Raw genomic sequence first — 72,089 nt, forward strand, 5'->3', positions numbered from 1 at the left:
TAGTCTGACCTGCAGACTTGATTTGAACACTCACTGATCAATTTTAAGGTGGTGCTTTATTGGCTTATAGGTACATCTTTCAAATGTCTACATACTTTTTACGTAATAGAAAAACATATTTGCTAAAAGTATCATTTATCTCATCAGGAAACTCAAAAGGTAAACAAGAATACCTCTTTCAAGTTCTGCTTTTCACTTGATTTTTGTGGCACATATAATCTCAGTTGTTTTCTCGGAGATCACAGGGTCACTTCTGAGGAAGCCTCACCCACACTGTCATTGTTTATGTGTGTGTTGTCCTCATATAAAGACATCCTTCGATGAAAACTGGGTAGCACAGGTGGCAGTTTGAACAATTACACAAGTGCTTTTCTCAAGATAAGCATGATACATTAGTACCTAACATACTTTATGCAATAAAAACAATACAGTCTGGTCTGAGAATACAGCTCAGTTGATAGTTGCTTGTCTAGCATGTACAGAGCCCTGGGTTCCATGCCCAGAACCAAGTAGCCAAGTGGCCCATACTTATAATGAAGTTCAAGATTATACCCTGCTACATAGCTATTTCCTGGCCAGCCAGGTATACATGACACACTGTCTCAAAACAACAAAAAGACAGGTTTATAGGAAAAGATGTCCAATACCAGTAGTCTTCAAAGAAATGCAAATTAAAATCACCACCACGTCACTTCACACTCATTAGTACTACTACTTAAAAAGACCAGAGACAACAAATGTTGGCAGTCTTATGAAGAAAAGGCTAGTACATTGTTCAGGGGAATGTGGTTTGTTGTAGATATTATAGAAAACAGCACAGGCACCTCTAAAGACACCAGTAATAGACTTGCCATAGACCCAGTAATCCCTCATCTGGGTATATAGTCAAGTAAAACAAAATCACTAACTTACTGTAAGAAAGTCTGCACAGCCATGCTCACCACAGCGTTATTTACAATAGTAAAGATACTGACATTACCTGAGTGCCCATTGCCAGATAAACGAGCAAAGCAAATGTAACATAAACATACAAAAATGACTCGGCCTTGAACATGGAAGGGTTTGGACATTGTGCTAAATGAATGTGAGCTGGGTCCAAAAAACGAAATATTACACAATCTCACCATTATGTGACTCTGAAAACAAAAATGTCATAATACAGGGGTAGAAGACAAAGGAGTGTGACCAAGGAAGAGGTGGGACACAGGGGAAGCATAGAGAACAAGAGCAGAAGCAGGAAGCAGTTGGAGGAGAACTCAGTTCCCATGGACAACACAACTAGCACCACTGAAGTTACAGTTCCTGTGTGTGGAGTGTTTGTGAAGTGACTGTTTTCACCATTAGAAAAAGTAATTAAGATGATAGATGTATTTACTTCCTTCATGTAGCATCCATTCTACTACCTTATGTATTCATAATCTGTTGAAAGACTCAAATATACATAAAATTTTGTTTTTTTAAGAAACTGCAGAAATAAAAATAAGGAAACCAATAGAGTTTTTTTTTTTTAAATTGCTAAATGCATATTTAGAAAAACAACCATCATGTCACACTGTCCATTGAATTTCCGTGTGTTTTGCAATATAATCATTTTTTAAGGAGAGTCACTTTAGGGGTGGGACAAAGACTACTGCCCCATTCACTTATTTGAAAATGATTCTCTTCCCCTTTCAAACACTACATATGATTAAAAGAAACACATTTCTACTTCTTATCATTTACGGGAGCACTATGGTTGACGCTTTGTGTTTCCTGCTGTTGGTAAGAACTGAAAGGAACCTATGCTGGGAAATCTCTTCTCCAACAAACAAAATGAACTGGGCTTCCCTTTAAAGCTGAGCACTGAGCTCCTTCAGGCAGTCCGTCTTGCTTCTTTGCCGAATATTACCAGCTCGTCAGCAGCCTGGCACAGATGAATTTTTCAGTCAACATCTAGGCCCCTTTGCTCCTGGCGTACACATTGTTGGAAAACAGTTTATTGTAAAAATAGATGCTATGTGTCATTTTCAAAATGGAAATCATTTGATTACTGTCAATCAATACAGTGGCTTCCCCTGGTTTAAGCCCCAGAATCAGCTGGGGCACCAACTCTGCCAGGCAAACCATTGAGTCCCGCAACATAACCACAACAGAACAATCCTAAAATATCCAACTACCTAGAAGTTCACAACGACCTGCACATCACTAAAAGCACTGCTATAATTAAAGCTATGGGGGATTCTCAAAGGAAATTTCTCCCCCTTTATCTTTTTGTTTTTTTCCCCACAAAGAGTTTTAATCAAGGTTCTAAAATCTGTTTTCACAGAAGAGCAATTTCAGGTTCCTTAACAGAAACCGAAAGTGGTGTTTACTCTTCAAGTTCTGCAAAAAAATGTTCAGAATTTTCCCACAGGAATTAATCTGTTGTAGTTATTATAATTTATTATAATATGATGGCAAAAATTCCCAACTATGAAATTACTTATTTCCAATGTTTCCCATTGGAAAAATAACATCTGTTGGTCATTGTAAAGGCAGCTTCCTAAACAAGGTGGTTTCCAGTTGGGTTTTTGTGGGAGTCCCCTCTTTATCAAAGGCGATCCTGCTTCCGCTTAAGCTGCCCTTTGCCCCAGCTGAGAGAAGCCTCAGGTAGGAAACAGAAGTGTAAGGCTATGCCAAACTGAGAGGTCAACCCCTGTTCTCTGGCTCACACACTTAAAATGGACAATTGTTTGTTCTCTACATATTTTCTTCAAACTGTAGTGACCTCTAAATAATTTTCAGAAGTGATTTTGTGGGTCATGGAAATTACTCAGGCTAATGGTAACCCAAGTCTCTTTTTCTCTTTCTTGTCTCTATCCTTTCTACATGTGGTTGGAATGTATCACAACCCGAGTACTTTTCTTACCTTCTAGTGGAGACTATATTGATGGGCATGTACATGTATATATGAAAAGCATATCCCAAACTTGGTGGATTGAAATAACACCTTTCTTGTGGCTCAAAGTTCTGATTGATTGAGAATGCTTATCGTGCTCATCTGGGCAGATTTTCTTATTATCCATAGTCATTTGTAGGTTTTTAATCAGCTGTGGAGTGGCTTAGAGTTCTGGTTACAGGCTATGAGCTGGGGTAACCTTCCAGCAACTAAACCAAGGGTCCCTGTCATTCCATACGTTAACCCAGGCTCATTGGGAGTTTGAAGAGCAACAAGCAGGAAGACCCAATGAAAAAAATTAAATCATTCAACCCTTGTTTGGTACTGATACATAGACCAAAGCCAGTATCATGGCCAAGCCCAGAATTGGTGCAGCTAAATCCTTCCAAAGGAAACATGGTGGAGGTAGGGGTGAGGATAAACAAATCAGAACCATTTCTACAATCATTCCAACACTCACGTCAAAAATCTAATATCTAAAAACAATGAGAAAAACTCAACAACCAAAGTAACACTCTATTTTAGGAGCCTTTCTTCAACATGAAATTATCAGTTGCTAATATACGTACACTAGTCCTAGAAGATTTTGATAATGCTTTATGGTGAGTAGAGTAAACCCACTTAACTCCTAATATTCCACAGGGAGCTATCACTTGTGGTATTCAAGGCAAAAATAACCAAGAAGTTTTCAGAAGTGATGGTCAGCTTGAGTTGTTCTATAGAGCTGATGGTATGTCACTGGCAACACTGCAGATACATGGGCCATAAAAGAGGATATAAATTCTAGTTCCAATGTATATTTATTTATTGAACAAAGTGCCACCTCAAACGAGCAAACATTATGATGCACGTTTGTTTACTCAAGTGTTCAGAATGAGTCAGTACAAGGTTTCTTGGGCCTCTGGCATGGGCCTGGTGCTAGCTGGACACCAAACACAGGCCACCTGCATTAGTGACTTTTCTGTTTCTGTCGCCATGACAAAGGCAACTAAGAGAAGGAGACGTTACTTTGAGCTTATGGTTCCAGAGGGATGAGATTCTGTCATGGTTGGGAGCCATGGCAGCAAGCCGCAGGCATGTCAACAGAAGCAGGATTCTGTGAGCTCACATCCCTCACTGAAGGCACAAAACAGAGAGAGCAAATTAGAAGTGGAGGGAGGATTTTAATGACAAAGCTCACCCTCAGTGACACACTTCTCCATCAAGGCTATACCACCTAAATTTCTTTAAACAGCATCACCCAGTGGGGACCAACCAAGAGACTGTTGGGGACATTTCATTCACACCACCACTGTATCAAACCTGTATCCCTGCTCTCTTAGAGCTTATGTTTTAATGGGAGATGTAAGATAAAGAAATAACCCAAAATGTAAACTGCATTTAGGCAAGGGTAACTGCCATGAGCACAACAAGACTGGGTGCTGTGATGGAGAAAGAATGTAGACTTTCCTCAAAACGCTGTCCTTGGGAAGGCCTCTCTGAGAAGCTGGCATCTGAAGGAAAATTATAATAACGAGAAGACACTGTGTCCAGAGCAGAGATTCTTGGCAGACATAGTACCAAAGGATGTGAAGGAAGAACAAGCTTGGTCTTTTCTGGGAGCAGAACTAACCATGTATAGCAAGTCTACAAGCAGCAGAGAATCAAAGCAGCCAGAAAAGGCCAAGCAAGGTCTTTTACATCTTGGTAAGGAGCTCCAATTTAGATGTCATCGCACATGGATGGGGCAATCCCTAGAAAGGCTCCCAGCAAAGGAAGTCATTGTGATGTGATCCAAATGCTTTCTAAAAGATTCTTCTGGCTGAGGTGGAGAATGAGCTATATATAGCAGGGCAGAGTAAGGGCAGAGAAACCAATCACTGTAGTATCCAGTTAAGAACCATGCCTGTAGGTGGAGATTTCTGTCCCACCATCAACTCCCAAATACCCAACAGTCACTTCCCAAATAATTGACTCAGGGGCTTAATATTACTTATAAATGCTCAGCCACTGGTAGCTCAGGCTGGTTACTAACTAGCTCTTACACTTAAATTAACTCATAATTCTTATCTATGTTTAGCCATGTGGCTTAGTACCTTTTCTCAATAAGACATTCTCATCTTGTTTCCTCTGCATCTGGCTGGCAACTCTTGACTCCACCCTACTTCTCCCTGTATCTCCATTTGGCTTTCCTGCTCAGCCTTATTCTGCCTGGCTATAGGCCAAATCAGCTTTCATTATCAACCAATGGGAGCAAATACATTCACAGCACATAGAAGGGTCCTTACGCAGCACTGCTAGACTGATGTAGGGGGAGAGCAGCAGTAATAGGTTATTAGGACTTGCCAATTTGCTGGACATAGGAGGAGGAAAAGAAAGGAAGTAAGGGCTGACCAATATTGGGCCTGCCTAGTCCCATACTAAGCATAGGGGATGAAATAGAAATATAGACAGGATCTTCGCCTTCATATGGAATCAGTACTTTATATTATTTTATAAATATGCTTATTTAATAGTTGAGAAGCTTAGGAAAATGAAGTTAGGATTTAAAATTCATGGTTTTTAATTTAAGAAATCTAGACGGGTAGAATTTGATGAATAAATAATATCTGAGGAAAACCTAGAAGAAAATTGACACAGATATGGACATAAAAGCTTTTATTAAACTCAGCTACAAAATAACTGACAATTAATAGATTTGACTATTTAAATTCTGAAACTTTTATATATCAAAAGCACCATAAACAAGACAAATAGCATGGGAAATAACGCTACAGCATACACAATGAAGAGCTGATATGCTTCATATGTAAAGATACATTTTAAGTCAATAAGAAGAAGATGAGCAAAGAATACCTTTTTTTTTGGTGGGGGGGTTTTCAAGACAGGGTTTCTCAGTGTAGTTTTGGTGTCTGCCCTGGAACTCACACTGTAGACCAGGCTGGCCTCAAACTCACAGAGATGCACCTGGCTCTACCTACTGAGTGCTAAGATTAAAGGCATGCGCCACCACCACCCGGCGAGAGTACAATTTTTAAAGGTGAAAAATACAAGGTAAATGTAAAGAAATACCTCGGTGTTGCTAGTAACTCATTCTGCACATATTTACAATAGGTATCAGCTGAGGTTGGCGGCGTACACCAGTAAACCAGCACTCAGAGAATGGAGCAAAGAGCTTAGAGGTGGAGGCCAGCACAGGCCACCAAGTGAGCCCCTGTCTCAAAAAATAAAATAAAAATATGATTTTAAACTTTCAAACAGATAAACAATTGAAAAAAGTATAATAACTCGTGGTAGCATATTGCCCTATGGTTATAAAAATGAGAAGTCATTCTTTGGATTTAATTTTTTCTTAGGGTCTAGAGAGCTGGCTCAGCCATTAAGAACACTTGCTGCTTGCCCTTGCAGAGAATCCAGATTCTGTTCCCAGCACCCACGTGGTGACTAACTACTATCTGTAACTCCAGTCTCAGGGGATCCAGCACCCTCCTCTAGCTTCAGACACTGAAGGCAGGTGGTGTACACACCGAGACAGAACACCAATGCATGTAAAATGAAAGTAAAATAAAAGTAAAAAACAATTCAAAGTATGCCCTGCTTTTCATCTTGCAACTTCATTCTGAAGGTTATAATCACAGTTAGGTGCGATTATACTTAAGCATTCGCTCTATTGTTGTTTGGTAGTAAACTTTCATACAATAAGGAACTGGTTAAATAAATAATGGTCTGTGCATATGGTAGATGACAGTGGTGCTAGTTAAAACACATTGTAAGAAAAATAATAGCCCGACTTGACATATGGTAAATTGTTCACAATATCCTTTATGAGATATAAAAGCAGGTCATAAAACAACAAACTATGCAGCCAAGTTTTGATATGTTCATAGAGTAACCATATCAGTCAAGATATTTAGGCCCGTCGCTTACAATAATTTTATTTCAGAGATAAATTAATAGTTTTTCTTCTCATGTCTATGTTTTCTAAAATTTTCACAGTGTACATGTTACATGGTTTTACATGACAAAGAAGAACTGTACATCTACACAAGGATAAAGTACCCCGAAGGTCAAAGGGGGGGTCCAGTTGGAAGGCTGTAGAACAGGCAGAAACACAGTGGTACCGAGACCCTGAAAATAAACAGGCGATCCCTTCTAGCACAGGTGAAGGGTGGAGCCAGGATCTAGAAGGGATTGCTGTAAACACTGAAGGTCCTGGTTCCTTATCATCCAAAGGTCAGTCCACACTAGTAACCACACACCAGGGGATCGTGGGCCAATGAGGGCAAATTAGCACAAAGACTATAGGGCCAGGCCTTACACTTGGACTGACTGGGTCCAGTACTCCTTTTGACCAAGACCTGGTAAATCTCAAAGCCCCTGGTCTTTTTCACTTATGAAAGGCTACCTCAACTCTCTGGTCCGTTCTGCTTGAGTAGAACCCTGTGGAAGACACCATAAAGACACACCAGACAAGTACTGTGACTCTAGCATCACGGTTAGTCACTCTGTTTATTCAGCATTTCAGCAGAGACAGCACATGTCAACTTTGTCTCATCTTCTTTTGAAAACTCGTTAAACTCTTTTCTGTAGCTTAAATACTTAACAGTTGAAAAAAAAATCGATTTTTTAAAAAAAAAAACTACCTATAATTTCTTTACGTACAAACAGAAAGGTACAAATAATACTGTTTATTAAGTGTCTGTGTGAATAAAAACACTATTTCCACAATGTCTGTCATCTGCTTATCTTTTGGGTTCCTTTTTGAAACTGAAGGTACTGAGAAAAAGTAAACTTCCTGCACCCAATTCAGTAGATGAAATGCTGGTTACCAGATGCTTCTGTGGTGCTTAACAATATAATAATACAAATACGACTACTCAGGACCCACTAAGTCAGAGATGGTCAGGTCAGGCAGATACTCCGGTGTTGCAAACTGCCTGGAAGGTTCTGGCTCACCCTAAGGGTGTGAGGGGAAAGAAATGCCTTGGGTACAAAGGTGCAGGTAAGGAATGAGGACGCCAAGACCAAGGAAAAGCAAAGTAAAGAATGCCAAGCTGAAAGACGAATTAACTTTTCTAAAACAAAACGCAGAGTCCCAGCTGCTGTCGTTTATCTACAGCACAGGTTGGCTGGCGAAAATCACGCAACCTGACGTTGCTGACAAAGGTCCCCAACGTCTGTCCACTTCTGCAGAACCGTGACGGTGAACAGTGCACCTGCCCACGGCTAGGAAGAGAGTAAACACTCCCAACATGCACTGAGGCGCTGGGCGTGGCTCAGGTTGCTCACACCCCACGGCGATGGACAACCTAGTAATAATTAACTGCTGTTGGCGCTTGCTCGCTGTGCCCGGGAGCAGCACGGTGGGGCCAGCCATGTGCTCTCCGCCCCGCCGGCTTCAACCAGGAGCAGGTGAGTGAGCAGGTGAGTGACAAGGACGCCGAGACACCCGCAAGTAGCTCCGCCTACCCACTACAGCAAGCGACGCTCCGGCACCGCGCTGCTGGGCTCTGCGCTACTCGATCACAAGAGTCTCCTCTGCCCGGCGTGATAACAGCAGGTGAACTTGGAGGTGGAGGGGAAGACCCCCACCGGGGTTGTGGGGGGAAGTTGAGAGCGGGACCCTTAGAAAGTTGAATCAATAGTCCGGAAGGGCAAATGGGCGCGTGTATCAGTGCAGCTCTAACCCTGGTGTGAGTTTGCCTTAAATCAAAATTTTCTGAGAATGCTCTTTTCCTGGACAAGGTAAGCGTGTGAGGAGGGTGAGGAAGAGTAAAGGGGAAGGTTTGGAGCAGCGAGACCACCCTGCCCTCCCCTTTCCCAAAGAACCAGCTCATGGACTTCACCTGAGTTGCAGGAATCCCCCACCCTAGCAAATTACTAGACTCCTGCGTGACACCCCCAGTTTTTTCATTTAAAGTGTGTATTAAATGACCACATCGTAAGGGAAAGAACCATTGACTTGAGGGTTCGGTTAAATATTCGTTTCCTCAAGACCAATCACAATGAAAACGATTTGGGATGTAATGAAGACCTCACCAAAGGATGGTTAAAATCACCATAATTATGCAGATGTCCATGCATTAGCACCAAGATTCTGAAGCCAGAGAGTCATAGGACTGAGTTTGTGTCTATTACTTACTATCTTTGCATGCTATTTCCCATATCTAAGCCTCAAAAGTCTGCCATGTATGAAAGAAGCATGATATTGTCTATCACATAGGGCTTTAGTGGGGATTAAAGAGATAGCAGGTATTCCACAAATAGCACCTGTTATCACCACCCACAAATCCGCAGCTCTGTAAAATGGGTGGTGTGGGGAGGGCAAGCTGACCTGAGCTAGGCAGACAACACCAGACCCTGGGGACACTGGAAGAGAACAATGCATCTAAGACCAAGCTGGTAACAGCGGGCAAGCATCAGCTTTCTGAGGAGCAGGGAAACTGCATGGCTTCTCATCACATGCAGGTATTGAGCGTACCTGGTGGCCACTTTAAACTTAGATGTTATTCACTTTTATTTTGTGAAACTCGTGCTTATTATGCCTAGGGAAATAAAACGTCTGTGGTGGAAAAATTGCTGTCTCGTGCTGCAGAGCCCTGAATGATTTGCCTCCAATTAGACCCTCTGGGCCATGTCCTCTGTTGTAACAAACTGAATGGCTACAATCAAATGCTGATGCTGGTGCTTTGTCAAACTCCTCAACTTAAATGACAAGGCAGTGACTTTTCCTCAAAAAGGGTCCTGTAAAGGATACTTTCGTGGCTCTTGCTGTTAGTTTTAGGAATGTTGCTAAATGGTTTGCCAATGGTGATCATCGTCTTAACTATTCTTTTGTCCTTATAGAATTTCAATTTCCTAATGCACTTTTAATTAGATATTGACTGAAGAATTATGAATAAAATCCTAAAGCCTAAAGTTCATCATGCTGCTGTCTTTTAGTATCTAACAGTGTTAGTGCTGCTTAGCTTATAAAATAATCAAATTTGTTTAGACTAAATTAGAGTATTAACTGAACATTTTTCATTTACTATACTGAATATAAATGGCTGAATACAATTTAAAGCCTTTGATTTTCTATTTCTTAGCAGACATATCAATATACAGAACACTGTGCCAATTAAATCTATTTGACTATGTTTAATGTTTTAATATTGAAATTAGTCTCTTTACCCACATAAAAAAACTATAAGTCTTCCTAGTTAAACTGTCTTGGTATACATATAAGTTTATCTGCTATTCCTAAGGTGTGTAACACTTTATTACAAATTATAGAATGTTTTAATCAATCAGAGAAAAATAACCAAGGTATTTAAGAAATAATGAACTTTTCTAATTATGTTCAAAATAACATAATATGTAATACAGATAACGTATCATTAAATATTTTATACTCCACTCAATTCCCTAAAATGAGTAACTCATAATTATAACTAAACTAGATGTTTAATGCTAATAGTCCACTTCCTTGTATAAATTCCTGGATTACAATGTAGATGGAGGGCTCTGGGTCTAGCTGGGCCATACAGTGGTTTTATTTTCAGCTTTTGCAAGTTCTCCGCACTGAACTGCATGGTGGCTGCATCAGTTTGCATTCCAACTAACACTGAACGTGCGTTCCCCTTCTCCCACCTCCCAGCTGGCACCTGTTGTCAGTTGTGTTATTGATCTCAACCATTCTGATTGGAATAAGATTAAATCCCAAATCATTTAAATTTTCATCTCCCTAATTGCTAAGGATGTTGACTTAAAGATATAGTTTAGCCGTTTTCATTTCTTCCTTTGAGAGCTCTCTGTTGAGGACTTGTACAGTTGGTTTCCCTCAACTTGACATGAATCTAGACCTGTATGGAAAGAGGGAATATCAACTGAGGAATTGCCTGTCTCAGAGTGGCTTGTAGGCAAGTCTGTGGGGCATTTTCTTCATTAATGATTGATGCAGGAAGGCCCTGCCCACTGTGGGTGGGATATACACACACACACACACACACACACACACACACACACACACACACACACACACACACACACACACACACACACACACACGGACTGAGCCAGCCATAAGGAGCAAGTGAGTGAGCACCATTTCTTCTTCATGATCTCTGCTTCAATCCTGTCTACAAGGTCCTGCCTTGAGCTCCTGTCCTGACTTCCCTTCATGATGAATTAGAAACTGTAAGCTGAAACAAACCCTTTCCTCTCCAGGTCGCTTTGGTGGTGTTGTTACCACAGCAACAGGGGGAAACAAGCTAGGACAAGTTGGTAGCCTGCTGTTCAGTTAGGCCATTTGTCTTCTTGACTCTCGGGACTTTTTAATTGTTCTCTTTGTTCTGGATATCAATGCTCTATCCAATGGAGAGCTTGCGAGTCTAAGTGGCAGTGAATGGGTTAAGCAGGCTCTATTTATATTTATGGGTGTGTATATTGTATGTGCACAGATAACAATAATTAAAGAACATCATGAATTTGAGAGGGGATAGCAAGAGAAGAATTACAGGGAGGAGAGAGTGGGTAGAAATGATATAAATGCAATACTCATGTATGAAAAATCTCAAAACACATAAAAAAGGAAAAATATGATTTAGCAAAATAAAAATGAAATAGTCAAGTGTTGAAAGCGTAGCTTCTGAACAAGTACTTCTCAATACTATCCCTTGTATTAAAATCTACGGCAAAGAACTATTCCTTTGCAGACATTTATCTGTGCCTTTCAAAACTGTCAATTTTAGTGCTTTTACACAGTTGGTACTGCTGATTCCAACATCTGAACATAGGGATGCCTTCTACTGAAAAGAAGCCAGGACTATGTCAAAGGAAATGTTCATTATTACTCAGGGTCCAGTCAAGGGAGGTTCAAAAGACAAAGTGTTATTTTACAACCAGGAAGTGAATAGGAAAAGTGAGTCATTATCTTTGGGACAACAACTTTTAGAATTTCCTTTTGGAATCTCAGATGGATCAGGGAATCCTTGAGCATCACCACAGCACTGGAGTCACCAGTTAATTATCATGACACCAGTTTGCCTTCCCTACTAATCCCACTTCCCTCATCTCCCCAAGGAACTCCAAGCAGAAAAGAGTACATAACGTAAGTGCCATGGAAACAGGCAAAAAGATTTTAGAGATTTGGATTTCCAATGACATTTCATCTGAACTGAGAGCAATGGATGGCATGCTCATTGGAAGCCTAGTCTTTCGGTCCTTTGATCCATATCCTGTTTAATATTGCCTTAAATTCAAGAGTTGAAATAAAATATTTAAAACCAGGTTTAGCTACACATGCCTATAATCTCAGCACTTAGGAGGTAGAGGAAAGAAGATCAGGAATTCGAGGCCACCCTTGAATTCCAAGGCAACTGTCAATCATCTCTACAAACAAGGCACTGTAGAAAAGAAAATTGTGGAGCCAGGCATTTCTTGGAAACCATGTTTCTACGAACTCTTTTTTCCGTCTTTCAAAAATTGAATAGTGGCAGGAGTTACAGATGGCTTCTAGCTGCATCTCATTTCCCCTAAGTGGAAGTTAGATCTGCTCTTCCTATTCCAGGTTTTGAGAAAACACCTTTATTTTAGTGCTAAATACATATCTCTATACCCTTATTGCCTCTGCATGCAGGAACAATGGTCTCTGAAAAATAATGTCATGTTTATAGTGCTTAAAGTAGTCTTACCTCATAATTAAAATACACACTTGTTCTTTCCATGTGGTACTTCTGGGGTTATTTTTGTTTCTTGGTTACTTTTTATTGTGTAATGTAAGAGAAGTTTCCTATGTATGTTTTTTTAAATATACATATGAAATCAAGAGGAAAATCATTCATCCTCTTTTAGCACCTAATTAATACTTTAGTATTTCCCTACACGTTGAGTGTATTTAGTATTTTATTAATTTTTGTGTGTATACTTCATATACTCGCTCTAAATGACGAAAAATGAAGTAGTAATAATCATGTTGTGAAGAATCTAGTAGTCAACTTAAGGCAAATAAGGTATGGGAAAATAAGGAAAGAGAGCAGTTAGGTGATTAGCAAGCAGCGGATAATGTATTCTAAAAGTTCAGAAGCCAGAGAAATCCTGAGGAGTTAGTGATGGTGCTCTGTTTTGGTTTTCTATTTGGCTTTTTTAAGGAACCTGACCCATTCAGATCTACGCTATATTTCTATGTCCTGCATGGCAGCAGGCTCAGGGAAGACACTGAAGAAATAGTTGGCTAGATAGTCAAAGGAGTGAGCCAAGATTTCCACTTTCAAATAAGTAACCATTGAAGTCACCCATGCTTGGGCACTGAAAGATATTTTCAATAACTAGGCTATTTGCATTCATTGAGACTTGAATTCTCTTCCTTCTCTCCCCACCTTCCTCGTTCTGGTAACTGGCAAATCCAGGCATGCCCACATCTAAGCAGGAATACACAGCTGGAGGAAAGTGGAACCCAAAGGCCTCATCTTTCTTTTCTCAGGTCCCGGGGCAGCCCACACACTGGTGCTGTCTGTCACGGCCTCTGAAGGTTCCAGATCCATCTGCCAGCTAAGAATGATTGTGCTTCCCTGAGTTTCTTCCATTCAGGCTTCTCTTAATTAAACCTGCCTGCTCTCTCCAGGGCTCTCTAAGATTTGATTGCCCTGTCAAATTTTCTGTCTCTTGAAATCCATCCTATGGGGCAAAATGGAAAAGTAGATGACCAAAGTTATTAAACCAGTGCTCTTATTTTATACATAATCTAAGTCAGTCAGCTTTCGCCCCTGGGCCTGGTAGTGACTATGATTCACTGTCCAAGCAAAGTGCATGTTTGTAGTAACCATTTTCCTCCCCAAGTCATAGTGCATTGTGTTCCACCAAAGAACTCAGTGCCCGAAGTATGACCTCTGAGAGTTCCACACTTCCAGTTCTTCCTCGTTTTCCTACATCTTTATCTCTGCCGCCTCTTACTCTGTTACTTTCTTCCCCCGAGCTTTTATGATAACTGATTCAGACCTTAAGCCCATCAAGTCTCACCAATTTAGAAGATTTTCATCAGAACTCCGTAGAGTTTGGTTTGTTGAGTCATAATGAACAGGACTAGGAAAAAAGAAAGGAGAAACCATTTGAATTTACAGATCCACACTTTGTTCTGAGTAAACAAAGCCTCTTGAGATTTTACCAAGTCATTCTCTTACATTTTAGTTATTAGAGTTCTCTGAACATTTTAGGCAGTTGTTGGATCATGCATGCTCAAAATTATTTTATATGAAATTATTGAACCCTACCTATGAACACAATTTTTTTAATTCTTGTCTATTAAATTCTATTCAACTGTCTTCTTTCCTAAGATTACATCTTTTGGAGTCTTAGAAACCTATCTGCAATGTACTTTAGCACAGATCACAATCTGACAATATACTTGAACAGTGATGTGTTTACCCTCTGAAATAATGCTATTTTAGGTTTTTTTTTTTTTAATGACTACAGAAAGATAGAACTAATAGGAAAGCTACTGCAATAATTCTTCAGCCCATTACTACTCAGTCTATCGCACGGCACTTCCATGATCTTTTTCCTTCCAAAGATCCTCAGCCTTTGGTGAGAATTTGCCATCTGACTTATCGATGGTGACTTCTGGGTCCTCATGCTGTAAGAGTGGGCAAGACAGCTCTCTAGGTCCTGGACTCAGGTTGTCTATTAAAAGTACAGTCCAAGAGTACTTACATGTAGCTTCAAATCTGCTTGTGATGGAAGGCGGAAGAACAGGACAGAGACTTAGTTTGAGTGCCTGATTGAACAAGATTCTCCTGTGATGATGATGTGGCTGAAACACTACCTTCTGCCTCCTGGATCAATTTATGGGTTATTTACCATATCTGCAATGCATTTTTGTAGGTTCTAAGAATAAAAACATATATAAGCAAAACTCAGGGTTTAGATGCTAGAGCAAGGTCTGTGTAACCAGACATCCAGATGGACTAAATCTTGGGAATGGGTGACAGCAGTTTGTTAGGCTCATGGGTAAATTATGTCTTTGTTATAAGGCAGCATAACATAGAGAGGATTGTAGCTTGGATTTTGTCCCTTCTAACACGAGTCTTCCATGACACAGACCTTTGGCGATGATGTGCCGTCAAAGAGACATTCTCACAATTTGATCAAGGGCAGTAGAAAAGGAACTAAGACATAAATCAGTAATGACAATGTGGGAAGTGGAAACACATAACCAGAGTGGTGCAGTTAAAGCAGTGCGAGGAGATTTGAAAGGGCCCACATGAGTGGGACACATCTGGATCTATGGTGGAGATTACCTTATGATCAAGCTGAACAGATGAGGGGACACTTGATGGCATGAAATTGTGTTACACGAGGCCTGTCATTGAACAAATGCCTTAGGGCTGAGTTTGTAAAGATAGGTTTAAAAACAAGTAAAGACGTAAATGACAGGTTAGGAGGCTTGGGCTGTGTGTGCTAAGCGTGAAATCTAGGAAAGTTGGTACATACAAAGTAATTCGATGGTCAGAATGGTAGAAGCATAAATAAAGGAAGGAAGGGAGGGAGGGAGGGAGGGAGGGAGGGAGGGAGGGAGGGAGGGAGAACAGTAAACTATCCAGCTTAGAGTCTGATGCAAGATGGCTGTTGAGATCAGAAAAGTGCTTGAAGGGAAAGGGTGCAGGAAGATTTTATGAGACAAGTAGACTAACTGTTCCTCCTCCTCCTCCTCCTCGTCCCCCTCCTCCTCGTCCCCCTCCTCCTCCTTCTTCCTCCTCCTCCTTCTTCCTCCTTCTTCCTCCTCCTCCTCCCCCTCCTCCTCCTCCTCTTCCCCCTCCTCCTCCTCCTCCCCCTCCTTCCTCCTCCTCCTTCCTCCTCTCCCTCCTCCTCCTTCCTCCTCCTCCTCCCCCTCCTCTCCTCTCCCCTCCTCCTCCCCCTCCTCCTCCTTCTTCCTCCTCCTCCTTCCTCCTCCCCCTCCTCCTCCTTCCTCCTCCTTCTTCCTCCTCCTTCTTCCCCTCCTCCTCCTTCCTTCCTCCCCCCCCTTCCCCTCTCCCCCCTCCTCTCCTTCCTCCTCCTCCTCCCCCTCCTCTCCTCCCCCCTCCTCCTCCTCCTTCCTCCTCCTTCTTCCTCCTCCTCCTTCCTCCTCCCCCTCCTCCTCCTTCCTCCTCCTTCTTCCTCCTCCTTCTTCCCCTCCTCCTCCTTCCTTCTCCTCCTTCCTCCTCCTCCTTCCTCCTCCTCCTCCTCCCCCTCCTCTCCTTCCTCCTCCTCCTCCCCCTCCTCTCCTCCCCCCTTCTCCTCCTTCCTCCTCCTCCTCCCCTTCCTCCTCCTCCCCCTCCTCCCCTTCCTCCTCCTCCTCCCCCTCCTCCCCCTCCTCTTGCTCCTCCTCCTCCTTCTTCTTCCTCTTCTCTTCCTTCTTCCTCCTCTTCCTCCCCCTCCTCTTCCTCTTCCTCCTCCCCCTCCTCCTCCTCCCCCTCCTCCTCCTCCCCCTCCTCCCCCTCCTCTTCCTTCTCCTCCTTTTCCATCATCTTTCTCCTCTCCCTTCCTCCTCTTCTTTCCCTCCTGGTATCTCAGGACATTAGGATACAGAATATCTTTCACTCTTCTTAACCTACCCAAACAACCAGCTGTGGAAGTAAAAAGAATCCCATATAGGTCCTTTTTATTAAGAAAATTGAGCTTTTCTTTCTAGCCTGCCTTTTAACTCTGAATATAGTGCCTGTGATTTCCCAGGCTCAAAACAATGATAATCATGTGTATATTTATACAAAACAGACCAAACAGAAAATATGCTTAACATTTGTACACACCCTGATTCCATTTATGCGAACTCGTTGTAGAGGTGATCCGTGGTATCAGATCTCAGGCTTCAGAGCCTGTAGGGTAGGTAGTTGGAGGTTATTATATCATCCTTAGTCAGCTCTCAAGCCGGGACTTGACTTCAGTACCTGGAATCTTGTTCTGATCCAGGGTCCAGCCAGTTTAGGTGAGGTGGTCGCAGTAGAAAAACTGTGATTCCTCACACAGATTAAAAACCTCCTCACATACATTAGAGACATAAGCAAATGCTATATTCAAATAAGACACTAACTTAGGGATGTCTCCCAGTGACAACACATTAATACTTCCCTCATGTTTCAGGGCATCCTCGGATCATCTTGGGAAGGGGGAAAGGATCACAATGATGGATCACCAGTACCCTTCTTGGATCTTTGTCAATGAGAGGACATTCATAACCAGGTAATCTAATACACCTGTATGATACGTTAGTCTGCTCCAGTCAATGGGAAGATATGCCATTCAGACGTTTCTAAGCATGACCTATGACCAACAAGACCAGTGCTGTGAGTCACTGGGTAAGATTCTAGATAAGAAAGTGAAGCAGATTCCCAAAGACTGCTAGGCCGTGAGCTGTCCTGGAGGAACCGCTCATGCTTTGTCAACAGCTGTCTGGTTGCATTTAAAAAATGTGCTTCAGTTTTAATAATTCAAATATGTATGGAGACTAAGGTAAGGAGTAAAGCTCATGGATGATAGTAATATATTCAGAGTTTGTGCCAAGGCCAGTAATCATGCATTTAGCCCTTAGCTCTCTCTTTCTGCCTTTCCATTTCTAATGCATTCCATTTTCCTTTTGATGTGAGATTATATAAGAAATGGGGTTGGAGTCCACAGAGGTTTCCTAGTGAGATCTAAGCTTGCTTTACCCAGCATGGCTGCATTAGCAGATGGACTGACCACATGGGTGGTTATCAGGTGTCTGGGATGGTCTGCACTTGGCTGTGCTGGGGGGAGGTCTTTTGCTCCACCCCTTGGCATTTCTATAGAAAGCCCTTTAGAAGAGACAGAAGGTTTTTGACCCAGACCCTCCTGAGGCTATCCCATGTTTCTATCTGTCTCTTTCCTCTACATTTCTATCTAAATCTCTTATCCCTCACTCCTCAAGAGTCCCTGGCGTCAACAGATGTGGGAGCTGGCCCCCCACAATAAGGCCAGTGTCCTTACCTCATTTCCTACACACAATAAATAGCACCTTCTATTGCTTTGGGAACAATGGAAGTTGAAAATCGAGAAAGATGAGAGCTGACCTTGTCTGAGCCAGGGCAGATCCCCAGAAAGAGAAAGAGGTAGTGCAGACTCACATGGCACCAAAACATATGCTAAGTCGTACAGAGGCTGAGGTGTGAAGTGGAAGCCACGTGAGAAATGCCAATGCTGTAGGACAGAGTAGCAAAGCAAAGGGCACCAATGTGGCCAACAGCCACCACTAGAGGATAAGGATGAAATACAAGAGTGGAAAGAAAACATGAAAAGCCAACTCAATGGGAGAAGTCTCCTTGTTTGTTGCTGGGACAGTGGCTGGCTACTCACTGTAGAAGGACTGTAATGAGCACCAAGCATTCGGCAATGGACCAAATGACACTCTTACTTTCAAGGAACTGAGAGTACAGCCAATAGGAACATATGTGCTGAAATAAATGAGACACACAAATAAAACAGGAAAGCGAGCAACGAATCCGGGGCAGACAGGCAAGGAGTCTCTAATTCAAGGAAGTATCAGGGAAGACCTTAGTGAGGACAGAGGAAGAAAAAGCTTCAGCTAAGTGGCCGTGAGCATCCTGACCTCTGAAACAGGTGCATATTGACGGTATTGGAATGGCCGTTGTGGAGGAATTAAAGCAATTAAAGCTGAGATGAGAGACCCCCCAGGGCCCAGAATACATGGTGTTTCAGAGGCCATTGGGAGACTTGGCCTTTCCCACCCAGTAAGGAAGAAGCCATAGCAAGATATTGAATACACCAGTGGCAACATTGGTCTGTCTGTTGTTTGAGGAGCACATTGAAGAAGGACATTGATAGAGGCAGGAAAGTGATCATTCAAAGTGGAGATGATGGCGCCCTGAACCACAGCCGCCAGAGATGTAGACCAAGGACCAGTAGGCTGCCCAGCTTAGAAACCTGTTGAGTTTAGCAAGGTGCCCAAAGGAAAGTGCACACCAAGGATTTAATGCTACTATCTTGATAAACATTTTACATTATTTATGTTGCATTTACAGAATTAGGAAAGCTGAGATTTAAAATATGTATATTGAAAGAATAAAAGTATCCAGATCAAACATCCAAGGAAAATGCAGTTGAATTGTAGCTTATTTATTACCTTAAACAGATTCCGTTTTACATAGCTGAGACCGCACTATATCTTATTTTACAAGCCCATCATTAGATTATAAATATTTTCCCCATACCACTAAAGGAAATCTCCCTAAAGTGTTTTGATTGATACAGTAGCATGTAATAATACAGAAACACTACCCTGTAGTCATTCCCTAATTTCTGTCTTCAAGATGGCTGTAGTTGTGTTTTGATATATAAGGCTGGTTGACAGAAATAACCGGGAATCAATGTGTATAAATAAGGCAAGCTTACATCTTAAAATTAGCTTTCTAAAAACTTTTGCTTTCGCCAGCAGCTGAAGGTCTCATGGCCTCTCTTCCTTATTTCTTACAGGAGTGCTTGGTTATGCTAGGTAAAATGAAAATCACTTGAGGGTAAGAATTACCCATTTTTTACATATGTTTCACAAAGGTGGACAGGTGGGTGAGCCTAGTGTATGAAATGATTTTTAAGTGAAACATAAATGCTCATCTTATTTTAACCCTTATGGAAAATATTAAAACATCCAGACTGCATTGGGCTTTCTTCCTTCTACCTCCTTCCTTCCTCCCTCTCCTTCCCTCCCTCTCCTTCCCTCCCTCCCTCCTCTCCCTCCCTCCTCTCCCTCCCTCCCTCCCTCCCTCCTTTCTTTCTTTCTTTCTTTTTTTTTTTTTGGCAGGGAGGGAAAGAAAGGGTTTATTTAGCTCACCTGTACATTCAGCCTTAACACTTAATATGTAAAAATTAATATTTCCATCTCTGAAAATATTTTGACAAGCATTTTGTAATACTCAGCTATAATATAGAAGGGGGGGAAAGAATGCATTTTGAAAGCCTGTGTACATTCCCGCAATATTATTTCTCTGCAATTAAATATGTCACAATGTAGCTGCATGTTGTTGGGGATGTTTCCAAAGTAGATGCTCAGGACCTTTCTTTTTTTGTCTTTGAATCAGTCAGTTGAAGAATCTAGAGTTTATCTTCCATAGTCCAGGCATCTGTTAGACCGTGGCTTTCACATGCTCATTAGAGCCCTGCATGACTGAGTATCGTGAGGAAGCAGCAGCATCCCACAGACAGGAGACATCAAGATAGGATTTTTCCACCTGAGCTCTGTGGAAGGCTTGATTCTGATTAGGAATCTCACCAGCAGTCTAGACTCTGGGCTGGTCCCAGAACTGGTCGGGTGACTCTCCTGCCTACTGAACTCACTGAACTGCTCATGGTAGGGCGGGCTGAAGTTCTGGCAACGTCTAACTTTCCATCATAAAACTCCCGAAACCATAAGATATCTCTGCAAAACTGTCATCAAAAATGGTAACAATACTGCTGGCTGACCCAGGTTATACACACCTGGCTAACAGCCCCTACTTGTTTACACATGGAAGCATGTTTTCAGCTCCCTGCCTGCATTAGGCATCATAGTTAACAAAACAGAAATTGTTAACTTACTAAGGTATTTTCATTTGCCAGTACTGAAATGTAGGAGTGTTGGAAATTATCATTAAAATAGATTTTAAAATATGAAAAAGTAATATCTACCTAATTGAAAATTTGGGTTCAGCACCTTTAGTGAGAATTAACATCTGAGCAATGAAACAAGAGGTCAGAGAGTCATGGCCCTGCAGCCAGCAAAGCACTGGTATCTTAGGACTGGGGGACAGTTTGTTTTCCAGACTTCCTGGCTCACAGGTGTTGGCATCATTTCCTTTGAAGCTCCAGTAACTATGGTTCCAGTTACTGCTTCATTGCCTGAAGACACCTCTGTGCTGGCTGCCCATGCAAATATTCCAGATTAAATATGGCTCCATTAATTTGGTTGCTTTCAAAGCACCTTCATTTTACCTTGTAAATCAGAACACTTTAGACGTGAGTAAACACCAGCCCTGTATTTAAAGCAAGCAAACAAACAAAACGTCCAATCCAGTTTCGAATGCAGGTCGGATTTCAGAACCCGGTAGGGCTTTGTGTTTCTCAGAATCTGATATCAACCTTCACAGGCCAAAAGGCACATGTGCATTCCTGCCCTTAGTAAATAGGTTTAATTAGCATGCTGTCAAGAGTTTGTGCAGAAAGTACATGATTCCTTACAGCTTCTTTTTCCAGGCACGTTGGCCGGTACCCTTTGCTGAGACAAAAGAACCAGCCACCTACATTTCTAAGCACAAATTATACACAAAGGGACAATGTTCCCCAGGCTGCCTCCTACCTGGCTCCTAGAGCTGGAGGGCATTGTTACAGTGTGAGTCCAGAGTCTCCAGATCAAAGGAGTGAACACCAAGCCCCAGCCAGCCAGGTCTTTGAGAAGTATTGCTCTCAGGAAGACCACTTCTGAGTTTAACGAGGATACTAAGGTTTTTATGGAGTCAAGAGTTTAAAATGAGCTCGAGACAAAGGGTTTGAAGCCTGTGCTTAGAATCATCTGCTTTAAAACATGGACAGTTTTCTGTGTGGGGATTGTTTTAAATTTTCACAGTATTACTCCATGATCTGGTGAAAATAAAGGATTATTATTAAAACAAAGAACAAAACCTGAAGGACACTAGAGGGCTGTGTCACAGAAAGCATGTGTGGAAAGACAGTACTCCTCGTTAAAAGTTCTTAATAGCAATATTTCCCCAAAGGCCTATGTGACAGTCCCCTACTACTGCCCGCATGATTTATCTGCTACGTGACCCATTCTGTTACTCCAGGAGTAACCAGACCTTTCCAGGGTACACAGAGACTTTCCCAGGGTCTGACGTCAAATTGCAAATGTTCCACCCCTGTATGGAGTTTAGTTTCTGATGTCTTACCAGTCGCACTGGTGAAAGGTATGCATCATCTGTGTCATCGTGCCCCCCACCCGCTGCCCAGTAGACTAGGATTCAGTGTCCATATTTTCCTCTCTAAACAAATGATGTCTGAGGGTGAACCTTGAGCCAGAAGCTAGAAGAGCTGGGGTAGGTTAGACAAAGCAGAACCCTTCTAGAAGGAGATTACTACCTGATGCTGTAGCTCTCAGCTTGCCCAGAAAATTGCGTAGAGGTCAGGCCTTTCCTCGGAGCTCCTAGGTCTTCATGTGGGGACGGGGTAGGTATGTATCTTCATGTGGGGACTGGGTAGGTATGTATCTTCATGTGGGGACGGGGTAGGTATGTATCTTCATGTGGGGACTGGGTAGGTATGTATCTTCATGTGGGGACGGGGTAGGTATGTATCTTCATGTGGGGACGGGGTAGGTATGTATCTTCATGTGGGGACGGGGTAGGTATTTATCTTCATGTGGGGACGGGGTAGGTATGTATCTTCATGTGGGGACGGGGTAGGTATGTATCTTCATGTGGGGACGGGGTAGGTATCTTCATGTCCGTAGTTACCAGGTGGCTCAGCACTGCACTCTTTGTGAAGTGCCGGTATAAGGAGTATAAAACAAAGTAAGAGGACCTCCCCTGACTGAGATCTAGGAGAGATTGTTTATACTGAACTTTGGTGAGGGGGAGAGCTAAGGACAGTTTAGAGAATCAAGATCAAGAGGTATCTGATGCAGGAAGCCTCAGAATCCAGTGGCCAGTGAGTTAGAGCAAGCAAAGGGTTCCAGGCTGGCTGAGGTGCATGACACAGGAAAGTATCTCTCTCTTTAAGTTATATATATATATAATGTGTATGGATGTCCTGTCTACATGTCTGTCCACACACAATGTACAAACCTGGTGCCTGCAGAGGCCAGGAAGGCATCAGATTCTTTGGGAATGGAGTTGTGAGCAGCTGTTAAGTGCTGGGCATCAAACCCGGGACCTCTGGAAGAGCAGCCAGTGCTCTTAACCACTGAGCATCTCTCCAGCCCCCCCCCCCCCCCCCCCGGCTCTCTTAAAAGGACATTAAAAAGGGAAGCAGGAGAGGGTCCACACAGGACCATGTGCCATGGAGGATTTTCGCAAAGAGCCAAAGATGGACATTTAAAGACGTTAAGCGAAGCAGATGCAGATGATATGATCAGACATGTTTAGTGCTCAGTGGACATCATGTGAGTGACAGGTGGGTGTTGCTCAGAACAGCAGGGCAGTTGGTTAATGTATTTATTTGAAGACAAGAAAAATCAGCGGTCAGAGTCATGAGAACAAAGCTGTTATAGCAGCTGTAAAGCTATGTGAGGAGAAGCTCCTGCCTGCTCACCTCAGGGGCCCTGCTCACCTCAGGGGCCCTGCTCACCTCAGGGGCCCTGCTCACCTCAGGGGCCCTGCTCACCTCAGGGGCCCTGCAAATCACGAATTACCTTCTAGCAACACTCACACAGGCCTGGTGAGTCTGGATGGCCTACAGGAGACAAGTGGAGGGCTTCATTAAGTGAAATAATTGGATCACTTCCTCATCCAAAAGGAGCAGAGCATCAGAGTGCGAAGCCACCTTAGGTCTTCATTCTTAGCAGGCACAAAGTCCCTCACCTTTCACACACAAAGGACATTGTTTCACGGCACACTTGTGCCTCCCCAAACAATGACCAGTGATGTGTAGCACTGCTGTGTTTACTTTTCAAGGGACTTTTTTTTTTTTTTCAAAAATTTCCATTAAGCCTTGTTTTAGAAAAGGTTGAAACTTGAAGTGTAAGTGTACATGGGGTGTGGGGGTGGTGGTGAATGAGAAGCAGGCATTTGGAACCATGATCTCGGGCTCTCCACCCAGCCAGTCACCTCCACTTCCAGAGCCCCATCAGCCTTGCACAGTTAAAGCTCCTTGATCTCAGGCCTGGAGGACTACAACAGCCTCCCCTGGGGCTTCCATTCTGATGCCCATTCTCTTGGAGCTTCCAGGTATTTCTCTCTTAAGTCAGCCCCATTATCTTGCCAAAATCCTCCAAAGGTTTCTTGCTGTGCTCAGAGCACGATGCTGGCCCCTCGGGGTAGCTTGAGACTAGCAGGCCCTCTCTGACCTCGTTTGGAGTCATTTCTATCATTTCTTTCCCTTCCCTACAGAAGCACCAGGCTGCTCTCGGGACACTTGTGCGTCTGCCTGGACTCTCTCCCTCGCTCTTCCTCTGGCTGTGTGCTCCCATTACTGATGCCTCAGTTTACTATCTCAGACCTCCTGAGCCGCCTCTCTTACATCTTCGTCCCAAGCACTGTCCCATAGAATCATGTTTTCTTCTCAGAAATCTTACCCTCTTTCAAAGGAGGGTGTGCCTTTCTTTTGTTTTGTTTTGTCTCCGTTTCTTTTCTTGCCCTCTGCCAGAAAGTCTTTCTCATCTGTAGAAGTCCTGGTGCTATGCCGTGCAGTGGTGGCACACGCCTTTAATCCCAGCACTCAGGAGGCGGAGGAAGGTGGATCTCTGTGAGTTCATTCCCTGCTTCTACCACAACCCCTGTTACACTTTAGTCCCTTACCAGAGTCCCACTGGATAAAAGTGAGAGTAACTACCTCAAAGACCTTACCCATGGCATCACTATGACTTCACATGGATCATCCCCAGATGATGTTTTCCTATCCAGGGCTAAGTGAGGATCCACATGATGCATCTCTCTCTCTCTCTCTCTCTCTCTCTCTCTCTCTCTCTCTCTCTCTCTCTCTCTAATGCACATACAAATTTGGAGTCTCTGGAAGTAACCAGTGTAGTTTTGGTTAGAAGGACATAGCCCAACTGTCATTCTCCCTGGAGAAAGCCTCCCCTCTTTTAAAAAGCTAGTATGACCTGAGTTCTCAGTGCTGTAGATGGAAGAGTGTATGCAAAAGTGGGCTTCTTCAGCTGCACTGGACTCACTGAGGACCTGGCAGGAATGCAGATTCTCAGGGCCCACCTCAGACCTCCTCTATTAGAAGTGTAGCAGGCACAGCTCAGCAGTCTCGTCTCCACAGTCTCTGTGGGCCATGCGGTTGCCCTTTCAAAGTCTGTGTTTAACGTATGGATCACTGCATTCCATGGCATTCACATGGTGAGTGGGATACCACGCTTCCATGTTTGTGGAGGGTTTTCAGACAGGGTTTTCTTCACCATCGAGTGTTCCTCACTCTGTTCCCTCCCCAAACAGCACCAACAAGAAACAAGTCACATTGGTCAAAAGTATCAAGTCTTCCCTTTGGATTGGCATCAAAGCATGAGCAAAGGCACTCACATGTAAATGGCATTGCCATTGTGACCCAGCCCCTGATGCCGGGTGTCTCAGGCCAGAGAAGAAGATGGCCAGGCAGAGCCTTCCTTCACGCTGGGCTCTGCCCATTGACAGCACAAGCTGCCACAAGTACTTAGCAGCTTGTGCTAGCAGAAAATGAGATCTGATATGCAGCATCCCATTGTAGCGGTCAGCTGGACAGCAGGTTATGGTTTAATTTTTAACCTTCAACTTCAGAAACCAAACATGAAAGGCAGTGGGAAGTGCCCCTTCTCTTTGATGGATAGACAACCCTCTGGGGTGCAACATTTTCAAATACTGATATTTATTCTTCTGAAAGGAGTCTCTTTGAAAGGGTCAGACCCAGGCCTGTAAGCCTGAAACTGAGGAGGCAGAAACAGAGGTTCCTGAGTTCTAGGCCAACCTGGGCTACAGAATAAGTATTCCATCTTTCTATCCTGTCCACACCTTGTACAACTTAGTGATGTGGTTCCAAGCAGCAAGAGACCTCGCATACAGTGGAGTTTGTGTAGTTAAAACATCTGAAGCTTTTCCTTCATCTATCACTTAGTTCCCCACCTCTGTGCCCCTAACCAGAGGCAGCTATTGATAATCTAGCATAGAGTTTCTGGAGCAGCCAGGAACTCTTCCTCTTTGAAAGGTCAGAAGCTTGGTGCATGTGCCCTTGCACAGGACTCTGACGTCAAGAGAGGCAAAATTTGCTGCAGTCAAGATGGCCCTCTTCTCCCCAGCCTCCCTCTCCCACCCTCCCACCCATCCCTCCCACCCCCACCCCCAGCTTTCAGACTTTGGAACCCAATTCCTTCATTTACAATGGAAATGTGACTAACCTACTTTGCTAAACTGAGGAAGGTCTATATGCCAGGTGGTGAGGCATTCTTCCTTCAACATCCCAGCCAGAAAAAGAGGCCCCAAACATGGAGACCTGGCACCCAAAGTTTCTTCTGGGGGAGGCCTTGCTAAAGTTTGCAATTTTGATTTCAGGATTCAAACGGATAAGGAAGAATAAAGTGGGGTCTGAGAATTTTGCCAATGCTTTACAAACATCAGTAGTTTGCAATGATGACCGTGTTAGCTGGCTTTATAGGGATTTATTTTCTATTATTCTCATATTTCCTGATTCTACCTTTCTAGAGACAGGCAATCATTTATACTATGAATTATGGATGTCAGTTATGAACAATTATGAATACATTAAACAGTTAATGCAAAGTTTGGAAAGTGTGTAGCATTACAAGCCACAAAATAATAATCCCTACAACAGTCAATTCATTACACCTACATGTTTAATTTCTAGTTGTTTTTGTCCGTATTGGGTACAAGTTGTAAGGATCAAGAATGGAACAGAGCTCCATGATTTCCAGGGAAGAGCCACTTATAATGCTGTGAACAATTGGAAAAACAAGAGGGGATTATTATGTTGCAACTCGAATTTGACGTCTATATGTCTCTGGACAGAAAGCAAAACTCCCTTCCACCCATCATCCTGTCTCATGTCTGTGTTTATTACAGCTTACAAAATCAAATTAGTGTTTCCTCTAGACAGCCGAATAGTATGATAAGAAAGAAGAACCCATTTCTTGCTAAGTTCATTATCGACGGCACACATCAGAATGGGGGTGCCTCCCATCTGCTGAGCAGCTACAGTTCTGGCCACAAGGTACAAAGTACACCTCAGTATTTTGCAGTTCATTTGCATATACAAAGTATGTCTTAGCATTTTACAGTCTACTCACACATGCTTTTAACTCACTAAAGCCCAGCGGGGCCTTAGAGGAACAGGTGCCCTTAGCATCCCTTCTCCCCTTGTCAGGCCCTTCCTGGCTTGCTCTCTTCCAAAACCCATACTAGAGAATTCTGGGCACTTGTCAGCACCTCCCAGTATCCCCGCCCTGCAATGCCAGTGTCAGAATGCCAGTTTCTATGGTGGAAGCTGACGGTCCCATAAATTCCTTCAGTCAGAAGTTCTGTCTGTATAGAGGTCTGGCATTTCTCAGTTTAGTAAAAACACTTTCCCCTTTATATAGTGTGGGGACATGTTTCTTAAACACCCATGTTATGTACTGTGATGCAATATTTTGTTTCAAACAATTAAAGTCAAGATTTGATGACTCACTCAAATGTGTTTAAATCTTATTTCTGGTTTTGTTTGTTTGTTTGTTTGTTTGTTTGTTTGTTTTGCCATCTCTGTGTCTAGACACCCCAGGTTCATGAGGAAGGACCAGATGTGTAGCCCCTTTCTGAGCTATCACCTTAGAGCCTTGTTGGGGGATGTGAATGGCCTGTACTGATCAACTGCTCTGTGTGGGGTGAGGATGTATTTGGGAGCTGAGAGAGAAAGAGGCCTCCCCCAGAAGAAACTTTGGGTGCCAGGTCTCCTTGTTTGGGGCCTCTTTTTCTGGCTGTTTTTTTATTCATTGAGAATAAATAAATAAATAAGCAGGCTCTTAAAATTCTGCTGAAATTACCACTGAAAAGTTACATTGTCTATTTAATCCTATCCCTTTTAAGGACAAAACAAACACACAAAAAAACCTGGGTAACACTTTTCATCTGGCCACACGTGCCATGCTGCAGTTATTGCTCACCCAGGTTCACCACAGGGGCCATCTTGTGCTCACCTTCTGTGGATGATTCTGGCATGTATGAATGAGTGCCCATTTGTTCAGCCTTTCTGCTCGCATGCCTAATTTGTTTCAGCAGACACAGAGAACCAATGGATGGCAATTCTTTATCGCCTTATGCTCCTTGCTTCAACTAATCAACCTAGTTTGTCACAGGCTCCCCTTTTTTCCCCATGTTATGTACACCCATTCCTTCATTGGGTCCATGAACTAATCATCTTTTAAAATCCTCTCTCTGGTAAGGTGTACACAGTTAAGAGGCCCTTGTAGAATGCATTCACAATCACTATGATTTTTCACATAACTTCTAAATTTTATATGATTCTTCATTTTACCTTTTACCACTAACTTTGCTAAATTAATTTAAATGCACTGGGCAGTGGTGGCACACGCCTTTAATCCCAGCACTCAGGATGCAGAGGCAGGCAGATCTTTGTGAGTTTGAAGCCAGCCTGGTCTACAGTGCAAGATCTAGGAAAGGCACAAACACATACCCTGCCTTGAAAAACAAAAACAAACAAACAAACAAAATAACTTAAATGCTTTAGATTACTGAGTTAAAGTCTTCTATGTTCCAAAATCCTTAATAGTTTTCTTAATACTTAATCAAAAAGATCCTGCTTGTGAAAAGATAAATGTGGAAAACTTTGGTGTTCTCTGCATGGTGGCAGAGTATGGATTGGCAGGATTCCTCTCCAAAGAGCCAAATTTTAAATATTTTTAGGGTGTGTGGATCATAAGGTTGCTGACAGAGACATTCCACTCTGCAGTTATAGCTTGATAGCAGCCACAAACAATAAGCAAATAAGTTAGTGTGGCTAGAAGCAATTGCAAATTCATTTACAAAAACAAGCATCCCCAGGACCAGGGGTTGTCAACTCCCCAAGTCATCTGGATACTTGCTGTCGTGTAAGAGGATTTGGTCAGACTCTACTCAGGGACTGAACATTTCCATTGCATGGTCCTGAGTGATGCTCTGAAGGCTGTGCCATGCCATGTACTGGGGTTTTTCCAGAAGCAGAAGCTGAGGGGGTGAATTTATATAAAGTTCCATGTGTTTCCACAAGGATGCTCTGTGCTCAGCGTATCAGGACTTGCATCCCTAGTGAACCTGAAACTTCTTTGTGCTGCTCAGGCATAAAGAATGAGAGCTTATAAAGGGCTATTGGGATCTTTAGTGGTAGTACAGTTTTAAAGGTAATTCGTCAGAATAATGACCCCAAGGGACAAAATCAGTGTAGCAGAAATACTAGTTAATATTAAACATTTTCAGTAAGCCATTTGGGAAATGGAACAGTAGCCTGGAGACCTTCACTGGGATTTCTTCCTATGGTCCTTGCATGGAGAGTGTGGATCCCAGAAATGTGCACACTGGAAATTGCAAGCAAGGGAAAGTCAATTCAAAAAGCATGTTTCTATGACTCCAACATGTAAAAACAATATGTATAAGGCCTGTTGTTCAGTATTCAGCCAGTGTTTGTTGACTAACAGCTTAAGATGAACAAGTATCTGCCCTAAACATTGGGAAAATTCACTGAGGGAAACCAAACTGACTGTTCTCCCAGAGCCTATACTCTTATGGGAATGGCAAAGATATTTGAGGATCAAGGAGACACGCACAATGCAATACTTGGAATTAAATGTTATGGAATATTTTTTGATAAATATGTTTACTTTAAACAACTTTTTTTCCTTCATCATGTTATTATTGGTTTTCTTAAGAAAATATTATTCTGGTAATTTTACTGAACCAAAATTAATTGAATGCCCACCGTGCACCAATACTACCAGGGGGCACTGGCTGGTTTTGTGTCAACTTGACACAAGCTAGAGTCATCAGAGAGGGAGGAGCTTCAGCTGAGGAAATGCCTCCATGAGATCCCACTGTAAGGCATTTTCTCAATTAGTCATCCATGGGGAGGGAGGGCTCGGCCTAATTGTGGGTGGATCCATCCCTGGGCTGGTGGTCCTGGGTTCCATAACAAATCAGGCTGAGTGAGCCATAGGAAGTAAGCAGCATCCCTCCATGTCCTCTGCATCAGCTCCTGCCTCCAGGTTCCTTCCTGCCTTACTTGAATTCCTGTCCTGACTTCCTTCAGAGATGGACAGCAATGCTGAACTGTAAGCCAAATAAACCCTTTCCTCCCCAACTTGCTTTTTGGTCATGTTGTTTTGTCCCAGCACTAGAAACCCTGACTAAGACATAGGGATACATAAAATCTGAACAAAACTTCTAAGCATCCCCTTCCTCAAGGAGCTTCGTTCTGATGGGAAAAAAAAAAAAACAGAACACACAATTGAAAAGTCAAATTTATAGCAGGACATTATGGCTCATGCCCTTAATCCCAGCACTCCAGAGGCTAAAGCAGGGGCCTTCTGGTCTACAAGGTGAATTACAGACCATCCAAGGCTACACGCTTGTCTCAAAAAACAAAGAGAGGGGAGAAGGGAGGGAGAAGGGAGGAGGGAGGGTGGGAGTAAGTCATGAAGTCAAACGTATAGAGCATTAGAAGATACCTGGTAGGCAGAGAGTGAAGCAAGAATGTAGGATATGAGGTGTTGGGAGAGGTGGAGATTTAGAGAGTGGTCAAGAAAGAATCCCTGTGTAAGTGGCTTCTTAAAAAATGGGGAGTGGAGACTTTATTTTTATTTTATGTGTATAGATGTTTTGTTTGCATGTATGCCAGTGCACCATGTGCACAAATTGTCTGTGAAGGCCCCAGCAAAGGGTGCTGGGTCCTGTGGATCTGGTGTTAGGAACAGCTGCTAGTCAGCATGTGAGTGCTCTTCCCAGGTCCTCTGGAAGAGCAGCCAGAGCTCTTAACCACTGAGCCATCTCTCCAGTTCCATAGGTGGCTTTTGATGAAATGTTTAAAGAAAATGAATGAATGAGCTAGCAGTGTGATGGTAGAGAGGAGGTCACTCTAACTAAGCAATCAGCAAGTTCAAATCCTTAAGACCTGGAGTGTTCAGGAGACATCAAGAAAGCTGGGTGTAGTAAGTGAAGGCAAGAGTAATTGGGAATGAGCTAGAAGGGCTGAAGAAGGCTAGATCAAACCTAATCTCAATCTCTCAAGTTGCTATGACAACAGGATGTTGAATTCTTTGCTGAGAAGACATTGAGGAGTTTTGAGCAAAGGAGGAAAATGGCCAAGTTCACATTAAAATAATTCCTGTTGTCAAGAATACACAATAGATACAAGAAGCGTCATGGTAGGCCATTTCTGTAGTCTAGGTGAGATGTTAAGCCTCTCCAGATGGATGACTCAGAGGGAAGGGCAGAGACAAAGGTTGCGGGAACCAGTGCCCCCACAGGGTCTACCTGTCACCTGAGTGAGAGTCCTCTGGAGCAGTGAACATTAATCATCCATTGATTGGCCATTGTTGTAACATCAAAAAAGAAAGAACCATAATGTCAGATGCAGAGTAGGTGCTCAGCGCTGGGTGGCTAACGGTTGTGAAACAAAACAACGCGAAAATGTAAACCATATTTGCTTCACAACTGCCTCCTCTGACCAAGCTCTCCCATCAATACATTTAATGTATGAATTAGCATATTTAAAATGTGTTAATGTTCTCAGAATGCTTTGGATTCCCGTGGTGTATCTTAAATTAAAGTGGCAGAATAATAACGATTCCACAGAAACATTTTTTTATCTCATACTTTTACGAAATGAAAGTACTGTTACTGTGTTTTCTATTCTAAGGCTTAAGATTGAATGTAACTGAAAAAAATGTTCTTTCTTTTTCTTTTCTTTCTTTCTTTTTTTTTAGGGAACAACTTAATTCTTTACTGGAGGCTTATAATGTTTTCTATGAAAACCAGAAAAATCTGCATATTTTGTATGGACAGGTAAGCCCACTAAAGAAATGCAACAGAGTTTATACCATGTAGCTGAGTCAGGGTGAACTGAGTCTAGAACCTAAAGACACATAGGGGTCCATATAAGCAGATAACTCTCTAATTTATCATGATTATCATGTTTGGACTACTTCACAGAACGGCAGGCCTGGAATGTCTGTGAGTTTCTAAGCATTCCTGGCAAAGGAAAGCATTAAAAAAATAATATTAAGGACACATTTGCTTTCTGGTTTAAAATGGAATATTTCTCAAATAATGGATAATGTTATGAACAGTAAGTCCACTATTTTCTTACATGTGTGTGAAGAGGTGTGCACTGTGACACCATTTGCAATGAGATAATGTGACAGTACCCTTGTATCCACCAGTATGTTATTATTACAATACATCATGCTGTACCTGTAAAGTCGAATTTGATTTGTTCATTAAAATGAGTAAGTTGAGTTCCAGTGAACGTATGCTGTCTCATAATGTCAATAATCTTAAAATGTTAGAAAAATAGTTCAGTCATTAAATTGCCTAAAAATTGGCTTTTCATAATCACCAATGATTTTCTAATATAACTTTCTAGTTTCTATACTCTCAAAGTTTCTATAACAATAGCACATTACCTTAATAAAAAGGTATTTAACATATAAAAAAGAAAATAGGTTTGAAGATAAATTGTATGAGAATTGCTTTGTTCTTACATTTCTTTATGTATTTGCAAAATATATATATACCTCGTTTGCTAATTTTTCTTCACTTACGTATTTACTCCTTTTCTTATAATATTTCTATTTTGAATGAGTACTTTAAAACTATTAATTTTTCACAAATACATTCTTAATTGTGTATGTGTGTGTGTGTTGTTGTTGTTGTTATTGCATGCACATAAGTATACAAGCATACGTTCCTTGTTCACACGTGAGGAGGCCAAAGCATGATGTCTCTGGCTATCTCTCCTCTCTTTGTTGCTTTGAACCAAGGTCTCTCACTGAAGTGGAAGCTTGCTGCTTCAGGTTAAACCATTCAGAGAGCTCTAGGGCTCAGACTGCCTCCAGCCCCTGGTGCTGGGGTTATGGACAGATACAGTCATGCCAGGTTTTCACACAGGGGCTGGGGATTTGAACTCAGGTTTCTGCTTTTCTGTTTTGTATCATATAGTGTGTTTTTATATGCCTTCTTTTTCTTTTATTGAGATGAACTCTCAGTATAAAGCCCTGGCTAGCCTGAAACTATACACTAGCTAGTATCCAGAGATCTCACACCCACCTCTGCCTCTTTATTGAATTTAAAGGCAGGCGCCACCACCATCCCATAACAAGCAGTCTTTTCTTTTCTACATAATTTTATGAGTTAAATTATTCCTATTTATTCAAACAACTAAGGCTCTCGGTGACTATTTATTCTGATTTCTAATTCAGTATAGTTTTTAAATCTGCTATACTTTTAAATTAAATGGAACTAAAGCAATATAATGCCACTTAATCCAAGGACCAGAGCTCAGAAAGCATTGAATGCACTGTGCCTGTTGGTGGACAGGCCAAAGACACTGTGGCTTATTGTGTCAGGCATATTGTCTTAAAAATGAAAGACTGTGTCAAAATTAGAATTGTTTTTGAAGATAGGCTGGGAAGCCAAATAACCCATCCTGAGAGATGCATAAACCTAGAAATAGCTCCTGTAGACTTTCTTTCTACACCTTCTGTTAAAGCATTGAACTTTCTACAAATGATGCTGAGACAATTGCTGTAGGTAACATCTTCTTCCTTAGACTGAAGATGGACAACTGATTGTTGAAGGAATGCTGGATATTTTCTGGGGAGTTAAACGACCCATACAGCTAAAAATACAAGATGAGAAGCAAATCTCTTCTTTTGATCTGTTGAAGTCATCGGAAACATTTTCCAGCAAAGGGTAAGCTGTCTTTCTGTGTAATTCCTTAGATGGCCTCACAGTCTGCCTTCTTTGTGCTCTCAGCCCAGGTTGTTTATAGCTGTGCCCGAATGCTTATGGACAATCTCACACCAGTGTTATCAACTAGGTATTTGGTAACCGTGTCTCTGAGGTTAGATGAATGTGTGCACAATCCCTAGTTAACCACTGGCAGGCCCAAAGGGACCTTAGTTCCAGGAGCTCCACAGCCTATGCTTGTGGACCTTTCTGCTCCATGGCTTGTCCCAGAAGACTGCACTTGCTCACTGAAAGAAACACAATAGAAAGGTAAGATTTGAATATCCTAGCTGACCTTCAAAAGCTGGGAAGAAAACTTAAATTTGTCCACTCCTTGGAACAAAGGACCCTTCTTGTTTTCTGGAAAGAAGACTGAATTGTGTTCTTGTTCAGAATAAGTGGCACTGTTTAGCCTAACACAGCAAAATGTGTTTGTAATCCATTGCACAGAACAGTTCCCTGCATGGGTGGATGCGACTCTCCTTTGAATGTCTGACTTTGGTGGGGTTTTGTCATTCTCCTTCATAATTTTTGAAAATTAATAATTATTCCAAATTTTACTCACGGAAGGGCTCCCTTCCTTCCTTCTGCATCTTCATTCTCATCTAACCTCCCTCTGACACCTGGACCACTACAATTCCCTTCACACCTCCTAGCCTCCCATCCATTCCTGGAGGAGAAATGGACAGATGGCTACCAGGATGATGCACTGGAGTGGTCTGACCTTTGGCCTTTGGCCACATTTAAGGAATTTCAGGGGCCACCTGAGAGACTATACCCATGATTTTTACCTTTCCAACATTTGTCAAACCTCCTTCTTGAGCAAGGCTGAACATTTTGCAGTGCCCTAAACGCGTCATTTGGCATCTTATTTTCCTCACACTGCCTGCCTGGAAGCCAGCCTGCTTATCAACAGCCAGTTCTCTTACTCGTCCCTAACACATTCCACACATTCTCCTGAAAGCCTCCCGTGAGCCCTCAGTCCATACTGAGCCCACTGACCTCAGTATTCCTTATCACCTCCGGGGCAGACAGTTTGTTGGACTTTTACATGTCTTGTCCGCCATCTTCAGTGTGGGTTTCTAGGAACACATCTTGAATTGTCTCTGCATCCCAGTGCCCAGCACAGAGATGAAGAAAGGAGGGAAGGAAAGAGAGAGGAGTGAGAGATGGGGAGAGAGAGGGATGGAAAAAGCGAGAAAGAGGGATATGGAAATATGGCAGGTGGACAAAGAAAGAGTGAGTGGAGGGAATTAGACCAAATGAAGTTCCCGTGAACCTGCAAATAAATTATACCTGCTTGGCGTGACAACCATCCCACCCCATCTGCCTTTTCTCACTCGTCTCCCGTCCAAGCTAAGGGCTGCCAGTGGGTACAGGACATGGGACTTATGAGTGCAAATGGAACCACAGCCTCAGGCAGCGTATGAAACCCAGCATCACACAAGTACAAGATGACTGACAAGGCTGATCACTTAGATGATTGGAAGCAGCATTTAAAAAGGATGGAGCCTCGCTTTAAAAAAACAAAAAAAAACTATACACAATATGAATTCACAAAACTAGTGATCATATTTCACATCTTTCTCAGGACTCGTGGCAAAGCTCTTTGAGAAGCCAAACCTTTTGCTACATTTTAATTCCTTTGGTTCTTTAAAACTTCTGAAGTATGAGGCATTAAAATGATATGCCAAGGAGGTAGAAAGCGCTCACACTGGTTTTTGAAGCCATTATTATTTTAACAGCTGTTCAAAGATATGTTTTAATTTCTCAAATTCAAAATATCAGTTTTGAGTTAAAAATGCTGGAATCCTGGGTGATTTTTAGGAACTAGGGGTGGAGGGACAAGGTGATGCTGATGATGCTCTTTTGTGTGCTGTAGCAGACTATAGACTGTCATCCTCACACCGCATCTTCTGCAGAGCCCATGTTCACTATGAACATTGCTGGGATATTAGGAACCCTTCTCCTCACCATGGCCAAACATGGCAGAAGCAGCAAACAGGCAGGGAGGAGGACTTGGGCCCACCATCTCTCATGCACAGACTATCACCGTAGGAAAGGCATGGTAGCTGGAGGAACTCTGTCCATAGCAGTGGGAGCCTGAGCCACAGCTTGTCCATATCTCAGCAAAGCAGGAAGCAGCGAGCTCTGATCAAAGTGTCTTCAAGGTCTGGCCCCAGTGAGCCACTTCTGCAAGCTAGGCCATGGTCTCAATGACTCCGCAGTCTCCCCAGAAAGCACTATCACAGTTGGGGTCCAAGCGTTCAAACACCTGAACCTATGGAGGACATTTCACATTCAAGCCTTAACAGATTGGAAGCAAGACAGAAGTTATTTCTCATTATTCAAAACTGAGAAAATACAGCTATACAACTGTAAAAGCCTGTGATTCACCATAGTAACCAGACATATACTAGAACACTGGGGGTATTGACCTGTTGTTTACCATAGTAACAAGACTTTCTAGAATATCGTAAGAATGCTTGTGCCATCAACCATATCTTTCTAGTGAGTAAGAATTAGCAGGAAGAGATCCCACCCCTTATGCATACAATGCAGACTGTCTTTATCTCTCTTTGTCTGTCTGTCTCTCTCTGTCTGTCTCTCTGTCTCTGTCTCTCTCTCTCTGTCTCTCTCTCTCTCTCTCTCACACACACACACACACACACACACACACACACACACACACACACACACGAGCATGGTAGCATTATTCAGTTGTGATTGGTTAGTTAAGAGGACCTGGAGCAGTCAGCTGAGCATTCAGGCAGGGAGGCACAGCACAGGTGGAATGGCCTTCCCTGGCCTGGCCTCTGACTCTGAGGGTGCACTGCTCCCTGACTTCAGTTCATCTCAGGTTCCCTTCCTTGATCACCTCCTTTAAGGCAACTCATTTAAATTCTGCGCCCCAATTAAATTGTGTAAAGGATTTGACCGTTCCCTTATTCCAAACCTTCTCTCATGTTCCTTTGCCCATACTGCTGTATCTACAGACAAAAGTTTATATCACTGCTCAGATTTTCTGTCCCCCGTGGGTCAGTGGACAGTGAAGGACATGGACAGTGTTCTCAGCCACAAGGACTCCAGTTGTGTGCCTGTCCATCCATCCTCTGAGAAAACTAATCACTCTTGCCATGTAGGTTGTTTGAATCCTATTAGAAATGAGTCACACTAAGGAAGTACTAGCCAAATGGGAATGGTAGAGGCTTCAAAATCAATAGGTGTGTTTGAGCTCTGACCAAGTGTGTGCATGGAAATGACTCTATAGGAGGACTCTGAGCTCTCATATCTCAGCCAAATGTTTTCTCACAGAAGGTGTGTCTTTAGAATGAAGCAGACAAGAAGTGCCTCATTGGGGCTGCTTTTGCTTTTGCTGGTTTTCATTTCTGTTCTGAGATCTTTCTAAAGTCAGTGTTGGCATATTTTAGACAAGCCGTGGCAGGAATAAAGAGCAAGAAGTGAACAGGTGTGTATTTGATTTGCATCAATACTGGCTTTTTCTCTGCTCATGATAAACGTAGGGAAGTGACTGCACTCTATTTGTCTATCAAATTTCCATTTCCATTTTGGTTTGCAAAACATTACAACCCCTCTCCGGTGTTTGGATTGGCCCCTGGTACACTTCCTGGTGTTTGGTCAGAGCAACACAGACTGTTCCATGCTTGGACACGTCCAACTGTTTGATGTTAAAGTTCTAACGAGTTCTTGCTTGGAAAGTGTGGACAACTGCCCTTAAGCTTAGTCATATGCACAATTCTATCGAATGGTTCTTGAATCACACAATCCCAAACTGTGAAGCAGTTGTTTCTGACCTCAACAGTGAGTGGCGGGGAGGAAAGAGGCAAAATGAATCTATTGAACGGCTTTTCAGCCCCTGTGTTTATGTGGCACCATTATACCGCAAGCAGTTAAGGAAACTGAGGGGGTGGCTGTCACATGTGCCAGAGTCACTGACCAGCTATGGGATCATAAGGTCTCATTATCTGCAGAACTTCTGGTCTCCCCGTTAGAAACAGCACCTGGTTGCCTTTTGCCTCTTAGTTTTAACTTCCCATTGGTGTCCAGTCCCCCTGCCATGCCTCTTTCAATAGCTCCAAACACGACTACATTATGTTAATATGCTGCACATTGGAGAAAATGTTTAATTGTATGTGCCATATAAATAGGGTGTGGGTAGGGCCTGAACTGCTAACACAGAAAGTCCCTCTACCTTATGACATGTATTTTAACTGACAATATTTCCACATAGTAGAGTTGGCTCAAAATTTTATTATCAAATATGTTATGATGATATTATCTATTTCTTATGGCTGTTATAACTTAAAAAAAAAAAGAGTTACAAAAGACTTCAAGAGAATTCCAAGATCAAGAGGAAAACAATAGCTTTGCTTTGCCAGTGTCTTCCATTGGTGCTTATCAGATGTTTTTCATTGGTATGTTGATTATTTTTCTGTTGCTATGATACAGCGTCATGACCAAAAGCAACTTAAGGAAACATTTGTTTTGAGGGATAGAGTCCATCATGGTGAGGAGTGAGGAAGGCATAGCATGGCTATAGGAACAGGAAGCTGTGATCATGTTGTCCTGCACACACAGATATCAGAGAGAGAGAGAGAGAGAGAGAGAGAGAGAGAGAGAGAGAGAGCGAGCGCAGAAAGCAGCCTATGGCTCCAAATCCTCAAAGTGTGCTCAATAGTATTCTTCCTCCAGCAAGACTCAGCTTTCTAAACTTGCCATAACTTCCCCCAAGCCAATATAGGACCAAGTCTTGAAATATATGAGCCTTTGGGGAAACAATAATTCAAAACACCAGTCAGGGACATTTGGGTAGAGTTAAGGTCATAGACACCCCACGTGCAAATGTGGGTTTCATACTATAAAAAATTTTTATAAAAGAGACTCAAAGCAGGACAAAAAAACATTCCTGAAAATAATAGTGTCCATTTGCCTAGAGAGGTCGAGAAACACACTGGATCCCAAATTGTGCCTGATCCATCATGAAATGAATTCAGATGGTGGTGATTTCAGTGATGATGGTGGTGATGATGGTGGTAATGATGATGCCACTGAAGAGATGATTCTGAAAATACTTTAGATATAAACTGAGAGCTTAACTATATACGGGGCATTATTTAAAGAATATTATATAAATTAACACATTAAATTCTACTAATAATGCTATTCTACCTCGTACAATGATTATTCCCATTTTATAAATGAGGGCACTGAGGCCAAGAGAGGATATGTAACTAACTTGTTTAAGGCCAGATAACTAAAATCAAAATGAATTTTAATCTGCTATCAAGTAAACAATTGTCATGTTCCATGTATTCTGGGCACTTGAATATTTTGAAATTTGCTAATATTCTACACAAGATAACAATTTTCTAGGAAGAAGTTTTTCATACATTTCCATTTTGTAAATTGTATTTTTCAGAGCAATTCAAGCCTTAAAGATAAGTACCATATCTTGTCATGATAGAGTCACTTTCTATAACTATTTTAATGCTGTGGATGCTTGGGTTCATGAGTGTAAATGACAATTTTGTACCTAAATTCCCCCTTATGAGATATCCGTGTATCAGTGGCTCACATTGGTTTCTACCAATCCTATCTAAGCATACATTTTACAGAATCTATGTAATTTGCATTTCAGTGTATTGCTGAATTGTTTTGCTCCAAAATATACAGAGTATGTTTAAAACATGCTTATCGCTGTGGTATGAATGTAATCTTTATAACATGATAAACTTGTTTTAAATTTGGATAACATGGCTACCTACAGAGGCCTATAGTGACAGTATCACAACACTGTAAATCTGAAACCCATTACATGGAATTAGTCTCAGTGACAGGATTTGTTACTTTTCAGGCGGATGACTCGCTGGGGAGAGTTTGATGACCTTTATCGTATCAGTGAGCTGGACAGGAGCCAAGATCTGCTGTCTGAAGGAAGGCATTCCCCAGAAGGTCAGTATCAAAATGTTATGAATACAGTGTATTTTTTAACAATATGAAACACGACTCCTAAATGTTTGCCTCCCATACAGTACACTTGATGAACTCATATTTATGCGCTTCTTAAGCATCCCAGAGGGGCCTTGTATCTTACATCACTGTGGTGTTTGTGTGGTACATTACTGGCAGTCCACTAGCCCAAAGCATATTGATGCTTTGCTTTCATGAAACTTAGGGACAAATTCTATTAGTCTCTATATTTCACGAGAATGACTTCTCAAGAATGTTTCAGTAGTTTTAAAGGGGAACAAAGGAACACACATACACACACACACATACACACACACATACACACACATACACACACATACACACATACACACACATACACACACATACACACATACATACACACACATATACACACAAATACATACACACACTCACACACACATACACACGCACATACACACACATACACACACACACATACACACATACACACTCACACACACATAGAAAGGTCTAGTAAGCTTGGCATCGGGACAAAACAGAGATGGCAGGCCTGGTCCATCACTTGGAAGTACTGTATTCATAGAAAAGCTACTCAACTCACCCCATTTTTATCTTACTTGTCTGAGTTCAGACTGACAGGAAAATGTTTTTTTCCAGTTCCTCCATACTAAAATTGTGTATAATTTGCACACCCAACAAAGAGAGATTAAAAAAGTGGAAACACCAATCACATGATCACATAAATCCGGTGAGACGTAACTCACTAAATCCGGTGAGACGTAACTCACTAGCGGCATTTGCCACCTGACCAATCTGACACAGCACCTAATAAGTCAGTGTCAGCCCAGCAGTGAACTGCAGTGCTTGGAAACCACCAGGAAATAGGAGCCATCCTTGTTACTAAAAGCATCCCCACATCCCCACGATGCAAGAAGATAGGCAGCTAAATGATACTGGCTTGTGATCTTTATTCTTCCCAGACTATTTATCTTATCACAGCACCCTGAAGCCGTATGCAGAGGAAGAGCCAGAATCCCCATTGCTCTATAGAACCATGAGTGAAGCAGCTTTGGTGAGAAAAAGGATGAAGGCTCCATCGATGTACAGAAAAGACAGACACAGCCACAGAGCCTCTATCAACGGACACTTCTATGACCACGAGGTAAGTTACAGCTCCGTTAATGTGGAATAATGCTGTCCACTGCACTAACAATGCTATTTGTTTCAACTAGACCAATAATAAGAATGTTTGTAGATGCCCAGCACTCATCAATCTTTCCCTGTGGTGACTCATAAACTAAGTTTAAATATGATCTTCTTCACATCTTTCTTTGCTTAGATGTTTTTAAGCACAGATTTAAATTAGATACCTGCACAGGTTCAAGCCAGCTGGGGTCCCTGTGCTGAAAGTGGGGGAACTACATGGGGTCCCATGCCTAACCAAGAAGTTATTTGCAATTGATATGGGCTGGCAAAGGAAATCCGTTTTCTCCAATGGAGTGTCACTGTCAACACATCCCAGGACAGGCCCCATGCCCAGGAGTAGTTGGCCAATGCAAAATGAATTCCATTTTTTTATGTGCATTAGTGTTTTGCCTATATGTCTGTCTGTCTGTCTCTCTATATATATGAGGGTGCCAGATCCCCTGGAACTGGAGTTACAGACAGTTGTGAGCTGCCCTATGAGTGCTGGGAATTGAACCTGGGTCCTTTGGAAGAACAGCCAATGTTCCTAACTGCTGAGCCATCTCTCCAGCACCCCACATTTGGTAGAGGGGGAGCTTTTGTTTCATTTTGTTGTTTGGGCATTTTTTGTCTTGTTGGTTTTTTTGGGTTTATTTGTTTTGACTTTTGGTTTTGGGTATTTTTTCTGTTATTTGAGAGAGAAGGAGAAAGGGATAGAATATGAAGTTGGGTGGCTAGGTAGGTAAGGAGATCTGGGAGGAACTGGGAGAGAGGGAAACATGATCAAAATATATTGTATGAAAAATTTTTAAATAAAAATAATGAATTAAGTTGCCCCTGCTTGCCAGGTACATGCTATAGAGTTCAGGCTGACTTCAAACATAACCTCTTCCTGCCCCAGCCTCCCAAGTATTAAGAGTATAGGCATATACACCTAACTTTCAATGTATTTTAAATAAATTATCTCATTAATCCTAAAATCTCTCCTATGTGGGTAGGTATTGTTATTTTTTGCTTCTTTACATATAGTCAAAGTTTACAGTCATTAAATAATTTCTCTTGAGTCACTGCTTTTAACAATAACTCTGAACTTGAACCCATATTTGTCTCTCTCCAAAACTCAAATGATTAGCTAGTGTGACCTAGGTGCTGGGCACTGAACTGACCCTTTAAAATACATAGATGAGCTTCTTGAGGCGTGGGTACAAAGCTTAAACAGAAAACCAACACGCCAACAAACAACATCCAAATCACATGAAGGCTCCCACTGAGATTGGTTTAAAGACATTCAAACTGTTTCTTTCGCCCAATCAAAAATCACATTTTTCATCCTGCCCTTTAGATCTTGTACTTACATGCAAAATGTTCATACAAGTGTGGCTATAGTTTAGATAAAACATCCCTTCTGATTTTTTTTGCTAAGATGTATAAAATTTATACATGTCTTCCTATAACACTTATAAGACATTTCACTTGTTGAAAGTTAAGAAATATATCAGTAGTTCTCCCAGAATTCAAAGATTTTTTTCATGCCATGCATTTTAACAATCACTTGTGTTTTCATTCATTTGGCAAATACTTAAAAGTAGTCTGCAAGTACAGCAAGTATTCTGACCAGGGACCCATCTCTCAGCCCCTAAACATGGGACATTGATATCATATTATTTAAAATTAATTTTTATGAGTTTTATAGGAATTAAGTCATTATTTATGAAGGGCTAAGAATAGTTTTATACACTGTTTAGTATATGTCATTCAAATAAATAGTGTTTATTTAAGAACTCTGTGGCATCATTAGGAGTAATATTATCACTTCTCAGAACTATGTAGTCCATTTCATTCCAGGTTAAAGATACTAACCATCGTTCTTTGATGGAGTCTTATGATTTTATTATTGTTCCCTTAGACGTCTATTTTCACCCCAACCTTTGGGTCAGAAACCAAAGTCAGAACAAATAGTAACATGAGAACTGAAGAAGTAATAAAGCAACTTCTCCAAAAATTTAAGGTAATCCTTCTCACTTGCCTGAGCTCTATCATATACGTGAGTAAGCTGATGGAGACACATAAATGTACTTTTCTGAGAAAAGCCATGGACCATGAGCCAGCATCATATGTTCAGTTCTGGTGGATCTTTTCCACAGAGCAACAAAGGCCTGGAAACTCATGTTGTCCCCCAGGAGCAAAGAAGACATGTCAGAAGTGAATGGCCAAGTGGGACATGAATGAATGCTTTGGGTCTAATTGAATCTAGCATCATCTGACACAATTGCATTTCTTCATTTTTTTTTTCCATTGACAGATTGAGAATAGCCCTCGGGATTTTGCTCTTTACATTATTTTTGGAACAGGAGGTAAGAAAATTTAATCCCTTTTTTGTACCTGGATCTAGCAAGTTAGTTTTCAGTTCATAAAGACAGAAGAGGCTCGAGTCTTGTCAAAAAAAGAAAAAAGAAAAGGAAAGAAAAGGAAAAATGCAGACTACAGAAGGAGAGGCAGGAAAGGGTTCATTAACATTGTTATATACAGAGCTTTGGTCCAAGCTAAACACACACCAAAGCTCTGAACTACCCTCCCATCGTGGAGAAAATGATGCTAGACTATCATGTATCTTCTCCAGTTCTCGAGAAAGATAACCTAAGAACAAACACCTTCAGAGTTTATACTACAAAGGACTTGGCTTGTTTGTTGGACGTTGTCTGAGTGGAGATCAGACCTTCAGGAATCCATTTGTGGGGGCCTCTGCAGGAGGTGTTGGGCTCCTAGTCTATGTCACCTCTATACTTGGTTCTTTCTCCACCCCCCCTCCTTGCCTAGCTAGCTCTTTGGTCATCACTGCCTGTCACCTCCCTCTGACCTTGTACCTTTGCTCTTTGGTATTTGACACTGACACATTGGAAGAAAATGAGCTCTCCCTCAGTAGAGAACATGTTCAGAACGTGGTGGGAGATATATGTTTTCAGTAATGGTTCCAAATCATTGTGAAGCAAGAAGCTTAGGAATGGAAAATATGAAAGCAACTGAGCGTGTGAAACCAAATTAGCTTTCAATGAAAGGTCAAGAGAGGACTCTGTTGCACTGAGGAGAGGAGCAGAGTCATGCGGGCTTCCTGTTGCTTCAGAAGAGGCAAAGGGATGAAATCAGCGCACCCTGAATTGGAATGGAAATGGGAATAAATGTAATCCAGAGATGAGAAGCAGATTTGACTATTCTGAGGAAGGAAATGAGAAAAGGGTGGGGGAGGAGAAAAGAAGATGAATTGAAGGACACGGGGGCTTTTCTGTGTACTTCCTTTTATTAAAATGAAATCCCAGATGGGAGATTTGACAAAATCTCTACTTTTGTGGTGGGGCATTTATTGTAATGTTTTAAATTTGAAATTCTGAGAATATAACAATTTTTTTTGTCTCCTTTTCATGGCTGAATGAATGAATCCCATAGATAATGAAAAGGACTCATCTTACTAATTCTGCATTTGTAGTTCAGTTCTTGGAATACCCAAGAATTGAATATGAGATCGAAACAAAAGGAAGAATTAAGAAGAACTATAAAAATGGATTTGTATTAACAAAACTTGAAAATAAGTATTTGTTGAGTAGATAAGGAAGGAAGGAGGAAAACTTATAAAGAATTGGGCCACATTGTTCTTCAGTAGGACTAGGGCTCTGTCTAAATGACCTAACTAAAAGGTGGAATTCTTTGAGCTACTAAATTAGACCATATACTGAGTGGAAGAAGTTCACTTGTAGTTTCAGGAAGGGTTTTCATATTTAATTTTAATTAGTAATCTAACCCTATTTACAATTTCACTTGGTATGGTTCTAGTTAGCCATGGTCAACCATAGTCCAAGAATATTGAATGAACTCTTGCAGAAATAACAATTCCTAGGTTTGAGTTGTATACCATCAGAGTATAGTGATAGACTCTTGTGCTGTCCTTCACTCTCCCTCTCTGGGATGGATCCTCCATGTGTCCATTGTATCCACACTGTAGACACAACCTCCCCATTAGCCACTTAGTGCTGGCTTTGTTATCAGATAAACTGTTGAGGCACCATACCCTTAGTCTTCGAATAATGCTTTTTTTTTTTTTTATAATGGCCTCAAACTACAAAAGCAGTAACGTAATGCTGACAGTTTTGTTAGAATATATTGTGGTTCCTCTATCTGTTACTAGTGATGCTACCCTCCTACTATGACTAATTTATAAATTAAACTTTATTATACATATGTGTGTATATGTTTTGGGAAAACAGATATATGGGATTATATACCATCTACAGCGTCACATGTGTCCCTTAAGGTCTGAGAACATATCCACCATGGATAATGGGGCATGAGTCTTCTGAGATTTTTTTGGTTCTTGGTTTTTGGTTTTGTTTTTTTGAGTGAGTACTCGATCCCTGTTGCTTCCAAAACAAATCAAAGGAAGACCAAAAGACAAAGTTGCACCCCACTCCAACTCTTTTATTTTTTTTAATGGAATTTTTTTTAAGATTTACTTATTTATATATATATATATATATACAGCATGTATGACTGCAGGTCAGAAGAGGGCACCAGATCACATTACAGATGGTTGTGAGCCACCATGTGTTGCTGAGAATTGAACTCAGGACCTTTGGAGGAGTAGCCAGTGCTCTTAACCTCTGAGCCATCTCTCCAGCACCCCTGACCCCCCCTTTTTTGGTTTTTCGAGACAGGGTTTCTCTGTGTATCTTTGAGCCTTTCCTGTAACTCACTCTGTAGCCCAGGCTCTTAACTGTGGTTCATTGCTTTTCATTTGCAGAGCAGAGAAAACTAAAGAAGACTGATGTCCCACTACTTCAGAGGCTTCTCCAAGGACCATCCAAAAGCAACGCTCGGATCTTCCTCATGGATAAAGACACAGAAGAAATTAGCAGTAATGTATGGACGCGCCTAGCCGCGTGTCTGCCCGCCTCCTCCCACTGACTCAGCGCTTCTTTCACACGCCCTTCTCTTTCCCTTTCCAGGTTGCGCAGTACATTAATTTTCACTTTTCTTTCTTGGAATCCATTCTCCAAAGATTAGATGAGGAAGAGAGAAGGGAGACTGACAGGATAATGGCGAAGTAAGTCCAGAGCGTGCACCTGCGCATTTCATCCTTCCTTCCGTAGAGCCAGTGCGCTCCGGCTACCCAGATTTTCATGTTCTCCCTCTCCTTTTCAGATTCAATACCGAAAGGGCCTTTATACTGAAGTGTCTTCAGAGTAAACAGGCAGCAAAAACAGAGACCACCGTCTAGAAGCACTCACAGCACCTACTGCTAGCCTGCATGCCTCACAGAGCTGGAGAGGGTACCGTCAAGAGAATGTACAGTCGGCCTCTGCCTTCTGGTGTGAATGACCTTGAAGCCATGGAAAACCGAATGCCAGGCGCCTGCTTCCTCTTTGAAATGACAGAGTTGGCTGCGGTTTGGAGTTGGATTAAGGCAAAATTGGACTTCATTTCAGTAACTGAAGGAAGCCTGGATACTGTGTATTCCAAATATCGTTTATAGCAAATTCCTTAGTGAACTCAGATTTAAGTGGCCTCTACTGATATCATGTGGTTTAAACTTAAGAACTGAGACATTTGCTGACTCACAAACGATTGGAAGTCAACCCTTGACTTCTTGATGTCAATGAGACACACATTCTCAAGCCATCAAGGCCATGTTTCACAGCTGTGTAAACAATCGAGCATTTTCATGAAATTTAGAAATATCTCTGCAAGGATTGATGATTTTTAACTCTGTAGTATCAGAGCCATCTGTCCTTTGGGAATAAAATTATTTTGGACTCTGTTAAGAATCCTAAACTCAAGGCTGGAGAGAAGGCTAAGTGGGTAAGAGCACTGACTACTCTTCCAGGAGACGTGGGTTCAGTTCCCAGCACCCATGCGGTGACTCACAGCCACCTACATCTCCAGTCCTAGAGGACCTGACACCCGCCTCCTGGGGCACAGACATACAGGCAGGCAAAACATCCATAACACATAAAAATAAACAAAAAATAAAAACCTAAACCCCCATTTTTTCAACCTGGGCCCTTCATTTTGCCCTCCCCAACCACACACACACACACACACACTTCTAGTCTAGTGATAACTTCCAAGCTGGTTTTAAGTGTCTTAAAAGTTGGTTGTATTCGTTTTCTTTATCTTTGCAAACAAATATGTCACAGACATAGAATGAACTATATTAGGTAGAACAAGATTTGACCGCAAATACCTAGTTGTTGCTGGTGATTGGTGTGGATAAAGCCAAGCTGCTGTAGCTGAGCCAGGTGGGGCACCATAGCATCCCTGCTGTTGTGTGTGACACTTTCTAAGTACTCACAGGTCTGCTAATCCCACTTGGAAAAAAATATTATGGAATTCTATTTGTCAACTATTTAGTAGCGTGGAGTTTTAATCAATATTCGTCTAGCCCCAAACTACTTCCATTTGAGTTCTTTATTTTAAAATGTACAATCATGTTACCTGTAGTAAGGTAAGGTTGTATTTTCAATATTAAATTGTGAAACGGCTGTAATAGTGAGTTACTCATTCTCAGCGTCCCCAGAATCTGAACTGGGTGACAGCATAGGAACACTGTGGCATTTCTGTCCCAGAAAGTCTCCCTCATTGATTGAAACCAAGTCTTGTATTTCTAATGCTTAGCCCATCAATCACAAAAGGCACAGTTTCTTCTCACTGAAAATGGGCCAAAAGATCATAATATATTTAAAACCCATCCAGGTATGGTGACATATCCTTGTAATCCTACTACCCAAGAGCCAAGGCAGGAAGATTATTACAAACTCAGGCCAGCTTGGACTATGTAGTGAATTCCAGGCCAATCTGTGTCCCAGGCTGTCTCTCAAAATTGTGTGTGTGTGTGTGTGTGTGTGTGTGTGTGTGTGTGTGTGTGTGTGTAGTCTACAAAGTGAATACAAAACTCAGCCTTGCACAGAAAAAAAAAAAAAGATGATATGAAAACTCACAGAAAAGAAAATGCAAGTAACTATTAAGTGTGTGCAAAGTATTGTATATAACTGTGTCCATCAATTCAGGTCAGAGAAACTGCAGTAACATGCGCAAGTTTAGCATGAAGAATTATTAAGCTATGATAGGACAGCAACAGTAAAGACGGGAAGAGAACTCTACTGGGTGCCCAGCAAAGCGAACCCCACATTATTTGTGGAGTGAGGAGAAAATGTAGGCATGATGATTTTGACCAAGGATCCAGCCTGCACTTGGTTCCAGGTTATGCCACTACTGCCTGAATCAAAAGCTAGAAAAGCAGGCCAAGTAGACAGAGACAGAGAAATCTGCACTTACTGGCTTCTAGCGTTGGAGAAACCCCTGGACCTCCAGCAGCCCGGGATGGGGGACATCAAAGACCTCTGACTGCAATGTTTTTCTGGCACGCCCTCTGCTGGCAATATGTGATATTGTGCAAGCTGAGAAGGAAACTTTAAATGGCCTCCCCTGCACACACACCTTCGGTTCTCACAAGGCTGAGAAAATGAAAACTGGCATATCATCACAACAAAATCCTCATTAGCAAGGACCAAACTGTTCAACACATAGTGATATGTGCTGCAACAAATGGATTTTGTTTTTCCTTGAACACAAGTTAGATGTAAAATTTCCCCTGTAATTCTACTTGCAAAATAGTATATGGACATCAGAGATACAAAGGCATTTTTCAAAGTTATTTATGCCACTGGTGTTTATGATGACAAAAGGAAGTAAAAGGATTAAATGTTCAAAAACAGGAAAAAAATGATTTAAAAGGCAAGGAACATTTGCTCAGAATGTTACAGTCATTAAAATTATATTTTAATAACGGGACTAAATGCTCCTTATGAATATAAGGATATATTGTAAAATACCCATCCATTAGGTTCATGGATGGGTATTTACTTGTGTAAATTTGCACGCTAATGTTGTATATCCACTCACAAACCAATAACAAGTTATGTATAGATTATAAAATTGTTTCTCTGACTTTTTATATTTATTAAATATTATACAATTATGTATTTTTCAATTAGGAAAGAGAATATGTGTCACATGAAAGTCATCCACAAAGAATAGGAAGCACATGAAAGAATAGATTCCCACTAGATGCAAAATATTTTTAATATTATTCAAATGAGCCATTGACTTTGTGTGGTTTAAAAAAGACATTTCCTATATGTCCTCCCTAGTCTTTCTGCAAGGTAGCTGGACAAAATGGTTGCTTTTTATTTTTAATGGGAAAACAATTATAAATGTATGGCATTTGATGCAATGTTGTAGGTTAGGATGTGGAATGATTGAATTAGGCAAGTTAATCACACCACATGATTATCACATCTCCAAGATGAGAACATTTAAACATCCACTTTTTCAAGCATCTAGAAATTTCAAGGAACAGAGCAAAGCAGAAGGGAGAGCATGTGACTCTTGAGATCTGATCACCGAGTTGCTGAGTTTCCTTGAAAGATCCCCTGGGTCACTTCCTTATGTGTGTGATGATCTGCGCAGCCCATGGGGAAGCCTTGCCACCTTATCTTCCACTCACCGTGATTGCCCACAACTGCTTTATTCTTGTCTTACAGCCAGTCAAACTGAGCTGAGGAGGCAGCTCCATGGCTAAACTGCTTTCTGTGAAAGCATGAGGACCTGAGTTCAGATCCCCAGAATGCATGTCAAGCCAGATGTGATGATGCACATCTGTAATCCCAGGGCTCCTGTGGCGAGATGGGAAGTTGAGACAGGAGAATCCTGAGACTCTGATGGGCTGATCTGGGAGTTGACATGCCCTTTGCAAATGGGAAAGGGAAGATGGTGTGGACCAGCCGGTGTTCTGCTGCAGCACTGAGCCAATGAGAAGTCACTCTGTCGACTGTTGCTTCCGCGTTGCTGATCTCAGAGATGATCCCACGTCGACGCTTTCTGGGATGAGGCCGCCCCCAAGAGAGACTGGAACCTCACAATCAGTCGGTATCCCTAGGGAAAAGTGAGTAGGCACACCTGTGATTGGGAAAGAGAAGTCAAAATTACTATTGTCCTGGTCCCTAAAGAGAAACGTCTTTGACCTTCCATGTTGGATGCCTGAGGTAGCTCCATTGTACCCCTTCCACTGGGTGTCAGACTTCCCAGCCCTCCTGGTCTCTTAAAGAGTCAGGTAAGTGTAAGTTCTTTCTCACTTTCAGGGCATCAGAGCTGAAACATTTTCATCTCTTCTCAAGATGGTCAGGCTCTATTGCTGCAGGATAATGCGCACACACATGTGTATACACATATAAACAAATGCATAACACACACACACACACACACACACACACACACACACACACACACATACACCGGACCTTACTCATGTTCCTTCACCCCCTGGCATTCCTTGGGAAAGGGCTAAGAGTGTGTTAATTTAGTCCCTCCTCCTGGCCTCAAACATCATCACACGCCATCATTCAGGCCAATCAGCATCTTTTCAGGCTTGCTTTGACAAATCCCTCTGGACTTTCAGAATCTCCTCTTCCGATAACCTGTGGAGTTTTTAAGTCAATTTTCGTGGGAAGTCATTGCATAAGCTTAACCCGAGACCTTATTTGATCTTCACTTCTCGGAAGCCAATAGCAACAGAAGTCTGTTCTGCATCTATCTTCTCTGACATCATTTATCTCATAGTTCCTTGGTAAAATGTAATTGTTACAATAACCAGCAATGTGCAAATATGTCTCTAGCTAGGGTAGGAGGAAGGCATTCAGGAAAAACATTTTATTTATTCATTTGCAGTGTTGCAAATTAAAGGCATGACTGTGTGCTAAGCCAACACTCCATCAGGAAGCTGTACAGCTATGTCCTGAGCCCAGAAAGACAGTTGAAGGATGAAGAAGGCCCTGGAAGAAGTGAGAACCACCTGGCCTGAGATAAAGCCCATATGAGACTGAGAGAGAAAAATGGGCACCGACTGTGTGCACATGCTCACTAGCACCCTTAACCCCAGAGTTGGGAAGGTTAAGACAAGAGGATCACTGTGAACTCCAGGTTGGCCTAGGCTGCAGAGTGAGTTCCAAACCAGGCTGAGCCATGCAATGACACCCTTTCTACAGAAAAAAAAAAAAAAAAAAAAAAAAAAAAAAAAAAAAAAAAAAGTTCGCATGATGCATTGTGGAGGATTAGAGGGAAAGAGGTAGGTAGCTTCCTCACACTGTCAAGATTTCCCCTCCTCAGCCTCCTCTGAAGTTAGGCCTGCTGCAGACTGTTAAGCATGCCTAAACTAGCATTTGTAAGCACTAATTACCTGTCTCCCCTCTCATACCCTTGTGACATGGTCATCAAGTCCTCTTCATTCTATACACTCCCAGCACACAGCAGTTTGCTGACTCCCTTTTAAGGCATGTGTAGAGGGCTGAGAAAATGGCTCAGTGTGTAAGGCCCTTGCATGAAGTCCCGGGTTTGGACTCCCGGCACCCATGTAAAATCTGAGAGTGGTTGTGCAAGCCTGTGACCCCAGCACATAAGTGCAGAAACAGGCAAAAACAAAGCAGACCCAGGCAAGCAGAGACAAGCAACCAGAGAGAGGAAGATCCCTAGGCCTGGGTGGCCAGCCATTCTTACCCAAAGCAAGAGCTCCGGGTTCAATGAGAGACACTGTCTCAAAGGAATAAGGCAGAGTATAATAGAACACAACACAATATCTTCCTGTGGCCTCTGCAGGTGTGTGCATAGGCTCACAGACATATGTATACACATGTCACACTCCAAAACAAAAAATAAAATAGAGGTAAACAATGCCTTCCAGTTCTTCTGATAGCACGGTATAATAACAGTCAAGGATTACAAAAAATAAAATCCTACCAACGATTTAAGACCTGGTTATCAATTCAAGTTAAGAATAAAGTAACTGTGAGTGACCTTGGCCAGAATGTGAAGGGGTAGCTAGGAGCTCTGAACAGCAATGGGAAACGATGTGGCAGCAGCCAAAGGCTGGAGTCACTGAGCCCAGCTGCTCTGTGCTCCTGGGGAGCTGCACCGGGTGGCTCAACCCTCACTGACCTGTCTTTCCCCCTTTACCAGTTTTGAGATGGGACAGCCATTCTGTGGCTGAGGCTGGTTTGGAACTGGATGTTCTTGATTCAGCCTCTCAAGTACTGGAGTTTATAAGCATCAACCGGGCTTTCCAGAGTCTCAAAGCTACCAATGTCCTCCCAGTAAGCTGGTTTTCACTTACGTTAGCCAGAATTTAGCCCTATTATTTACAATGAAAGAATTTTTACTGGCAGACCAGCAAAAGTACTGTGCAAATGTGTGAAGAAAATAATCTTTGAAAAAATGCCACTATCAGCTGTGGTGGCCCTGGCCTATAAGCCCAGCCCTCAGGAACCTAAGGTAGGAAGATTACAAGTTCAAGGCCTGTCTGAGCAACTTAGTGAGACCCTGTGTAAAAAGTTTTTAAAAGTAAAACAGATTGGAAGTATCGATGAGTGGTAGAGCACTTTCCTACTGTGTGTGAGGCGTGTGTGTGTATAGTGTGTGTGTGAGTGTGTGTGAGTGTTTTGTGTGTGTGTGTGAGTGTGTGTGTGTTTTGTGTGTGAGTGTGTGTGTGAGTGTTTTGTGTGAGTGTGTGTGTGTGAGTGTGTGAGTGTTTTGTGTGTGTGTGAGTGTGTGTGTGTGTGAGTGTGTGTGTGTGTGTGTGTGTGTGTGTGTGTGTGTGTGATTTTCTCTCAGGTATTCATCCTGAAAAAAAAAAAAAAAACAACACAGACATTCATACTGATAGACATAAATTTAGAATATACGGATCAGAAATCCTTAAGCAATTGAAGAATGAGCCAAGCATGGGATAATAAAGTACTCAAGTTTGCCCAGGGATGCATGAAGAAGACATCCCATGAAGCTGTCCAATGATTGGCTCTAAAATTAACTCCGTCCAAACTGAAAGATAAAGCAACCTTCTCTTACAGAAGATATGGAAGTAAAACCCAGAGTTATTTCCACGGTGTGATAAAGTAGATGCTTCATGCTTTGTTTGTGAGCATGGGAAAAGCACAACTAAATACTCTCAGTCAGGGCGGAGGTACCAGGAAACTATAGTTCAAAATCATAAAACCAAACGGACATGGCGTGTTTTTACGCAGTTAATGGTAGACTGCAAAGGAGACATGACTTCACTGAACAGCAGCAGCCCAGCTGTAAGGTCTTTTTGAGAGATAACAGGAGAGAAATTGCTGACCCCTAGGAGCCCAGCTTGCTGCTGTGAATAACATTGCCTGGAGACCTGTCATCGAATAGGCTACTTCAGCAGTGACCTGTTAGCCAAGAGCATATGTGTTACAGTTACAAAGCGGGTTCTTTCACCCAGGCGATGTGGAAGGAGTGGTTTCCTTCCTTTCTCACCTTTATGACTTCCCACCTTTGCAAGATGGGAAAAGTTGCATGGAAATAAAGGTTTAGACAGGTCGATTATGTTTAGGAGAATCATCAGATGCTGAATAAAGTTCCAAGACCCCAAACTTGAATATAACCAATTAGTAGACTAGTAATACTTAAACAGAGACAGACAGACAGACACAGACAGGAAGATGGAGATAGACTGCAGGTGTAGGCAAAGTGAGCGTAAGTATCCTATATTAATTAAGTATACTAAATTAATTTCATAAAATTATCCCAAGATTATAATCACAAGAGGATGGAAAGAAAAGTCTTAAAATGGGGAATCTGTCTCGCTGCTCCTTATTTGTTATGAGCCGCATCAGGTATTCCTTACTTTTCAAACTCATGTAACTTATCAAAAGAAACTGGGGTCAGTAACTCAGTGTGACCCGATCAGTACATATTTAGCTAATAATCCTGCTTAATCGGATCATCATTTTTCTTCATAATTATATCACACAGTTGCAGTAGCTTTGACAGTAGACTCATTAAGCCGGGGAGACTCATCACATATAGAGTCTAGACCTCCAAAACCGTTGCTCCTTTCTGCACTAACTTGTGTTAAGCCACACCGCGGAGCAAAACCTAACCTTCCTTTTTCATTTCACGTAGGTTAGCAGCCGCATGTCATCACCCCCAGCTTCTGCTGACTTTGTCCAATTCTCACATTCGGTGAGGTGACAGAGAGCAGTTATCCTTCCTCCTAGAGGGTTTCACGTGATTAGACTAAAGAGTTGCTGCACAGAGAATGTCTTCCTTGTTTCCTGAACTGTGGGGTCTTCTTCCTCGGGCGGTCTAGATCCGGCCTGGTGTGCGTGCGGGTAGAGTGCTCTAAACACCTGACTGCCTCGGCTTCACCGCGGAAAATGGACTGGCTCCACAACGGCTTCATCTCCGTGTTTTCTTCTCTGGCCAGCTTTCTGATACACTGACTTTGGCTCGTCTCCTCTTCCTTAGAATTTTTCTTTTGTTATGGGGTCACAGTGCGTCTGAACGTGCTTTCCCGGCTCACTGGCCTGAGGGGAGAACGGCAGGTTTCAAGCTCGCCCACTTTCTCTTTCAGCAGGCAGAACCGGTTTACAGAACTGACTGCTGCAGTCTCGGGAAACAAAGGAAGCGCCTTCCAGGCGCTGGCTGCAGTTAGCCTTTACAGCTCCTGCAGCCTCCACAGGTGGCCAGCAGGCTGAGCCGTCTCCGGAATCTCAGCTCCAGGAAGACTCGGGACATTCCGACAGGCTATTCTTTGTCACTAGTCAGTCCCAGAATGCGTCCGCCACAATAGAAGCCAGAGGAATAAACTTTTAAAGAAAGGGCTACAAAATATTTTCATCATGGATTCCTACCTTTTTGGCTAACTAAGCCTCTTTGTGCGTTATAAGGTTTGTTTTAAAACATATTCTAGTCTTAAATACTCATATTTAATATTCCCCAGACTTGTTTTCCAGTGGTTTCTTTCTTTCTTTTTTTTTAAAGCATGACTTTTTCTTTTCTTTTTTCTTTCTTTCTTTTTTTTAAGATTTATTTGTTTATTATGTATACAGTGTTCTGCCTGCATGTGTCCCTGCGGGCCAGAAGAGGGCACCAGATCTCATTATAGCTGGTGGTGAGCCACATGACTTGAACTCAGGACCTCTGGAAGACCAGTCAGAGCTCTTAACCACTGAGCCGTCTCTCCAGCCCCACTGTCTTTATTTCCACTGCTACCCTTTATTCTGCCTTCTCACTCAAAGTCAGACCTATGGAAATATTGGGAGGGTAGAGGGTAAATGTCCACCTTCACAATGGAAAAGGGGGTTCCTGGAGTGTGGTCCTCACTACACCACACCAGCAGCACCAGCAGCAGCACCTCAGAACTTCTTAGAAACATTAAGTCATCAGACGCCACACAGACCTACTGAATCAACAGCTCCGTGGGCAGAGAACACTCACTTTGTTTTAGCAACCTTCCAGATTATACATACTAAAACCTGAGAAGCATTGCCTGGAATGATCACACAAGAGTAAACTTGACCGAGAGAGAGAATAATGCTTTGCAATATATAGTTAGCATTTACCTGAAAGTCCTAGCAACTTTTAATTAGTATAATATAGCATTCTGGAAACTTCTACAGCCCTCTTGAATGTGGATGAATCTCAGATTGAATAAAGGAGGGAAGCAAAAAGGGAATGATATTTGATCTTTATAATTGGTAAGTAAAAACATGCTACAGTTTTTCTACCCTTGTATAGACTGTCTAGATGATCCCCAACATATGATGGCTCAACTTAGACTTTTTTTTTACTTTATGTGAAAGCCATACACACTTAAACTTAAATTTGAATTTTTATCTTTTCCCAAGCTTGTTATGAGTGTGCTGTCCCCTCAAGGTACTGGGCAGTGGCAGTGAGGCACAGTTCCCACTCAGCAACCCGAGGAGGGTGAACTACCAAACTTGAATGTGCATCGCGCTGCTAAGCTCTGCTGTGAGTGTTTAACTTACTTTTATTCCAACTTAGTGGATCTATCAGGACAGAACCTCATTGTTGAGAGGGATCTGTTAGATATCTGACTTTTACTGGGAGCATAGAGTTCAGAGAAATAGCAGAAAGGAATCACTATAAGTAATCAAAGCCATAATGAAGGTTATTATCCATGAAAATGTTTCTGAGAACATTGCAAAATGTAGCCCCAGTCCCGACCAGCCCCAGCCTGCCTTACTAAATGTAGAGAGGCCTGTTTTTAACGCCATACTCACATGTCCCTGCATAGACCCTATTACCTAGTGTTTCTACCACCCAGCCAAGTCCTCAGACAGGCTGTTCCTCCTGCTCTCCTGCATGGATTCCTAGCTGAGACTTTCCACGAATTTGCTGAGTCACATCCTATGACACCCTTAGCAATTTAAGTTGCACAACTTCACAGTCCTGTGAAAAATAACATACTTGTTAACTATAAACAGTGACACTAATTAGAGAAAAATGGCTTCCTGGTGGTGAGTTTAGCGCGCGCGTGTGTGTGTGTGTGTGTGTGTGTGTGTGTGTGTGTGTGTGTGTGTGCGTGCAGGCACTTACTCTGGTCCTGTCTTTCCTCTGTGTTCCTCAGATCCTCTGTTCATGAAGTTCTGTCCACTGAGGAAATAAAATCCCTTTTACCTGATTCCCAGCTCTCAAACAACAGTAAGGGACTCTCCCTGATTGTGTCCCCAGAAATTACTGGGGGGAAAAAACTCGCAATTTTCTCTAGCAGATGTTTAAACTGTCATTTTTTTTTTCAGTTTCTAATTTTTGAATGACTCCATTTCTCACTAGAATAGACCTTCAAGTCACCCTCCCACTCTTGCTTGTAAGCATCTCCTCCCATCTGGCACCATAGTGCCTATGTCTAATTGTTCTATTTTTATCGATGCTTCTCATCTCTCCAAACACACATAAATATTAAGATACCCAAAGCCCAGGCATAGTGTCGTCAGTGACTCCCACACATCTGGTCTGTGAGCTTCCTTCTAATCTCAGGACTGCGATGAGGAAAGGGCTTCCTTGCAGTAACACTCAACCGTCCTGTGCGTGTTTACTTGAATGACATGGTGCCTCTTCTTGAAAACACATTTCCCTCTTCTGCACGGCAGCTTATCTCCACCAGCCGTATAAAATCCTCACCAATGGGTGGGAAGGCCTTTTCTGCTGGATGTGGCTTCTGCTTTTGGAGGTTACTGAGGAACCTAAAGCACAAATAAGGGTGGGGAGGGTTAGCACCTGAGTTTGCAAGGCCAGGGGCAAGGCCAGCTGACAGAGATCCAAGGGCTGTCCTTGCCTTCCCCTCACTCCCACTCTCTTCAGGCTAAAGATACTGAAAAGCAATGTGATGGTCTCATAGCGTGCACAATGTTCATCTCCAGCTTCATTTTCACGAGTATTTTCTGCAATTCTACCTTCTTAACATAAGGATCACATCACTTTAGTGATCGTTAAGTGATTCTTGCTAAAGTAAGCAACTTTGTTTCCTGCCCTTTTCTTGCATGTGAATGAAATGCAGTGCCTTAATTTTTTTCCCCATGTTTCATTTTACATTCTGAAGATACAGGGACTTGCCTGACATCTCAGAATTCCCTCATGGATGACTCCCTCACAACTAGCAAGAGAGTTTCGGCCACCATGTTTTCCTTCCCTCCTCCCCACTCCTGCTTTCCCTTCTCTTCTTTCGTTTTCGTTCTTTCTTTCTTTCTTTCTTTCTTTCTTTCTTTCTTCCTCCCTCCCTCCCTCCCTCCTTCTTTCCTTCCTTCCTTCCTTCCTTCCTTCCTTCCTTCCTTCCTTCCTTCCCTCCCTCCCTCCTTCCTTCCTTCCTTTCTTTCTTTTTGCTTTGGGACAAGAGAAATTTAAGCACCAGGAAACCGAGAATGAAGAATAAGTGACAGGAGGCTGGGAATACGGCTCAGCCAGTAAGAGAGTTTGCTGTGAAACAGGAGAAGCTAAGTTTGGGTCTCGGCATCCACCTAAAAAGCCAGTTTGGTCCCCATCTCTTTCCTATAACACCAGTGCTGTAGGACTGGTGGAGACAGGAGGGGCACTGGGGGCTTACTCTCTGTCGGCCTAGAGCCAGATGCAGTGAAAGACATTGTTTCAGAGGAATTCGACAGAACACGATAGATCAGGATGCCCAACCCCCTCCCCTGGCCTCTGCATATGCTCACACACATGCATATCCACATATGCACACTTTCACACACACATACAAACATGTACCTGTACAGAAAGAATTGGGGACATGAGCATTAAAATCAATATTATACTTCTAATCTCAAAACTAATTTTAGTCTTTTCCAAAAGCACCTTGGTAATACCCAGTGCTCTAATATGTCCATAAATTGGTATAAAAGCAAATACTATAAAGTTATAAGTCATTACTTCTCTGACAGTCTACACCTGGGTTCAGACAGTAAAGCTTCAGGCTTTCTGACTCAAAGACAAAAGTGAGGATATTATAGAGGTACTAATATTGGGGGATGGAAAACTCTAGACACCGCCCATCCTAGCTCAGCAGACTGACATGGCTTGCCCTATGTGGCAGAGCTGGTTGTGATGATTTTCATCAAATAGATACACAGACAGTGGAGGGCATGCTGTGTTCTATTTCTCTGTCCCTGTGACATTCCGGTCCAAGGATGGCTCCCCTCCTTGCTGTCTCAACACAGAGAGTGGGCCTGAAACAAGGCAGGCCACAGGGACCTTTGTTTCCAAGACTGGAATGCTTCCTGCTCTTTACTGTCTCTTAGCTCTGCCACACATATCCCAAACATGGGTGATACAGAACAGGTCCTAGGCAGCAGTCAGTGTGGTCCCCAGCAGGGCAGACTGAGCTCTAAAAGTAAGAAGAGAAAAAGATAAGGGAGAATGTAGTCCTCTTGATCCCCCAAATCCAACTCAAGTGGTGTCTGTTAATAATATTCTGATCCTGCCCTTTGGGGCTACCCTGTGTCCTGATCTAGAAGCCTCCTCCTCCTCCTCCTCCCCTCCTCCCCCTCCTCCTCCTCCTTCTCCTCCTCCTCCTCCTTCTCCTCCTCCTCCTTCTCCTCCTCCTCCTCCTCCTCCTCCTCCTCCTTCTCCTCCTCCTCCTCCTCCTCCTCCTCCTCCTTCTCCTCCTCCTCCTCCTCCTCCTCCTCCTCCTCCTCCTCCTCTTCCTCCTCCACCTCTCCTTCTCCCTCCTCTTCCTCTTCTTCTTTTTCTTTTTTTTTCCTGTGTCATTTTGGTGCCTGTCCTGGATCTTGCTCTGTAGACCAGGCTGGCCTGGAACTCACAGAGATCTGCCTGCCTCTGCCTCCTGAGTGCTGGGATTAAAAGCGTGGGCCGCAGGCTTAGAAGCCTATTCTTAAGGGAAAACTCCGCCCATGTCTCTCTCTCTCTCTCTCTCTCTCTCTCTCTCTCTCTCTCTCTCTCTCTCTCTCTCTTCTGCTTTTCTACCACGAGGTGCGCACTTCTCAAACCCCCCACCTCTCTCTCCCTCCCTCCCTCCCTTCCCCCACCACCACCAAATAAAACTCTACTGAGCACTGTCTGCAGGCATCTCTGTCTCTTACCCGCTGTGGGGCACCTTGGCTCTACCCACCAGCACACGTAATTCATAACAGTGCCCACAGGTCCTACAAACCCTGTGTGAGTGTAGCCTGCGGACTTAGCATGAAGCAGTAAAAGCAGACTTCCATCTTGGTGTGGTGCCGAACTGGCATGTTTCCTTCACATTCCTGTTCCTGTCAGGCATGATGGTGCATACTGTGAATCTCAGCATTTGGGATGCAGAGCCAAGAGGATCTGTGAGTTCAAAGCCAGCACTGCCTACATAGCAAGTTCCAGATCAGCTAGAGCCACATAGTGAGGCGCTGTCTCAGAGCACAGAAATTCCTACGTTCCCCACCCCCAGTTCACACCCTTCCCCTACCTAAGGACACACAGTGCTGAGACAAATGGTTGTCAGCAGTGAGACAGTACAGACCACACTGTCTTCAGAAACTTCGAGAAGACACGGCTGGCTTTCGAAGCACATTATCTACTTCTCAGAAGTTACATGGCAAAGCCAAAGGAAGTCAGGCAGTTTCATCTAAGTCCATGCATCCCCTAGTTCAGGGTCCTAGGAATTTAGGTAAAAGCTGATAAAGTGACAGAGCATATAGGAAAAAATGTTTACAATAAATTATCATAGAAATTGAAGATAATTTTATGTCCAACAATAATAAATGGTATAACACGAATCTTAAAAGGTCTTATAAAAAAAAAAAAAAACAAAACAAAACAGAGCCAAATATCAAGGTGAAATCTGAAAGATCAGAGAAGCAGAACAGCCATCCACTAGCTCTTACCGCTAGGAAATCCTCAGTCTAAAGAGAGGGAGTTCCGGTTTCCTCACGCCTTATATACCTTTCTGTGTCCTGCCACATTCCTTCCTGGGGTTAAAGGCGTGTGTCACCACTGCCTGGTTCTGTTTCTCTCACGTAGCCCAGTGTGGTCTTGAACTCACAGAGATCCAAACGGATCTCTGCCTCCCGAGTGATAGGATAAAAGGTGTGTGCCACCATTGCCTGGCCTCTATGTCTAATTTAGTGTCTGGCTCTGTCCTCTGATCCCCAGGTTAGCTTTATTGGGGTACACAATGTATCACCACAAAATGGTTGGACTCATATAACAGAATATTACAGAACCATTACAATGCTATTATGAAGAATAATTAATGACAAACTGTATATAAAATATACACACTATAATATTTTAAGGAAAAATAAAGTAATATGAGTAGATGCCAGCTTTCCAAGTATGTTAATCTTTGCTGTGTCTCAGGCCGTGTGTCGTAAGTTTATTTATGATATTCGGTATTATGATTTCTGTTTTTGTCAGGAAGTGCCCTTCATTTTTGCATTTGTAACAGTGGTTTCAGATTCTTTGGACATATCTCACAAATCTGTAGGATGAGCCTCCATCCCGGAAGCCATGAATAAGATGTCTACCTAATGAGAGGCTGGGTCCATGGAAGCAGGAAGAACTCTGGAGCTGCCTGCTGGGTCTCCAGGAGACTCCATTCCAAATCATATAGGAATGGGGGCAACTAACTCTGAAAAAGCACTGAGAAAGTATTTTTCTCTGAAGCCCTGCAAACCATTAAGGCTCATCAGCTCTGCCATGGTAGCACCTCTGAAAGCATAGCATTCTGGGAGGTGGGTAGATGGGCAACAGCTTGGCAGGTGGCTGCAGAGTACCTCCTATTGAGTCTGGCGTAGTGACATACGTGGTGGCATGCCTGGAGAGTGTCTCTTAAATTCCCTCCTGAGAACCATAGATGGATGGCTGGCACAGAAATGCTACATAAGCAGGGTGTAGCAAGAGCCAGCAGCACCTGCATTATTAATCACGTGGAACTCAAAGATTGGTTGGCATTGTAGAAGTGTGCACCCACCATGCAAATATGACATCATGTGTTCCTGTGCCACGCATACATTTATAATGTGCATCTCTACACTGTTGGGCTTGAATGATATAATTTTCTTCCCTATTCATCTGTATTTTATAAATAATCACAGCTACATTTATTCTCAAATAAATCAATATTTTATAAAAATCAGAACAAACAATTTTTTCTAGCCAACAGTTCTATCCATATTCAGTCTTCATTCTTAATTAGACCTAATCTGAAACCGTTTTGAATGAAAACACTCCATGCCAATTATGTCTACATAGTTTGGTTGTATAATCCAATCAGTTTTTGCCACCTTTAAATACTAATAATCAGATTGTAACAAACTGACTGTTCAGAGTGAGAAATATACACTTCTTCCCACTGTAGTTTGGTGGGGTTTGTCTCAAAATACATTTTCTCACTAAAACAGAATTGCTCATGGTGCTGAAATGCACTGGACAACCTGCCAAGAGACTAGTTAAGTCAGGTCCCAGGCCACAGAAACTAACCACCATGGGTGCCTTGGAGAAGATCAAATCATGAACCTTGGCAGCCTGTACCATCCAGCTTCCCTGTTTGTAAACATCTGTTTGTAGTTCCTTTCTCTGGCCTAGGGCATTAAGCTTCCCAAAGCAAGGTGAGGAGACAGGTTTTCTACTAGCCAAGGCAAACTCTGTAAGGCCATAAATTACCGTATGGGTTAGTTCTTCCACTTCCTGGTCTGCCCTGCATGTATATGAAGAACCAAAGACTGACCTACTGTAGCACCTAGCACATTGAAGATACTCAACAAATGAATCTCAAATAATCTGTGATAGTGATCATGGTGGTGTGGAGGGTAGGACACTGCACCCATTTTAAATTATGTTCCTTCAACCATGGTCTCCTTTCTCCTGATGTGTGTGTGTGTGTGTGTGTGTGTGTGTGTGTGCGCGCGCGCGCGCACACACACACACACACACACACACACACACACACACACACACACGGGTACCTCATTACAGCTCATTACACATTCACTTACTAGGAAATAATCAGAGTGTCTTTACTATTCTAATAAAGTCTTTAGTTATAGTGAAGCCCCCTCACATGCACTTCCCTCTCTCTTCTGACTCACAACTGCGAGTTCCCAAACACCTCTGTGATTTGACACCTCCCAAACGCTCTGGTCTGGTCTCTGGAAATGTTTTTCCTTCCCTCCCACCAAGCACTCTGCTTTCTTCCCTCCTGTCCGCCCGCTGATTTCCAGCTGCAGTTCTCAGAAAGGCCAGTAGAGAGAGGACGAGCACAGGGACTGAGTTTGGAAGGTCGCCCTGAAAGGAGGAGATATGGCCCTGTGCAGGACTGCCAAGAATGGACCTCCCATCGTGGGATTCAGGATGTCTGATTCAGGATAGCACACTGGGGAGTCCTGTCACTCTGGCCCCTAACACACAAGCTGGGTGTAGGAGGGCTATGCGGCCTCCCACCAGGCTTACCCCACCACAGCAACACAGGGGTTCTGCCCCTACTGCTCCCCAGCTCCAAGACCTGGGGGCCTCTAGTCCTCTAGTATTTTCCATACTTCAGTTTCTAGTTTACCTTTTAAAATTCTATGTCCGATTTAACCCATCTTACTACAGATTTGTTTCCAGGCTTTTGTTTCTACAGTATTCAGTGTTCGCTAAATTATCTATTGTTCCATTTAAAACAAATGTCTCTGTTTATATACTATTTATAATTGTCAAATTATTTTTGTAATTTCTTTTACATTTTTCTCTACGAACTTCTATTACCTGTTTCCTTTTGTTTTATTCAGTACTGGGGATTGAAGACAAAGCCTTATTCGTGAACAGGGTGAGTATATACTCAGCTGTACACTCATTCTGTACACTGAGTGATATCCCCAGACCTCTTATTTTTTTCAGAGTTTGAGACAGTCTCACTACATGGGATAGGCTGACCCCAAACTCACTGTGTAGCCCAGGCTTGCCTAGAACTCACCATTCCTTCCAAGTATCTAGGACTTCACGTTTGTTCCAGCAGGTCCAGCTTCTACTTCCTTTTTATCTCTTACTTTTCAATTTTTCTACAACTTCGACTTCTGCTTCCTGTACCTGTTGTGTGGTCTCAGAGCAAGCCTCACTTTTTCATCCCCTAGTTTCCTCATAATTAAGATGATGCAATTATGCTACCTACCTCATAAACTTACAGTAAAGAACTAATGAAGTAATAACATGAAGTGGTACCAAGCTATGTCTGGGGCACTTCTTCAAGGAGCAGCAAACGCTACTTTCTAGAAGAGATGTGAACTTCTTTCTTATATTCTCACATCAAGCCCGGGCTAAAAGAGGAAAGATCCAATATTCAGTTCATGGTGTTTAGTTTAAATACTATAGGCACATATACATTTCCACAGCCAAATGTAAGTTAACCAGGCATTGTTCATCATTGTTCTCATCTCTCCCTAGAGGCCCAACTATAGACTAAGAATAAAATAACTCTATCTCATTTCCACTTAACCATCAGGTAATAAGAATGTGCTCATTCTTATTATTGGATGGAGGAAAGGGAGAGGAAATGATGTAATTATATTATAATCTTAAAAAATAAAATTATACATACAGAGTACCTGTGAAGTTTTTTTCTTGTTTTTGGTTTTGGTTTTTGGTTTTTGGTTTTTGGTTTTTGTTTTGTTTTGTTTTGTTTCTCTGCAGTTTCAGAAGTAGAACTGTGATGGGAAATGACAAGAAAACAGACTTCTAGTCAACAAAAGAATGAGTTTCTTAATAACTAAACATTTCTAATGATGTAATAGGCAGCAGTAACTGCGAATGTTTATGAAGAGCACACTGGAAGGGCTTCCTAAATTTGGTGTTGGGAGGGCATAAAAATCCTCCAGTTTCTTGGTGTGTTGACTTTGTGTTTTCATAGAAAATGGCATTGGAACACTTATGCACTACACTGTGAGCATCTAGGCACATCTTGTTTTCTTGTATTATAGTCAGTCACTACAAAGCATTATCTGGTGCAAGGAATTGCATTTCAAGAGGAAAAGAAAGGACAGGAGATGCAGCTCAGCAGGTCAGTGCTTTCTTAGCAAACATGAGGTTCAAACTTAGATCACCAGCAATACATAACACAAGTGTATGCCAATAATCTGGGCACTGCAGAGATAGAGAAGGATCAGTAGGTCATACTTGGCTACATAGAGAATAGAGGCCAGCCTGGACTACATGACCCTGCCTCAAAAAAGGGGAAAGAAATCAAGACTTGTGTTCATTGGTTCTGCATTGCTATCATCCTTCACTTCCTACCATCATCCAAAAACCTCCTCTTCCAAATAAATAGATGTTCCTAATAGCAGCTGAAGATGGTAGTCATGAGTATAAGGACATACTATGATGTAATATCCCCCGTTCTGATGGAACAGTCCAAAAGACTTCCTCAACATACAAGTCCTATAAAATCCTAATAAGTTTTGCTGTCTAAATGATTCATTTTAAAATTTTAATTAATTGGTGTATGTCTCTCTGTGTGTGTATGTGTGTGTGTGTGTGTGTGTGTGTGTGTGTGTGCATGTGAATACAGAAGAGGGCATCAGATCCCTTGTAGTTTAATTATAGGTAGCTATGACTGACATCCACCTGACATGAACTGCTAGGAACAAAACCCAGGTCTTTTGGAAGTACAGTGTGCACTCTTAACCACTGAGCCATCCTTTTAGTGATTCTTAATAAGAACAGCCCCCTAACTGATTCTTAATAAGAACAAACCAAAACAGATCACTTTATTGCAAGATTTCTCTGATTTCCATTTCTAGTGTGTAGTGTTACTTTCCTAGAAGAGAAAGGAAATAAATTACTTCCAAACTTATATAATAGAATGCTTTCTGCATAGAATACCTTATCAGACTAATGCCTGGACTTCAACACTTTGGAAAAATTAAATTAATGTATCCTCTGCCAATTATTTTTTTTATAAATTTACTTCATTCACATTAACTGATCAAGCAGGGATTGCAACACAGTTGCTATATTGGCTACTTTGTCTAATAGATTTCATTCCATTTGATTTTCCACAGAACATTTAGTTACTGTATTCATTATGTAGAAGTCATATCAGTAGCTGGCTTAAATTTCTCCATATCAGCCCCCTCGTTGATAGCAAAAAACAAAGTTAATGCAGGCTTACTTTTGCTTTTCAGTTTGGAGTTCCTCCTCCTGTGCTCAGCACAAGTCCTCTTTAAGGCTGATGACTTGGTCACAAGATGCAGGTTATCACAGCATGGCCTTCTGAAGGCATAGGCGCTGTCACAGTAGTGGCCCACTCCAGCGTTGACAGGCTTGGCGTCCATGTCTCCTGCACAGAGCTCCAACAATCAGCTTTGCCTTTTCCAAATGATAATGAAAGGGGAGCAGTGGGGTCATGCTTGCTGTCCTTTCATCCATAGACAATGAGATTATATTTGCACATCCCCAAGTTGGACTTCCTTCTAGCACCACCTAGATTTCACTTTTGGGGGAAACAAAAGGTTGTCAGTGTGGACTGAGGCCCACGTTGTGCTCCCTCTTCATGTCACTGTCAGGCTGAGGTGTTCTTGGGTCATCTGGAGGCTCCTTCTTCTACCATCTGACAGACCAGCTTCAGCATGAGATTACAGCCTCTTACACTCACCCAAACCACCAGTTCAGCATCAAGCCCACGCTACGGCCCCTGTAACTCAGATGTGCAGGCTGGCGGGGCTTCTCATCCAACATAGTGCAACAGACATCTGTCCCCGACGGCAGAACTGACGCACAGCAGGTGCTCCATGGGAGTTCAAATGCAAGGTCAGGGAGCCTGGCCCTGTTCAGTTATCTCCCTCCTTTCCTTGGCCCCGTTTAGAACTGTCTCCTTACCTTGCTCCCACTCCAGTGCCCACAGCACAAATACTCACCTAACACTGTCTACAAACTCTGCCTGTGTGCCTCTCTGGAGTAAGTACACTGGCTACCCACGTGCGGTGCCACTCATGTGCGAGAGGATGAAGTTATTCAAACCAGTCAACACAAATGTTGAATTGTGAATTTGTCCATTGTAGAAGCAAAAATGCAGCTGCCCCAAGCAAGGCTCTAGGAACACGCACATCTGATCAAATGAATTCCCCAAGGAAGGCATGACTCCATAACAACAAAAAATTTAAGTGAAAATGAAAGTAGGACTAGTTAGTAACTTTTGATTTTTATTTCAAATAACTATGCTTTGTTAGAAGAAGAGCTACAGCAAATTAGCACAAGGGCTACAACCTCCTGTGAATGTGGGGCAAATGAAATTAGCACCAAGCAAGAATTCAGAATGTTGAAGCCGTGCATCTTGAGCAACCTAGAAGCTAAACCTCAGAGGTGTGAGCACCCCTGCTCAGGGCCAGCCTCCACAGTGAATGGTTATGACCGTGCTTCAAGAGCACATGCACGAGGAAATGTGCAAGGCCGTCCCTGACCTTCCCTTTGTCTCACGTGAACTAGTCCACCTAGTTTAACTCAACTTCTCTAATATTTTGGAGGAGGAAAAGAACAGCCTGTTGGTACAGCAAATCACCTCTGGCTCTGGCAAGACATTGCCCCTTGAGAATAAGCACACTTGGGACTAACACATCAAACACTGTGAGTTCCATCAAGCATCTGGAGCGTCTTGTGAAACAGCTAACAAAGTTGGTTTTGTCAACTTTAAACCCCAAGCAGTAGATTCTTGTAAGTGACCCAGGGGGAAGTTTTGTGAATCCAAGTGACACAGGTTTGAGAGAGTCCTCTCCTGCTGCAAGTTAAAAACAATTGGCATGAGCTGCCTAGAAAGATCCTCCCCTGAGGATTATTAATCCCCATTGGCAGGTCATACATGTGTAGACAGAAATGAGGTTGACTCCTGGAGACAGGAGAGCAGTACTTCAGACAGATGGTAGATGTGTCATGAGTGTCCTTATCACATTCTTGACGCAGGCAGATGGTGTAGCTCATCGCTTAGTGAGCAGCATCTACTGGCAGCTGCTGCCATCTTCTTCGTGAATGCCACCAACTCCTACGTAGACAGCTGTGGGGCTTTCTTAGTATAAAGGACTAGACTATGAGCCTAAAGCAATAAGTTCTTACTCTTGGTAACATGCATACAAGCAAATATCCATCTATACCAGCAGTTCTCAACCTGTGGGTTGTGACCCATTGGGGTTGCATATCAGGTGCATTCTGATCCATAATAGTAGCAAAATTACAGTTATGAAGTAGCAATGAAATAATTTTATGGTTGAGGGTCAACAGGAAGAACAGTATTAAAGGGTTGCAGCATTAGGAAAGTTAAGAACCACTGATGACAGTTTCCCATGATATCCAACATTATCTCTGATGTAGGAGGAATGAGGCATTAGACTAGACTTAGCTATCTCTTCTGTCCTGTCCTGGTGGCTCAGTGAGTAATTAGACACATTTGCCATTGTTCACACACTTATGCTGTTCTCCATCCTAACCCATCTTTATTGGACTAATCGGGGATACCTTCAGAGCTGAAATTCAGACCTATAGTAAGCAGTTTCTGGAGGAGCTGTGGTGAAGTTTTCTAGGGACCATTTGCCTTGTGTGGAGCAGCTCTAGTGCTCCAGGGACTCACACCCCCCAGCGAGCAGGGGCTGACAAATAGAGTGTATGGGTGGTGCATCATGGCGCTGGTGCTGTGATCTGAGTCAAAACTTTAAAAAGGCTCAAGTCTCCCCCTTCTTCCCTAGTGCATTCACTTCAGAAAACCTTGTGAGGATTTCTCCTCTCACTGAAGTGTGACAACACGGATTTAAAAACTGATCTACCTTTTCACCCACTTCATGAGTCAGCAATGTCTTCTTCAGTGACCAAGGATCTAGGGACATAGACAGTTTCGCTTTCTCACAGCTTTTTGATATAGGGGGGAGCTTAGCTTGGGGAAAAAACCTGCTACAAGTTACAAAGGACCTCCTTGCTTAAAGATATAAGAAGGGCTTTGAGGGTAAGGGTGGGGCTGCTGTAGGGGCGGGGCTGCTGATCTCTAGAGAGTTAAGGAATTAGGTAAATTGGCAGGTAAAGCTAGGCTGACTTTTGGTGAGTGGGACTGTCAAACCATCTTGAGGACTAGTCATTGTTCAGAATGAGTTCACCAATTATGGTGTAATGGGTGTGTCTGCTTAACTGGGGCCAGGGAGTGTGACTTCTTTCAATCTTTTGCAAGCTGTTAGTGGACAGCCTGTGATGCACATCACATTCTGGTTTAATGTTTATTCAGCTAAGAAGAAATTAGTCTATATCAACACTACCTTGACAAATTTTGTTCCTCATGTTATTTCCCTAACAGTGCATAAAAGATGACATATTTCCCGTTTCAGGAGGTCAGGCAGAGCATCCAGAGGAAAGGGATTCAGAACTGAGAAATGACAATGTCTCTGAATGAGTCAGGTGAAAGGCAAGGGGTTAGGATAACAAGATTTGAGAAGTCATTGACTATGGGTTTTTTTTGGGGGGGGATTAGATATGAAACCAGTTTTACATTGGTTTAAGGTAATGGCTTCTTTGAGAAGAATCCCCCAGGGATTCACAAGAGTCACAGCAGGGCATCAAGTTATTTTAAGGTTGTTCTGGCAACACAGGTAAAAGAGAATGGGATAGCAATGTTAAAGACAGAAAGACATGAAGTCGTTTTAGAGAGAACTACAGAACCGCATGTTCAAGACCACAAACAATTACAATTAATTGCTGCGTTGCTAGAAAACACACTTGGAAGAAGGATGCAGTGTCTACAGCAGCCAGGGAGGGTCTGGGGCCTGGGTTCTCCTGGAAGATTTTGTCACATGCTAAAGTTAGAGAGCCACAAATCCAATCTTTACAATGGGCATTAGCAAAGGAACACAGCATCATAGAAAAGCACCAAGCCAAAAACCCTGCCCAAAAGAACCAGGGTCCTTTCTGTGGTCCATTATTTTGGACATCTGATTTAAACTCGATATCATGAGATATATCAAGCTGAACTATTCTTTAATACTGTGTTTCTAAATAGACCATTCTAGGAAGACCTCTGAGATTCCTAGAATGGGCTTTACTTTTTGACCAACTCACCCTTGAAAAATAGGATTCTCCAGGCTTTCTGTATCCAAGGTGTTCACATTCCCTTTGACAAATAATTAGGCATCCACCTAGCTCTGCACTTTGTGGACAACATACTAACCTTGCTGGAAAAAAAAAAAAAAAAGTGACTTGTAATCAATAAGGAATCCTAGATTCTAATCTCTATTGCAGATTTGACTTCAAGTCACAGTTGAAGCCCCAAGGTAAATGATGAGGTATGGGAGTTCATGGTGGCCCTTCAGAGCCTGCTTTTCTCCCTTACCTCAGGGGCATCTGGAAAACTGGCCTCGGAAGCAGGATGGAGGCTCCCATAGTTACATAAATATCTGTTGAATCAGCACTCAACTGAAAAGTGGATATAAACTCTGAGCAGCTCTTAGCATGGGGATTAACCAATAGTCACTGACAAGGACAAATCTGGGCCATTTTAGGAGCACACCTATCCTGGAAGTTATGGCCTCCCAACTTCTTGTGTAAGTCACAGTAAATTTTAACACAGTCATGGCTTTCACAGATTACTCTTTGGAGCATCTTTTTCTGAAAAATAGACATTGTCAGTGTTTATCCAAGGTCACAACAATGCTTTTGTTAGGATTACAAAAGCATTTTCCCTAATATTTTAATAACAATATTTGCTTAATTATCTTTTTTTCAGTTAGTGAGTTTGAAAAACTGAAAAAAAAATCATGGTTTTTTTTGAGATAGTATTTTATTTTTATAGTGAATTTTTAAAAATTATATTTGTGTTTTAATTTTACATACCAGCCATGGCTTCCCCTGTCCTCCCCCCTCCCGCCCACACCCAGCCCCTCCCCTCCATTCCCATCTCCTCCAAGTCCAAGACTCCCCTGGGGATTCAGCTCAACCTGGTAGATTCAGTACAGGCATTTTTTTTCTAAAAGAGAAATCCTCACATTTCGTGGAAAACAAGTGGAACAGCAAGATCAAGAATTCATTTTACTGTGATAGAAACTTGTTTGTGGGCCTAAGTGCCAAATTCCGTAACCACAAGGCAAATTATTCATCAAGCCAGAAAGAGAGAGGGAGCGGTAGCATATAGATCTTTTTGACTGGTTAGTGTGTGTGTGTGTGTGTGTGTGTGTGTGTGTGTGTGTGTGTGTGTGTCCCCTTCCATTGGTTCAGTTAATAATTAGTCTTTCTGTATTAGCAGCAGGCACACACACATATAAGCGTAAACATATAGGTATAGAGATATTGATGTGTGCTAAGAAGTCATGGTTTAATATGAACCTATATGAGTATATAAGAACTATAAGACATGCCACAAATACACACAAAAGGAACCAAAAGAGATTTTTAGTCTATGAAATAGACTCCAGTGAGAAGGCATTAATGACCTTGTAGGCTCAATCTTGGACAGTAGTGCATCTCCTTAGTAAGCCAACACAGTTTACCTCATCCTAATAAGCAGTGTTTGGCATAGAGAAAATTCCCTCAGATTTGCAAGCTCATGGCCTAGATTTTATTCTTATCCCGGTCTTTACTGCTGGTGTAACATTAGGCAAATTGCCTAACCTTCTGAACTTTAATATTATCTACAGGAAGACACTCAGAAACTGCAGCATTGCCTGTTTTACCAGGCTACTGAGAGATTCATGTGGGTACTATTGTGGGAGCCCACAGAGGTTTCTTAGTGAGATCTGAGCTCTCTTTACATAGCAGAGCTGCTTTAGGGATGGCTTGACCACATGCATGGTCACCAGGTGTCTGGAATAGTCTGCACTTGGCTGTGCTGGAGGGAGGTCTTTTGCTCCACCTCTTGGCATTCCTTTAAAAGCCCTTTAGTAGAGACAGAAGGGGCTGGTAGGGTTTTGACCCAGACCCTACTGAGGCTGTCCTATGTTTCTAACTGTCTCTCCTCTATGTTTCTATCTACTTACTTCTCACTTCTCCCTAGAGGGGGTTGGTCTCCCTCAGACTATGATAAGGCTGTCATGTAACTGCTGCCTCCCCCACCCCTGCATGCTCCTCCATGGTGCCACAGTTGTAGATTACTGTAGAAGCTGGCTTAGTTAGGGTTGCTATTGATGTGGTAAAGTACCATGACCAAAGCAGGAAAGGGTTTGTTTGGTTTATGCTTCCACTATTCATCATCAAAGAAATCAGGATAGGAGGGCAGGAGCCAACACAGAGGCCATGGAGGGGTGCTGCCTACTGGCTTGCACCCCTTGTCTTGCTCAACCCACAGAGCCTAGCCTTCCATATCAATCACTAACTAAGAAGATGCTCTACAGGCTTGCCTGCACACTAATCTTATGGAGGCATCTTCTTAATTGAGGCTCCCTTGACTCTGGTGTGCATCAAGTTGTCATATAACTGTCCAGCACAGTGGCCTGTGATTTTGAAAGGGTACACTGTCACATAGTCTTCTCTCTAGAAATAGAGATACCAGTTGTATCTACTTGAACCCAGACACTAAAAGATACATCTTTGCTCTTTGTCCAACTTTTTTTTGTAGTTATTCAAGACAGGGTTTCTCTATGTAGCCTTGATCATCCTGGAACTTATTTTATAGACTCGTCTGCCCTTGAACTCAGAAGATAGGCCTGCCTCTGCCTCTCAAGTGCTGGGATTAAAGGCTTGCACCAGTACTTCCCAGATGGTTCCTGCTTTGTGTAAACCATCAGTTAGTATAACAAAAGTCAGAACTCCCTTGGCCTTGGTACTCCATGACTAACTATCAAAGCCAAAGCTGTGAGGACTCCAGCACAACAGGAGCTGCTGCTTGTGGTCAGGCAGAAGGTTGGCTTGCAAGGGAAGTGGTTTCCAAGACATGGGACCCAAACACGCTGCACTGGCCTGCTACTGTGCCAAGCTAGCATCTAAGTTCACTTCAAAGAGGACACTGCTTGGGGTGGGGCATCTCAGGAAGCACTCTATGAGATAGACAGGTCACTATGGCTTGTAGGATGGTCTGGCCTTGGTTTAGGGAGAAATCCTGCTTCTTGCCGAGT

At 42.4% G+C, this 72,089-nt stretch overlaps 1 protein-coding gene across 1 annotated transcript; it reads left to right on the forward strand.

The window, feature by feature from the left end:
- The first annotated feature begins 8,215 nt into the window (after positions 1-8,215).
- Positions 8,216-47,251, forward strand: Rassf6 (Ras association domain family member 6). Its single transcript, XM_036201240.1, has 11 exons — positions 8,216-8,320; positions 16,991-17,089; positions 31,506-31,584; positions 33,350-33,492; positions 39,404-39,501; positions 40,485-40,666; positions 42,596-42,697; positions 42,992-43,043; positions 45,479-45,597; positions 45,684-45,781; positions 45,880-47,251. Exons 2-11 carry the CDS (start codon positions 17,031-17,033, stop codon positions 45,953-45,955), a joined length of 1,008 nt encoding a protein of 335 aa, XP_036057133.1. The 5' UTR covers positions 8,216-8,320; positions 16,991-17,030; the 3' UTR covers positions 45,956-47,251.
- The last annotated feature ends 24,838 nt before the right edge of the window (positions 47,252-72,089 follow it).

This window comes from Onychomys torridus, chromosome 10 (genome assembly GCF_903995425.1).
Source record: "Onychomys torridus chromosome 10, mOncTor1.1, whole genome shotgun sequence".
NCBI lineage: Eukaryota > Metazoa > Chordata > Mammalia > Rodentia > Cricetidae > Onychomys > Onychomys torridus.

Excerpts from the sequence above, each read along its gene's own strand:
- Rassf6 (XM_036201240.1), top strand. The coding sequence starts at position 17,031 with ATGATGGATCACCAGTACCCTTCTTGGATCTTTGTCAATGAGAGGACA. Across the intron at positions 42,698-42,991 it reads AACTTCTCCAAAAATTTAAG|ATTGAGAATAGCCCTCGGGA; the intron begins GTAATCCTTCTC and ends TTCCATTGACAG. Across the intron at positions 45,598-45,683 it reads CAGAAGAAATTAGCAGTAAT|GTTGCGCAGTACATTAATTT; the intron begins GTATGGACGCGC and ends TTCCCTTTCCAG.